Source organism: Quercus lobata, chromosome 4 (assembly GCF_001633185.2).
Source record: "Quercus lobata isolate SW786 chromosome 4, ValleyOak3.0 Primary Assembly, whole genome shotgun sequence".
NCBI classification, from domain to species: domain Eukaryota; kingdom Viridiplantae; phylum Streptophyta; class Magnoliopsida; order Fagales; family Fagaceae; genus Quercus; species Quercus lobata.
Window position 1 is genome coordinate 47,463,023 of NC_044907.1, and position 72,089 is coordinate 47,535,111.

A 72,089-nucleotide genomic window follows, 5' to 3' on the forward strand; every position below is an offset into this window, starting at 1 on the left:
GTTAGCATTAGATGCAGCAAGTGCTGCCTTATCCCATGTGGATTTGGCTGCCTCAGGTCTGGTCCAACCAATCTCAACAGCATCCAAAACAGATTCATCAATAGAACACAGAAAAGCTCTCATGCGAACCTTCCAAAAAGCATAATTACTACCATCAAAATATGGAGGTGCATTTAGGGATTGAGACCGATCCATCTCAAAAGGGAGTCAAGGATCACATAATGGTAATGAAACCAATAACAGTGTACCCGCTCTGATACCAATTGAAAGTTCAAATATGTGTATAAACACTCTTGAACGTTTAGACCCCCAAATTACAACTTAACCAATTTAAGCATTATGTCAAACAACAAGTGTGCGGAAACTTAACATAAGCTATAATATGGAAGTGGTAAAACTATCTAAGCCAAATTAAAATCACAATCCACAGCAGATAATAAAAAGGCAAAGATAGAGAGGAAGGAAGATGCAAACACAAAGACAACACGCGATGTGTTATCGAAGAGGAAACCGAAGCCCTCGGCGTAAAACCTCTCCGTCGCCCTCCAAGCGGTGAACAATTCACTAGAAAATATAGTTGGGATACATAGACAGCAATAGACCCTCCAAGCCTAATCTACCCAGTGCACCTAAGCCCTCCAAGCTTCTTGCTCCAACGAGGTTGCGCCGAACCTTTTTCTTTTCTAGCTTACCGGATTCTGCTACTAGATCGTAGTATCAACCAATGAAGATTGGTTCCTTCCTAACTGCTTCCCAGAAATCCAAACAGCTCTCTCACAGTGATGATTATGGTGAGAACAAGGTTTGGTAGAATGCCTCTCAAGGATTTGACAATGGAGAGGAAGAGAGTTGAGGAATTTGAAGAGACTCTAATGTATAGATTGTGGGTGAATCAATCTTGTTTTTCTTTAGGGTTTCTCTCTCAAAATTCTCTCTGGAAGCTCTCTTACAATCGTGGGTAAAAGGGGTATTTATACTGGAGTGGGAGAGGAATGTGAAACGTCAGGTTTTACAAAAACAGGGGTGGCTCGGGCTTGACCTCGCGGCTTGACTAAGTCGCGAGATCTAGTCGCAAGATAACCGTATGGCTAGTTGTCCTGTTTTTTCTTGTAGTGCTACAGCTTGCATGACTGTTCACCTTCCAGCATGCTTGGCACGTGTGCTGCGTCTGGCGGCTTGCAGCCGCGAGTCACCCGCGAGGCCAAGCCGCGAGTCACCCGCGAGGCCAAGCCGCGAGTCTCTATTTTCTTGCACACTCTTGAGCAAAACTTCACTTTATCTCACTCACTACCCTTACATCAATCCCACCTAAATACAGGATTACTAAATGCTGAAATACAAGCAAATTTGGCACGGAATAAAGCCAATTAGATGGTTGAATAAATTCAACCTTACACTCTAAAATTTCAAAATCTTGATCACTTTTCTTAACGTTAAATATCGTTTGAAAAAAAAAAAAAACATTTTGTTCATATCCATTAATGACGTGGCTATTAAATGTCACCTCATCTCAAAATAACATAATTTCAGTATTTGGGGCTCAATTCCATTCTAGCGCATCACTGTCTTCTTCCAATTCTTTGGGTGGGAGTTTGTCTTGTTCTCCTAAGATGTGATCTCAAGGCTCTAACACGATGATGAGAGTGTATTTCATTAAACAGTTTGATGAGACCTCTCTCTAACAATATTTATAGACCTACAAACGGTGTATGATGAGAAGAAAAATCACCCTCATCCAAAAGAAGAGAAAGCCAACATCATCCATCAAGCTAGCATCATCCATTTGGCATCGTCATTGTGATAAACAATTACAGCATACATTAAATGAGTTCCCCATAAATGACATAAGTAAAGGTTAACACGCCAAATAGGCAAAAGCGTAATCGACAGATCAACGGGCAAAAGAATATTGAAGTCTATAACGCCTCCGCATTCATTACTGATGAGTGTTAAGATCGTCCATCTCTTAATGGACAAATTAAATGCTATTCAATGTAAGGCATAACGTACGAACATCAATGATGGATGAAGCCATAAAAGACATTCAATGCCTAAGAGAGCTAAGGAGTAACGTACGGGATTAACGGACGAGTAGCTGTTGGCAGACAATAAAAGCTAGTCATTAATACCAACGGCTCCATATTTCATGAATGCATTCATTCAGACAATGAAGACAAGGGCTATAAAAACCCACATAAACCAAAGGCAAAGGTACACACAACCCTCATCCCAAAAAACTATTCTCAAGTTGAATTCTTTCACAATTTACTTCAATTGAATCTCATTCTAACTTAATCATCGGAGGATATTTGGCAAACACCACACCGATGTATCCACATTTCTCTATTTCATATCCTATTGCAGGTTCGTCTTTGGACAAATCCAACTCCTTCGTCCATCCGTATTGACAAGGAGAGAAAAGCAGCACCAACAAGTTCATCTCTAGATGAAGCCAACACCTTCGTCTATCTGTATTGATGAGGAGTTCATACTGACGATTTTTTGCATCATCAGTTTGGCACTGTCTGTGGGAAATGTTTGCAAAGCCATACAGTTTCCCTTTCTTTACAAAATAATTCCTCTTGATACTAGATGGATTCCTCTCAAGCAGCGCAGCAAATTCAAGCATTGACAGCAAGTGTCAATGAACTGATACAACAAAATTCAGAGCTAAGGCAAATCGTCAAAGCCCAAAGTAATCAAAGAAATGAAGAAAGGCATAAGAACAACAATTGACGATCATAGAAGGACAAGAGCTTCAGAAGAAAATTCATCTAGGATGGATGAACTTAAGAGTGCGATGAAAGGAAAAGTCATGGAGAACTTGGATGGAATGATTCGAAGAATAGATTCACCATTCACCACTGAGGTGTTGAATCGTCCTCTTCTAGCAAAGTTTTGCCTCCCTCAGCTCGAGTCATATGATGGTTCAATGGATCCTTTGGACCACATTGAGTCCTTCAAAACTCTAATGCATCTGCACATGACTCCAGATAAAGTAATGTGTAAAGTCTTTCCAACTACACTAAAGGGTGTAGCTAGAGTCTGGTTCAGCAAAATACCCCCAGTTACCATTGCAAACTTTGAACAACTCAGTAAGAGTTTTGTTCGTCATTTCATCGGAGGACAGCGACACAAGAAGCCAACTGGACATCTTCTCAACATTCATCAGAAGGAAGGAGAAACTTTGAGGCAGTATGTAACCCGCTTCAATAAGTAGTTGTTGCAACTCGATGAGGCAGAAGACCAAGTTGTATTGACCATGTTCCAAACTGGATTGTTGCCTAGAGAATTCTATTTTTCCATAACCAAAACCCCACTCAAGATGGTGATGGAGTTGCTTCAAAAGGTACAAAAATATGTGAACGCAGAGGATGCGTGTGTGTCCAAAGTAATGGTCGGCAAAAGAAGGAAACGAGACGAACACGTAGATCACCATCCAGCAGAAGGACTAAAATCAAAAGATTCTGCATCGGAGACCTTGTATGTTCCTCATGACAAGGAACATGTCACCTCATCCATGAAACATTGAACATTGAAAAAGGTATTACTTGTAAGGCCCCAAAAAAATGTTTCTTAATTCATATCCCTTCCAAGGATTAACTTTGTTTCCATTAAAGTTGTATTCCATTGAAGTCATTTTATCTCAATAAAAGTGAAGTCTTCAAAGAGACGAAATAGTTTTCCATAAGAATATGTAACTCATAGAAAACATTGATAAAATATAGTATGCTTCTACACACACACATATATGTGTGTGTGTACGGAAAGTTTAAAAATATGCATCATTAACACATGATACAAATTATCATCATTAATACACGATGAATCGTTAATACACGATACAAATTATCATCGTCAATACACGATGAATCGTTAATACACGATACAAATTGTCATTGTTAATACACAATACAAATTATCATCGTCAATACACGATGAATCGTTAATATATGATACGAATTTTAATCATTAATACACAACACAAATTATCATCGTCAATGCATGATAAATCGTTGAGACATGACACAAATTATCATTGTCAATATACAATGAATCGTTAATACACGATACAAATTGTCATCGTTAATACACAACACAAATTATCATCGTTGATACACATTGAATTGTAAATACACAATATAAATTGTCATCGTTAATACACTATACAAATTGTCATCGTTATTACACGACAAATTGTTTATACACAATACAAATTATCATCTTCAATATACGATGAATCATTAAAAAAGTATCATTGATACATGATACAAAATATATTTGTCCATACACGATGAATAAATAAAAAAAGGCGCAGGAAACCTAAGAAATGGCTTCAGCATGTTCAAATAATCAAAGACCAATACATGTCATGACAAGACCATGATAAATGGGACGGGTACAGAATTCAAAGTGATATTACCTTTCATATTCCAACTGCATCTGTAAAAACAACAGTAGGAATAGGGGAGCAACTGATGAGGAGAAAAATCACCCTTGTCCAAAAGATGAGAAAGCCAACATCATCCATCAAGCTAGCATCGTCCATCTAGCATCGTCATTGTGATAAACGACTACAGTATACATTAAATGAGTTCCCCATAAATGACATAAGTAAAGGTTAATGCGCAAGATAGGTCAAAGCATAACCAACAGACCAACAGGCAAAAGACCATTGAAGTCTATAACGCCTCCACATTTAGTACCAATGAGTGTTAAGATCGTCCATCTCTCAATGGACGAATTAAATGCTATTCAATGTAAGGCGTGACGTACCGACATCAATGACGGACGAATCCATAAAAGACATTCAATGCCCAAGACAGCTAAGGAGTAACGTACAGGCATTAACAGATGAGTAGCCATTGGCAGATAATAAAAACCAGCCATTAATACCAACAACTTCATATCTCATGAATGCAAATATTCATTTAGACAATGAAGACAAGGGCTATAAAAACCCACACAAACCAAAGGCAAAGGTACATACAACCTTCACTCCAAAAACTATTCTCAAGTTGAATTCTTTTACAATTTACTTCAATTGAATTCCATTCTAACTTAATCATTGGAGGGTGTTTGGCAAATACCAGACTGGTGTATCCACATTTCTCTGGATGAATCCAACGCCTTCGTCCTTCCGTATTGACAAGGAGAGAAGAATAGCACCAACATGTTCGTCTCTAGACAAAGCCAATGCCTTTGTCCATCTGTATCGACGAGGAGTTCATACTGACGATTTTTTGCATCATTAGTGTATAAGATTGTATCATGAGATAATTTTTCAGTGATGATAGACTCTTGGGCCTACGATATGAAGCCTACCTTTTACAGATGCTTTCAAGCTTCTTCTTTCTTTTTCTTTCTTTTTCTTTCTTTCTTTCTTTTTTTTTTTTTTTTGTGTTTCACAAGTTTGTCGTCATCTTGGTAGTCTTTCAGCCTATTTTACTCACATGCATGCGTATTTGCACAAAAAAATGAAAGAAATAGAGTACCTTGATTGGCCTGTTTGGATTGAGGAGGAAAAAAGGAGGAATGGAGGGAAGTAGAGTAGAGTTGGCTGAAAATATGCTAATTTTAGGCCAATTCTACTCTACTCTACTCTCCCTCCCTAACCCTCAATACAAATAGACCATGAGTTAGTGCTTGAGCCAAGAAGCTTGTCTTTTCCTAGAGGAACCGGAGCAATGCTATCCAAAGTAAAGCCAATGTTTAAGAGTAATTCTAGAGCACAATAATTATCATAACTTCTTCCACAATTATCGACAAAATGTGAATGTCTGTTAGTTACTTTCAGTTGGATCCACTGTTTTTCCTTCGTCACTCACAATTTACCACATCAAAATTGTAACAAAGTTGTGTCACATAAGTTGTGTTACATGATTTTTTTTTTTGCATTTTTGAGCAATACTATGAGCCTAGGACCACGTAAATTTATACAATTTTTTCTACAACTCGTCACATGAAGAGTTGTGAGTGGTAGAAGTGTGATGGTAGTTATATATAGATCCACATATTTATCACTCCTAACTCGTCAAGCGGTGAATTGTAGCAAAAATTATGTAAATTTACATGATCCTAGCGTTTATATTTTAAAATCATGAAAGAGAGAGATGCTTCACTTTTAACGGTATTGAATATTTGAATAATCTAAATTACCTGCTACTTGGGTCAGGACTTAAGGCAGCCTTTGTTTCCATGTTTGACCTGTCAATATAACTAAATTGTGACCGAAAGACAATAAATTGAAGATTTGGTTATATCATATATGCTACGATCGTTCCTTGATGGGTTCTCTTATATATGCTACTCACTGACTATTAACTGATTGAAATAGTTCTAAACCTGTTTAAAGTTTAGATGTAACCTTTCAATTCTTTTCTTCATTCTATGTTAAAGAATATAACATAGTAACAAAGATAATATTGGTGTGTCATATCCATTTGAAAGTAATTCTATTTTTTTTTTTTTTAATAATTAAGAAGGAACTATTAGGTTAGCTGTACCCTTCCAATTCTTTTCTTGTTACTCAGTTAAGGAACTATGAAGTAATTGAAATAGTTTTGAATTTTTCTAAAAATTTATTGACTGAAGAACTATTAGATGTACCCTTTTCAATTCTTTTCTTCATACTCAGTTAAAGTAAACAATCTAGCAACAAAGAAAAGGGAGAATAGCAACATACCCATTTGAAAGTAGTTCTGAACTTTTCCATACTTTAAGAAGGTGGGAATTATTAGCTTAGCTGTACCCTTACAATTCTTTTCTTCATACTCGGTTAAAGAATGTAACAACCTGACAAAGAGACTTTTTTTTTTTTTTTTCGCCGAATACCTTACAAAGAAACTACTTGTGCCATATCCATTCCCAAAGAATCTGACTACTATTGTAGTTTGATTAGAGATTTGCATAATGTCAGTGAAAACAAATTTATTTTTATTAATAAAAAAAATGAGATTCAAAACTTCAGTAATCCAATGTTGACAATATATATCGTACTAGTAGATATTTCATATTTTGGTAAAAATGCAAAATGAACCTTGAATTTTGGTTGTTCTCAAACGAACCTCTTGGTGTTTTAATTTAGCATTAGATTAAATTTTAAATCATACCCTCAAGTTCAGAGTAAGTTGATTTTTTTTCCTATAAAATTTCAAAATCTTGATCATTTTTCTTAACGTTAGATATCCTTTGATGAAGTGATCGACCATTAAATGCCACCTCATCTCAAAATGACATAATATCAATATTAAAAAAACATTATTTACCACATTATTTTATTTTCTGTTTCTTTTTTATTGGTTTCTTTTCTTTTCTTTTTTCACTTTACTTTTTCTCCCTCCTTTATCATATTTCAAAATCAAGAAAATTGCACTAATCTCCTCTGAGGATTTCTAATTACACTCACCTCCCCTCTAATTTGGAACAAGACACTCGTCTTCTCTTAAATGCAAACTATTTACATTATGGTAATGTTTGGTAACAGTTGTTATTTTCTATTTTCAAAAACTTGTTTTTGGTAATATAAAGAAAAAAATAATTTTCTTGTATTTTTGAAATCAAAAACATGTTTAGTTAATTGAAATTAAAAAATAAAAATTATGAAGAAAAAAATAGAAAATACTAAAATATGTTGTTACTATGATTTGAATTCTAATGCTAACTCATTAAATAAGACAAATTCATTAAATTATATACGTGTTTTCATTGATTTTTTAAAATTAGAAACTGAAAACAGTCTTTTGCATGTTTTCAATTTCCTTCACAAATTGAGTTTTGAAAACAGTTTTTGTTTTCAATCAATTTTAAGTTGTCAAACAAGTTTTTTAGTCTCAAAAATATAAAATTGTTTTTGAAAACAGAAAATAAGAGGAAAAAACAGTTACTAAACATAACCTAACTTTTTTTTTTTTTTTTTTATGATTGAAAAAGCTTTAAAAAATCCCAAAATAAAAAGGTCTAAAAAAATCTCAAATTTCCTATTAAAAAGGGCGTGGATGACAGTTTTAGTTGAGGGTAAAATAGGAAATTCAGGATTTTTTAAAATCTTTTTTGAAGTCGTTCTTAGGAACTTAATGTAAATAGTTTGCATTTTAAGTGTGGTATTTTATTTCGAACCAGATGTTAAATGAGTGTATTACAAACTACAGGAAAAGTTTCAGAGGTGAAGTACATTTCTTAACCTTCAAAGAACTCTTATCTTGGATAATCAAACACACACAGCTGCTGGAATTATTTGCAGTCATGGTTTGGTCCATTTGGAACCAGCAAAACTGAGTGCGGCTTAACCAAACAGCAGATGCCATCCATCAGATTGCTCTTCTCTCAAAAAAATGGCTAGCCGAGTACCAAGCAAGACAGATCAGTCCTAATCCAGTTCCCATGCGCACTCAACCAACGAGATGTAAGTGGAAGCCTCCACCATCAGGTACTTTCAAGATTAATTTTGATGGAGCGAACTTCCCAACGGAAAAGAAATCTGGTATAGGAGTGGTTATTAGAGATAGCAGAGGTCTTGTTATTGCCTCATGTTCGAAGGTGGTGCACCAGATGTTAGGTGCTTTTGAGGTAGAAGCTTTGGCTACGACATGGGCTCTTTCCTTTGCAGCTGATGTAGGGGTGAACCGGGCTGTGTTAGAGGGAGATTCATTGGATGTTATTGCGGGTTTAAGGGAGGATAGGATGGTTTTGGTGCCATACGGATTACTTTTGGAGGATGCAAGGTTTTTGTCCCAACAATTTGATGAGTTGCGTTACTCTCATAAAAAGAGGGAAGGCAACAGGTTAGCACATAGTCTGGCTAGATATGCAGTTGGCATACCAGATTTTCTAGTTTGGATGGAGGATGTTCCACCTCAATTTTATTCTGTATTCCAAACTGATTTATCGGGTTTTTCTTAATAAATTACATTGACTTCTTCCTCAAAAAAAAAAAAAAAAAAAAAAAAAAAAAAAAAAAAAAAAAAAAAAACTACAGGAAAAGTTAATGTAATAACAGAAAGCCTTAACGAAGTCTGTGCAATTTTTTCTTTCAAAATCTCACTCTCTGGTTACAGAGTCCCATAAATTTCTGAATCAATCATCATCGAGCATCCCCACGAGAAAAAGACAAGACAAGTATTAGATCAAAATGAAACAAGATAAATAAATTGATGAGCATACAGAATGACAGAATCATAGTATTAATGGATGCACTTTCTACCAATATATATATATATATATATATATTTCAACGAATCCAAGACAAATATATAAATGGGTAAATTATAAAGTTGATCTCTAAACTTTCAATTGTGTCAATTTGATCTCTAACATTTTCAATGTCATGTCAATTTAATTTCTGCCGTTATCCTTAGATGAAAAAAGTTGATGTGTCAAACGATGATATTTAAATGAGAAATGATATGTTTAAAACATTTTCATAACATTTTTACAACAAATTCTAAGTGGTAGGTTGTTACTGGTTGTTATTATTGGGGCAAAAAAGTAATCTTAGTGTTAGATTCAAATTTGAACCAATAACAACTAACCACCTATGATTTGTTGTGAAAATGTTGTAAAAATATTATGGACGTAGCACCTCTCTATTTAAATACTAATATTTATGACAACTAGATGCCACATATATTGCCACGTTAGATTAATTTAAAAAAAAAAAAAAAAAAAAAAACTCAAAAAATTAAGAAACTTAAAGGTGTTTTAATGGCAAAGATAAGAAGAATGGCATTGCATAGTTCAAATTGGAAAATAATAAACACACCCTCTTCACCATGAATTGTTGTCCAAATCCTTAAAAAAACATGAGGTCACAAGAAAACTTCTCTTCTTCAATTCTTCCTCACGGCGGTGGCAGTGTTGAATCTTCAAAATCGTTGGCAATGGGTTGCAAATCTGATTTTGTTGGTGGAAGATTGGAAGACTTTCCTTCTCTCACTTCTTTAGTTGTTATCATTTTGTTTGTTACATTGAAAATTTAGATTTAAATTTTCAGTGGCTATCTAAAAAAAAAATTAGTGGTTGAGTTTATGGGTCTGAAACCCAGATTAAATTTATTTATTTTTTAGTTTTTAGTTGATATTTAGTTATAAAAAAATTTTGGAATTGGTTATGGAAAAGCCCTGTGATATCATTGGTGTAGATGTAGTACACCATGTTAACCATCTACCTTTCCTTAAGATAGGATAATGGCTTTATTTCGCCCAACCAAACAACATAATCTATGGAAAATTGAGGAGCAAACAAGATCGAGTTTCCCGTCACAATGTCTATAGTTCTATAAATGCTAGGTTCTCTGACTCCGAACAAGTAAGCAAATTAACTCTCATGCTTACAACTTCAAGGATTTTAGGGATGAATATGAGGAAAAAGAGATGGAGTACTTAGGGATTTTGGAACCTATTAGTTTCCCCAAACTTATCTCATGTGTACATTTTTTTTTTTTTTTTTAATTCTTGAACTCATATAGCAGTACAGTTGGCAGATGACGTGGTATCAAAAATAATTTTTTATTGTTCTATTTGACACATCAACTTTTTTCATTTAAGGAATAACGACAGGGGCTAAATTGATATGACACTAAAATAGTTAAGAACCAAATTGATACAATTAAAAAGTTACAAACCAAGTTGAAATATGATATATAGGATAAAGACCAAATTTATAATTTACCCTATATAAATATAAATTGACATCAGGTTCTTGCAACGAAGTTAAAGGCTAAGATCTAGCTAGTTTTTTCTATTTTCTTGCTATATTAAAAAATCAGTAGTTTGTGAAGATTGAAATTGACCTCCGAGGGCCTCCTCCTCAACTAAACATTGTGTTCTTAGATGTTTAGTTGCTGAATTAGAACCAGGTCTAATTCTAGGAGGGTTTGAAAATTATTTGAATATGAATTTCTGAATATATTGTGATAAATGGGGAAGAAACATCAGAATATGGTCAGGTGAATATTTAAAATGAGGAAGAAAAAATTTGTAAGGTTGAATTTATTCAACCATCTAATTGGCTTTATTCCGTGCCAAATTTGCTTGTAATTCAGCATTTAGTAACCCTGTATTTAGGTGGGTTTGATGTAAGGGTAGTAAGTGAGATAGAGTGAAGATTGCTCAAGAGTGTGCAAGAAAACAGAGACTCGCGGCTGGGACTCGCGGGTGACTCGCGGCTGCAAGGCGCCAGACGCAGCACACGTGCCAAGCATGCTGGAAGATGAACAGTCATGCTAGCTGGAGCACTACAGGACAAAACAGGACAACTGGCCATACGGTTATCTCGCGACTGGATCTCGCGACTTGGTCAAGCCGCGAGGTCAAGCCGCGAGCCACCCCTGTTTTGTAAAACCTGACGTTTCACATTCCTCTCCCACTCCAGTATAAATACCCCTTTTACCCACGATTGAAAGAGAGCTTCCAGAGAGAATTTTGAGAGAGAAACCCTAAAGAAAAACAAGATTGATTCACCCACAATCTATACCTTAGAGTCTCTTCAAATTCCTCAACTCTCTTCCTCTCCATTGTCAAATCCTTGAGAGGCATTATACCAAACCTGGTTCTCACCATCATCATCACTGTGAGACAGTTGTTTGGATTTCTGGGAAGCAGTTAGGAAGGAACCAATCTTCATTGGTTGATGCTATGGTCTAGTAGCGGAATCCGGGAAGCTAGAAAAGAAAAAGGTTCGGCGCAACCTCGTTGGAGCAAGAAGCTTGGAGGGCTTAGGTGCACTGGGTAGATTAGGCTTGGAGGGTCTATTGCTGTCCTTGTATCCCAACTGTATTTTCTAGTGGATTGTTTACCGCTTGGAGGGCGGCGGAGAGGTTTTACGCCGAGGGCTTCGGTTTCCTCTTCGATAATACATCGCGTGTTGTCTTTGTGTTTGCATCTTCCTTCCTCTCTATCTTTGCCTTTTTATTATCTGCTGTGGATTTTAATTTGTTATGGCTTAGATAGTATTTAATCAATTTCATATTATAGTATATGTTAAGTTTCCGCACACTAGTTGTTTGACATATTGCTTGAATTGGTTAAGTTGTAATTTGGGGGTCTAAACGTTCAAAGGTGTTTTTACACGTTTTTGAACTTTCAAAATTAATAGGGTTTAATAATCAAGCCGAGTCACAGGGGCTCCATGGTGACAGATGGGGAAGAAATTGAGGAATATGTTTCAGTCAAGGGGTTGAGCAGCCGTGTGTAAAGAGATCGCTTTGGAACAATTTTGGTGAATTGATTTTTATTTTTATTTATATTTTTTTTAGTATGTAAAGTACTGGAATGTGAAAAGGATTTTGGGGAAGAAGTTCGTTCATCCCTGAAAAATGTTGAAAAGAGAAAAATAAATAAATTTTTAGGTAAACAATGTATATGGTCCTTATCCTTTATATTATATTTTAATTTAGTCCCTAACCTTTTAATTATGTCAATTTTGTCCCTAATCTTTCAGTATTGTGTCAATTTAGTTCATGCAATTATCTTTTAGATAGAAATTGCTAACATATTAAACAGTCAAAGTAAAAAATTAGTTTCCATTAATGTGACAATAAACTAAATTTTTTTTATTTGGCTATTTGTCACAACAGCAATTTTCATCCAAGAGATGATGGTAAGGACTAAATTTACACAACACTGAAAACTTTTCTAAAAATTTATTGACTGAAGAACTATTAGATGTACCCTTTTCAATTCTTTTCTTCATACTCAGTTAAAGTAAACAATCTAGCAACAAAGAAAATAGCATCATACCCATTTGAAAGTAGTTCTAAACTTTTCCGTACTTTAAGAAGGTAGTAATTATTAGCTTAGCTGTACCCTTACAATTTTTTTCTTCATACTCGGTTAAAGAATGTAACAACCTATCAAAAAAATAACAACCTGACAACTATTGTAGTTTGATTAGAGATTTGCATAATGTCAATGAAAATAAATTTATTTTTATTAATAAAAAAATCATATTCAAAACTTTAGTAATTATCCAGTGTTGGCAATATTCGTACATACTTCATATTTTGGTAAAAATGCAAAATGTCGACCCTTGAATTTTGGTTGTTCTCGAACAAACATCTTGGTGTTTCAATTTAGCATTAGATTAAATTGTAAAATGCACCCTCAAGTTCAGTATATTTTGATTTTTTCCTTTAAAATTTCAAAATCTTGAGCACTTTTTTAATTTTAGATATCATTTGGGGAAAAAAAACATTTTGTTTATATCTGCTTTTTTTTTTTTATAGGATTCATATCTGCTAATTAAGTGGCCATTAAATGCCACATCATCTCAAAATGACATAATTTCAGTATTAAAAAAATTATTTACCACATTATTTTATATTCTGTTTCTTTTCTCTTGGTTTCTTCTTCTTTTCTTTTTTTTTTCTTTTTTTTTTTACTTTTTTTTTTCTCTATCCTTTTTCATATTTCAAAATCAGGAAAATTGCACTATCCTCCTTTAAGGATTTCTCATTACACTCACCTTCCCTCTAGTTTGGAACAAAACCCTTACCTCTCCTAAAATGCAAACTATTTACACTGACCTTTCTTAAATGACTGAAAAAGCTTTAAAAAATTCCAAAATAAAAAGGCCTCAAAAATCCCAAATTTCCTACTAAAATGGGTGTAGATGACCGTTTAAGTTGGAGTCTTTTGGCTTAATATTGCTAAATCTAGAATTTATTTGTGTGATAGGCACTGTTCTAACTTATTTAGGGAAATGAGGAAAGAGAGTGAATTTCGGTAACGGTATTGCCGAAATTCAACAAAAGTATGAGAGAGAAAGAGAAAAAGTGGGAGAGAGAAAATATGGAATTTCGGCAACGGTGTTACCAAAATTCCTGCTGCCCAAATCACCTGACAGAGTGTGTGCTGTGTGCTCGAAGTGTGAAGCGCTCAAAAAAAAAAAAAAAACCAATTGTGGCAATGCCATTGCCGAAAATGGGAGGGGGAAAAAAAATAGTGGTTGCCGAAATCTGGGGAGGAATTAAAAAAAAAAAAAAGTGTTACGTCTACAATATTTTTACAATAAATCATAGGTGATTAGTTATTATTAGTTCAAATTTGAGTTTAACACTGAGATTACATTTTTAATCTAACAATAACAACCTGCCACTTAAAATTTGTTGTAAAAATTGTGTGCACTTATCATTTCTTTAAAAAAAAAAAAAAAGAATGGAATTGTGGCAATGGCATTGCCGAAATAGGTGAAATTTTTTTTTGGCAATTGTGGCAATGTCATTGCCGAAAATGGGAGGGAAAAGAAAGAAAAAAAAAATAGTGGTTGCCGAAATCTGGAGAGGAATTAAAAAAAAAAAGTGCTATGTTCACAATATTTTTATAACATTTTCACAACAAATCACAGGTGATTAGTTATTATTAGTTCAAATTTGAATTTAATACTAAGATTACTTTTTTAATCCAACAATAAAAACCTGTCACTTAAAATTTGTTATAAAAATATTGTAAAAATTGTGTGCACATATCATTTCTAAAAAAAAAAAAGTGGAATGAAATTGTGGCAATGGCATTGCTGAAATAGGAGGGAAAAAAAAATTTTGCAATTGGTTCGTGGCAATGCCATTGCCAAAATAGAGGGGTACCAAAAAAAAAAAATTTGTGGCAATTGTGGCAATGCCATTGCCGAAAATGGGAAGGAAAATGGCTGCAGGTTTACGTCCCAATTTTGCTATGGATGTGGAGCTGAGTGGACTAGCAACCATGGTGCTTGCCAGAGAGATTAAACGTCTAGAATGACTCATAATGAAGATGTTATCACAAGCACTGTACTATAAGTATCGAAAACTCTGCAACCATTTTCCTTCCCATTTTCGGCAATGGCATTGCCACAATTGCCACAATTTTTTTTTTACCCCCTATTTCGGCAATGGCATTGCCACAAACCAATTGTAAAATATTTTTTTTCCCTCCTATTTCGGCAATGTCATTGCCACAATTCCATTTCACTTTTTTTATTTTTAAGAAATGATAAGTGCACATAATTTTTACAATATTTTTACAACAAATTGTAAGTGACAAGTTGTTATTATTAGGTTAAAAAAGTAATCTTAGTGTTAAATTCAAATTTGAACTAATAATAACTAATCACCTGTGATTTGTTGTGAAAATGTTATAAAAATATTGTGAACGTAGCACTTTTTTTTTAATTCCTCCCCAGATTTCGGCAACCACTAATTTTTTTTTCCCTCCCATTTTCGGCAATGGCATTGCCACAATTGCCAAAAAAAAAAAAATTCACCTATTTCGGCAATGCCATTGCCATAATTCCATTCATTTTTTTTTTAAGAAATGATAAGTGCACACAATTTTTACAATATTTTTACAATAAATTTTAAGTGGCAGGCTGTTATTGTTGGATTAAAAAAGTAATCTCAGTGTTAAATTCAAATTTGAACTAATAATAATTAATCACCTGTAATTTGTTGTAAAAATATTGTGTACGTAACACTTTTTTTTTTTAATTCCTCCCCAGATTTCGGCAACCACTATTTTTTTCCCCCTCCCATTTTTGGCAATGGCATTGCCACAATTGCCACAATTTTTTTTTTCCCCCTATTTCGGCAATGGCATTGCCACAATTGCTTTTTTTTTTTAGCACTTCACACTTCGAGCACACAGCACACACTCGATAAGGTGATTTGGGCAGTAGGAATTTCGGTAACACCGTTGCTGAAATTCCAAATTTTCTCTCTCCCGCTTTTTCTCTTTCTCTCTCATACTTTTGTTGAATTTCAGCAACGGTCGAGCACTCAACACACACTTGGTAAGGTGATTTGGGCAGCAGGAATTTCGGTAACACCGTTGCCAAAATTCCAAATTTTCACTCTCCTGCTTTTTCTCTTTCTCTCTCATACTTTTGTTGAATTTCGGCAACACCGTTGCTGAAATTCACTCTCTTTCCTCATTCCCCTAAATAAGTTGGAACAGTGCCTATAATGCAAATAAATTTCGAATTTAGCAATATTCAGCCAAAAGACTCGTTTAAGTTGAGGGTAAAACAAGAAATTCTTGATATTTTAAAATCTTTTTTTAAGTCAATCTTGGGAGGTTTTTGCAAATAATTTGCATTTTAAGGGAGCTAGGTATTTTATTCCAAACTAGATTTGAGATGAGTGTATTACAAACTAGAGGGAAAGTGAATGCAATAACGAAAGCAGCAATTTTTTCTTTCAAAATCTCACTCTATGGTGACACAGTCCCCATAAATTCTGAATCAATCATCATCGAGCATCCCCCTGAGAAAAAGACAAGATAAATATTAGTTGATGAGCACATCGAATCATAGTATTATTTCATGCACTTTCTACCCAAAGGAAAATTTGATGCACTCTGAATTCAAGACAAATATATAAATATAAATTAAAATAAGGTTTTTGCAACGAAGTTAAAGGCTAAGATCTAATTTTTCTATTTCTTGCTATATTAAAAAATCGGTAGTTTGTGAAGATGGCAACTGATCTCCGCGAGCTCCCTCAACTAAACATTGAGTTCTTAGATGCTTAGTTGCTGAATTAGAACCAGGTCTAATTCTAGGAGGGTTTGAAAATTATTTGAATATGAGTTTCTGAATATGGTGATAAATGGGGATTGGGGATGAAACATCAGAATATGGTCAGGGAATATTTAAAATGAGGAAGAAAAAATTAATAGGGTTTGATAATCAAGCCGAGTCACAGGGGCTCCATGGTGACATATGGGGAAGAAATTGAGGAATCTGTTTCAGTCAAGGGGCTGAGCAGCTGTCTGGACAGAGATCGATTAGGACCAATTTTGGTGATTTTTTTTTTTTTTTTAGTATGTAATGTAATGGAGTGTGAAAAGGATTTTGGGGGAGAAGTTCGTTCATCCCAGAAAAATGTTGAAAACAGAAAAATAAATAAATTATTTTACTTATTCAGCAAAACCAAATATTTTATTTTATTAGATTTAAGATTTATTTTTATTTTTAATTTTGGTTTAGATTATTTACTTACATTGAATAATTAAATTGAGGTGACATGATTTCATTAGGCAAATAGCAAATGTAACACGTGCACTTAGGTGGCCCCTAATGGATACGTCAACGTTGTACATAAACGAAAGAGTTTTTCTTTCTTTTCAAACATTATCTAAAAATTGAGGGAGTAAACAAAAATTTAGAATTTTATGGGAAAAATCAAAATTACCCCCATACTTTAAGGATGCAATTTCTAATTTAGTCATACCATTATTTACCCATAGGGTTTAAGAAAATAGTATTGCCTCAACTGTTTGTATATTGGTTGTAATATGTGTAAGTAATCTTATGAAAAGTAAAAGGATGAAGAGAATTTTTAAATAAAAATTAAATTTTGTAGTGGCTCACTCAAGCGAAGCTTGTGTATGTGCAATTCAATCAACATACTTTAGATGTTGATTGGAGACATAAAGTGTATTTTCGACGCTCTATTTACCTTGCTTGAGCAAGGATTGAGCAGAGACAAGCCCACTCTAGCAAAGTTGAGTGGACCCTAATAGGCATCCACTAGAAACAAGCGTAATAAACACCCCATTTTGCAACCCTTCATTTTTTTTGTTTCATCATGTTTGAACCAAGGGCAAAATAGTAACTTTACACATGTGAAAAATTCCAAAAAATGACCTTAACCATAAATTCCTTACTTTAAGTGGTCATAGTGTAATTTTGAGAAAGTTTACTAGTTATAGTGTGATTATCAGGGTTCCGAAAGCATAATAAAAGTGAGAACCTCTCTTTCACTTCAATAGTGGAATCCACCATAAATTAAAGTAGTGAGACCCACTATTTAGTGAGAGGAGGGGAGTACAAATTTATGACACTTCCGAAGTATTGAATAATGAGTCTTATTCATGTTATCAAAATAGCATCCATATCATTGTTTTATTAATGTTCAAATTTAATTTGTTGATCCAAAAACCTACCATAGGCGTGCATACATAGGATTATCCTAGATTAATTTTAATTGGTACATAAAAATATTAATTGATATTAAATCAAGTTGGTTAGTAATTTTAATCCTAGAAGACATGAAGCACAAAATTATTCCATTCAAATATTCTGTGAGAGGAGGGGAGTTTACATTTACGATGCTCCCAAAATATTGAATAATGAGTCTTATTTATGTTATCAAATAGCGTTCATATCATCGTTTTATTAATGCTTAAATTTAATTGGTTGATCCATAATCCTACCATAGGCATGCATGCATAGGATTATCCTAGATTAATTTTAATTGGTCCATAAAAATATTAACTGAAATATTAAATCATGCTGGTTAGTAATTTTAATCCTGGAATAAATATCAATAAATTAAGTGTGATCTTTTATATTTAAATATCAATTAAATAATTTTGTTTAATAATATCCAAACCAAGGTTAATTTGATGAATTAAACACTAATTTGATGAATTGATGCTAACCAAATTAAGGTTAATTTCATAGAAAGAATCAAATTTCGTGGTTGAAGTAGGAAATTTAACAAAAAGAAATGGAAATTTTCTTTTAAGTGAGATTTACTTTGTCTTGGATAAGGTAATGCATGGTTAAGTAAAATTGTAGTATGATTTTTAATTTTTGATTTTGGTGTAAAGAGAGATATGAGATTGTTTGATGTGTGGTCATGTGAGAGTTTAGATAATCAATATTGACAATCTATTGTGTAGGATATTAGTATACAAAAATTAAACCCTCAAATCGTTAAGGAAAATTAATCATCATTGATAATTCAACACATTTGCAATATTTGTTTTTCCAAATAGTTTAAGGTTTTAATTGGGTTGAATTTCTATTGGTCTAATATTTTAGAGGCCTTTTACAAGTGAGGAAAATAACGCACAACCTTTTTTTTCTAATTTTTTTTAAACCACTTATTATAATAAATTTTGGGCCTTTTTATAATTGGTGAAGTCTACTAATAAAGGATATAGGACCTTTTGGTAACGGGGGCCTTAGGCCAAGGCATGGAGCCAACACTGAAAGAAGTGAATATTCACTCAAAAGCATCAAGTTTCCAGGGGAAATGTAAAGGGTGCAAATGTCAACCATCATAGATCAAGCACAATCCTTGAAGTGTAGAGAAATAAAGTCCTTTGACTGCATAAAGTCCAAAGATAATGTAGTAGATACATTACCTAAAAGTTTGAGTAGATAACAAGTAAACTACTCATCGAGAGGAGTTCGTTTAAAGTTTATATCTTAAAAGTCGCCATGATGGCAACTCTACCAAGTTGATTGGAGATCCCAAGACTTGTGTTCAAAGGGACAACCAAATTCTGGATAAATTAGTAATATCAATGTGGAGAAATTTAAGGTTGAATTCTCTAAAGCATTTATGAAATTTAAGAGTTGTTTAGGACCAAAATGAATACAATCATAGAACAAACTATTTTTGAAAAGAAAATATGTGAATTCTATTATGTTGGTTTACATAATTGACCAGAATAGTTCAACAAATCATGTTCACTAGTTAGTCAATAAATTTGACAATCTTTCAAAAAGGAAGGTTCGAAATAGAAACTCTCTCTCCCAAAACAATGACTTTTCAATCTACTATCTCTATGTCTACACTATCACTTACATTGTTTTCAATCAATTTCCATTAATGGGAGGGATTGTGAAAAAATTGGGTTTTGCAATTATTTGTGTGGCCATCTTTGAGCCAAAATAAAAGTGAGGCCCACACATCTTTTGAGGGTGGTTAGAGTTGGGTCGTGTTCTCTTTCATGAGGAGAATAATATCATGAAATCACCTATTCTAAACTGTTAAGGAATAAATGTGAAATTGACTCATAAAGTGTCTACCTAAACATTGATAGAAAGTGAGATTATTTGAATTTCACATAAGAAATGAAAGACACATTTTTTGGGCTTATATACAAGTGTAATGGTTTTGTTGATATTTTTCTAATCAATTACACTTTAGTGGAAGGGGGAGGACCTACATAAGTGGGCTCTCTCTCTCTCTCAACCCCTCCTCCCTCAACACATGCATTGTCCATACACATCAAGTTAGGTTGGGTGTCAATTTGTATTTTTTTTTTTAATTTTTAATTTTCAGTATATTGTGTGTATTTTTTTTTTTCTAGAACAGTATCTTTATTCGCTTTGGACCTATTCTGAACTAGTGCTCGTATGTGTATAAATATGAGTTCGCTCATTCAATCTAGTCAACTCTTCCTTTCCCATTTTCCTGTGTAAGAGTCATCTAGAGAGAGGAAACACCTTTTTGTACATAGATTGCTATGATTCTTCTGTGTGTAGTAGATGATTTTATCCTAGGAGATAGATTTTCAAGTGTCAAAAAACACCATTGTAAGAGACGAAATATGGCTTAAAAACATAGTATTAAACACTATTCTTAATTAGATTTTAGTTTCTCATTATGTCTTCCTCCGGTCTATAAGTTTTATTTATTCGTGTATTTATTCACATATAAATATATTTTATTGTTCTTGGCACTTCCCCATGTACAAAATGCTTGGGGGTTTAGGGAGGAAAGGGTTTGAGCTGCGGGGTTAGCAGCATGTTGTAATTATTTCTCAAAAAAAAAAAAAAAAAAAAAAAAAAAAAAAAAACCCTCTAGTTGATAACACAATAATCTAAACTAGTTGACTCTTAAGCACATAAAAAAAATAAAATAAAATAAAATAAAATTGTAAAATAAAATTTTATATTGACTCGCTATATTTAGACTATGATCTATTGGAATGAATTCAAAATATTTTCTCTATCTCTTTTTTTTTTTTTTAAGTTACAAAATATACTACACCCAAAAATATGGGTTGATTATTTTATTTTTAATGATAATTCAATAATTATAATGAAGAGGAAAGATTTAAACTCCAAATATTATAGACACATTAGGAGGTGCTAATTGTTGAGTTACAAGGCTCTTGGGTAGTGAATTGATTCATTGATTGTTGTGATTGATGGTGTTAATGGTAGATCCAATCATAACTTGTCACCCAAAAATATGGTAGAAAATTAGCAGAAAAAATTTCTTTAACTTTTTTTTTTTTAATTTTTAATTGTAGCCTTTAGATATATATATATTTTTTTAAGGATAAAGTTTAACTACAAAATTGGCTGTAGTCTAAGGTTACAATTTTACTTAATATCTTTTTATTGAAAGTGAATTTTGAAATTTACCATTGGATTACATCTTCTTCTTATATCCTCCATGCTTGCAAAATTTCTAGAAAATTAAAGATTAGTAGCTATGTTATCAATAAGTTGTTTATATTACAAGTTTTTGTAGTTTAAAATTATGTATGAAATATAATCTTATAGATTATAGAGTAAATAATATCTGATTAACACAAAATATGACATATGTATTAAGAGTATAAAGAACATACAATCCAACGGGTAGATTTTTGAATTATGCAGTAATGTTAGTGATCTTGAGTAAAGCTATAACTTTAAGTCGAAAAAATATTGTAATTAAACTTTATCATTTTTTTAATACCAAAAAACTGACCTATATCAGGTAAATATACTAGAATATAGTAGGATTTTTAAATTTTTTTTTTAAGGTGGGGTTAACGGGTACCTTAGTTTTTTTTTTTTTTTTTTTTGATAAACGGGTACCTTAGTTTTTTGTTAATAAAATGTTTTAAGAAAGTTATAATATTACTCTTTTCTTTTCAAATATATATATATATATATATATTTTTTAAATGTTGTTAAATTTCTAAAAATATAAAAAAAATTTCTTTAATTAACCTTTCCTTGTCCTTTTTGGGAGGTAAAAATAGGAACTGCACAAGGTTGACAGGAAAGCGAGGGGGCGCACGGCTCCTGAAATGAAATGGCAATTTTCAAAAATTGCTTTTTGCAGCTTCAAGGTTGGATATACCCAGTGCTTGGCAAATGCCCCAGGCAATTTTTTCTTTTCTTTTTGGGTTTTATATTGAGGTGTTGTAATTTGATTGCTTTTGAAACTAAATTGCTGTGTTTGCTTGCTGTGATTATTTTATGATATTAAAAATAACATAAGAAATGGTAGACAGGTACCCACTTGTATTTTATGGACCTATGTTCGTTTGATATTTTTTCGATTGAAACAAATGGAACCACTATTTCAAATCTTTCTTGTGTGAGCAGTTGGTGATTTGAGTTGAGTTGATAATGACGCACAACGAAGAAGGAATGCTAAATACAATGTGTGTTTTGATATCGTGTTAACGAAAGGAACCACAATATTTTGAACTATAAAGCAAAATTTATTGTGGAGACTATGATGGTGTTTGTATGCAGAAAGCTAATTTTATTTTATTTTTATTTATTTTAATCTCAGCATGTAACTTGTTAAGGAAAAAAAGTCTGATCTGAGCATATAACTGTGGCATTTTTGAATTTGAATGCAAATACTGCATATGGGGCTCGCATTTGGACTCTGAATTATTGAAATAGGAAATCTAGGGAATTGAAATGAAGGGTGTTCTGATGATAAAAGATTCAAAGTCATAAAAGAGGTATGTAGAAGTTAGAAAGAGTTTACCATATTTAATAGAAAATGTTAAGATATGCTACTACTTTCAAATCCAGAAAACCACTGTTTATTTCTTTATATAAAAGAAGTGCCAAATATGAAGTATATTCTAGTACCAAAATGCAATTTAATAAGATTTAAAGACATCTTCATGTCAGGAACAAGCTAGCATATAATTATCACCATCGTCCGTCCAAGATGTTAATAGCATCCATATGGTATTAACTGTATACTGATTGGGATCATAGAGAAAGTTGATGAGTTCATTTTTTTTAATTTGTAATTACTGATTAATTCAATTTTGTGGATTTGCATTTATTTAAGGGACATACCTGCTTTTGTAATTTTTTGATAAGTGACAAAAAATTCAAAATTTCATCTACATGCATGGACCCTCACCTCAGTGCTTCTCTTCTCTACTCTTAGGTCTCCATTCAGAACCGTTCAAATGATAATAGTAATATAGAATTTTATGCTTGAGAATGAACTTTTAGACGTGATTATTAGGATTCTACCTTTGAAATTTCTCATGCATTTCATATGCAATTTAGTTTGTTCTTTTACATTTTGTAACTGCAAATTTCCAAAACTGTTTGTGTCATATTATATATTTATTTAATAATTTTTTTTTTTCAGAATTCATTATAAACTTGTTTAGTGATTTTGTAGTGGTAGCTGTTCTTTTGGTTTCTTGAACTCCGTGCTAGGTTGGTATTAGAATTTTAGAACTGCACAATTATTGGAAATTTGGGGCTGTTACATGCACTTTGGTAATCTCTTGAGGTTATATCTCCAATTTTCATTGCTTGATTTAAGCAACCACTTCAAGGCATTTGCCACTGGGTCTATTAACAACTGGGAATACATAAGTGTTTTCTGGAATGAAGTGAGCCTGTTTGTAGTTATTTATAGTAATTTTGGAGATTTGAAACCAAAACTGAAACTTCTCAATCCATCTTCCATTGAATATGTGATGGGCGAAAAACATCATAATTTTAACTATTAAGATTTTAATGATTTGTGATTGTGGTTGTTGAACTAGAATTTATAGTAAAAATTATAGTAGTTTTTACTAAACCTTTATTTTCTTCTGTTCATGATATAATTCTTTTATATGAGATTATTATTGGTATTTTGTAAATTTTAATTTAATAGGGTGGTGTCAATGAGGGTGAAGATCCTAGAAGTGCAGCCATCAGCGGAAGTTATTGCAGAGGTAATAATTCTGGACTTTTCTTCCTTAAATTACCATTTTTTGGGATTCTTATAGACTACGTTTTGCTTGAGGAAAGTGTGAGACTGCAGTAGAAATTTCTTAATAAAGCTGTTGAAGCTTTCATTTGGAGATCTGAATTGAATGTCTTTTATGCTTAGGATTTACCGTTTTAAGAAACTGATCAGCTTTGATGGAGGATAATTAAAATAGGAAGACATAACTATTCCTGAACCAGTCTTCATTTTCTGGCAAAGCATCTTATTTGTTAACCTCTTTTAGTACCCATTTGGATACTGATGATAAAGGCCAGCGTCTGCATTTTGGGCTTTTTTTTTTTTTTTCTTTTTTTTGAGAACGTGCACTATGGGTCCCGTGCAGAAAGAGGAGCATTTTTTTGCTTTTCCATTGGGTCCCATGCACTGTTCACGAGACCCACAAGTACTTTATTCATTAAAAAAAAAAAAAAAAACTTTAAAACTGGGTCCCACAGTATTATTCACACATTTAAAAATTATTTTGCTACAGTGTTTTCAGTTTTTAGCAAAATAAGCGGTATCCAAACACACCCTTAGTTTTTTTTATTTAAATTATTATTATTTTTTAATAGAAACTCCCCCGTATGGTATTATGACTGCTTTGGCATGACTGATCTCCTTCAATTTAGAACCTTCAATACCTTACTCCTCCTCCTCCCCCATCTCCCCCGGCCCTCCTCAACACACACCACAAAAGGGGAAAACCGAAAAATCTTCTTTTCTCGTATACTCAACAAAGCATGCGAAAGGACATGGTTGCCTTTGGCTGAAACGCAGAGAACTTAATTGCTTCCCCCAACACACACCACAAAAGGTGAAAACCAAAAAAATATTCTCCTCTTGTATACTCAACAAAGCATGTGAAAGAACATGGTTGCCTTTGGCTGAAACGCAGAGAAATTAATTGCTTTTTTATTAAAAATTTTGAAAGGAAATTGATATATTTATGTTTAGAATCTTTACTACTTTGACACTATATCTTTGCAAGTTATACTCAATCATCTATCCTGTAGGTGTTTATGCGCCCTAGATAGAGTTGAACAACAAAAGAGGACTCATGTAGCCATTTCCAATTAGTAGGGCTTAAGGCTTAGTTGTGTATTTCTGTGTCTGTGGAGTGTGAGAGATTGAGCCAATATCTTTGAAAGAGCAATATAAAGATCAAAATTCTTCAAAGGAGCACACTCCTCTAGGCTACATTAGATATTATTGAGTTGTATTTTGGGTGTTTCTTTACAATAGAAAGTTACTGGTTTAGTATAATTTAGAGTTATTTTTTAATATAAAAAAAGTCTAGGGTGTTTTGTAATTTCCAGGTTTTAGGGTATGGGATGAACTTTTCGTTGGTTGGGTCTTATTAAGGGTTTTCATATGTTGTTAGGCTTTATTTGTGGGTTTGGGTTTTCATATGTTGTTAGGCTTTATTTGTGGGTTCTAATAGCTTGGAATTAGTAGTCAAGCCAGGAGTTTGATAGGGTTAGGTTTAGCTGGCTACATATATTGATGTTACAGTATTCATTCAATGGACAGAACAAGTTGTATGCGAATATTGTAGCAAGTATGCTTTGAAGTTAATGTGATGCAACCCTTCTTCTATGAGGTGTGATGCCAAGGACACCCTAAGCTTGATGCTTAGGAAAACTAGCTTTGATACCTAGAAGCTTTTCTCTTTAATTTTCAGCAACTTGAAAGTTTAAACCTTATAACCAGACCTTGATTCCTCACTCTTAGAGCCCTGAACTTTATAGATTATAGTTAAAAGCCTAGCACAGCCCACCTTTTATTAGCCTCCAAGCTCATAAAACCAGATCTAGTAGAGTTTTGATTTACTGTTTGCAGCCCCATATCAGATCTGATCTTCAGTAAATCACCTGTTTTGAGCTTCAGAGCATACTTATCATGTTACTCTGTAAGTAAAGCTTAATCTAACCTCTCTTTTTTTTTCCACTTTAGGTCTTCCTCAACACTACAGCAAATGCTTTCTAGAAACTCCTACATTAGATTTGGTATCACCACCTCTGTCCCATGTCAATCTTACCAAGTTGCGGATAATGACTAGTTTGGTGACTTAGGTCAAAAATTTTGAAAAATGGCTAAAATGTCAAGTTTTTGTTTGCATTTGGGGCCGGAATACATCTAAAAGAGCGTAGAAAGAAAGAAGGAAAGTAATTATAGGACTATAGGAGAGATGAGTTGAACATCAACTAGGGTTCTTGGCCATCACACATCAATCAAGTAGCTGGTCTTCCCATGTTTTCTTCATTCATTTTTTTAAGAGTATGTAAATCCATAACTTTTACAGATGATGGCCAACCAAACTTGGTGTCCATGTTTTGTCAAAGTCAACATACTTGCTGCTGAACACAAAACTGATAAATCTAACCCTTCCTTGACGCATGAGTTACACGAATCTTAAGTCAGAAGCTAAGAAATTGCAGATATATCCTTATGCTCAAATACTCAGAGGTTCTACCTAATTTTTGGAACCAAGAATTATTACAATAGTTCGTATTTAGCAGAGAAGTGCCAAGAGCTTCCAGACTTGAAATTAGAATTGATTTGATGATCTACCATTCTGCAGTTTCCACTTTTCTTATTGGCTGGCTTTTCTTAATTCACAGAGAGAGAGAGAGTATAATACATGGTTTTTGAAGGTATGCCAATGTCTAGTATCCACTCTGCTCTGTGTATGTTTTTATGAGGGGCAGAAGTGCCATGGCATCTAAGGTTTATTGGGGTTCTTATTTTTGTGAGGTTTCCCTTCAATTCTCATTGTTCTTTTTTTTTTTTTTTTTTTTTTTTTTTTGTGGGCTACTTTTTTTTTTTTTTTTAGTACTTAAAAAAAAAAAAAAAAAAAAAAACCTAGCCTAAGTAAAAAAACATCTGTCAGTATTTTTAATACTAATGCTTCACGGTTGTCTATCAACTCATACATGATATTTTAATCTTACAATTCCATTGTTAGCAATAAGTTAAAGCTTGAGTAACAGATATGCGTTATGCACTTTATAAAATCAGTGTCAAACAGACTTTGGATCACATTTTAATCTTACAATTCCATTACAGTATGTTTCACATATAGGTACCTTATTGGTTGACATATGACTTCCCACCTGAAGTCAATGAAAAGCTTAAACATCAGTGGGGATCAGACTGGAAGGGTCAAGCACAGAAGTGGTGAGCATATGACACAGCCATACATTGTTAGATGAGGTATATATGGTGAAGGGCTGCAGCTGAGTCTAGATTAGGTCAAATTCAGTTTAGGGAATTAACCAAGCTGAGGATTAGTCTATCAAACCCAGGACAACTGAAATATCAACTTGTAACCGTTTTTTAAGGTGTAATTACTATTCATTCAATTTTGTGGAATTGCATTTATGTAAGGGCCATACCTGCTTTTGTAATTTTTTGATAAGTGACAAAAAATTTAAAATTTCATCCACATGCATGGGTCCTCACCTCAGTTTTGCTTCTGCTCTACTCTTAGGTCTCCATTCAGAAATGTTCAAGTGTTAAAAGTAATATAGAATTTTATGCTTGAGAAAGAACTTTTAGGTATGATTATTAGGATTCTACTTTTGAAGTTTCTACTGCTTTTCATATGCTATTTAGTTTGTTATTTTACATTTTGTAACTGCAAATTTCCAAAACTATCTGTCATATTTTATATTTGTTTAATCACTTTTTTTCCAGAATTCATTATAAACTTGTTTAGTGATTTTGCAGTGGTCGCTGTTCTTTTGGTTTCTTGAACTCGGTGCTAGGTTGGTATTAGAATTTTAGAACTGCACAATTTTTGGAAATTTGGGGCTGTTACATGTACTGTGATAATCTCTTGAGACCATATCTCCAATTTTCATTGCTTGATTTAAGCAACCACTTCAAGACATTTGTCATTGGGGATACATAAGTGTTTTCTGGATTGAAGTGAGCCTGTCTGTAGATAGTTATAGTAATTTTGGATATCTGAAACCAAAACTAAAACTTCTCATTCCGTCTTCCATTGATTATGTGATGGGAGAAAGCATCATAGATTTAACTATTAAGATTTTAGTGATTTGTGATTGTGGTTGTTGAACTAGAACTTATAGTAATTAAAAGTTATTGTAGTTTTTACTAAACTTGTATTTCCTTCAATTCATGATATAAATCTTTTATATGAGATTATTATTGGTATTTTGTACATTTTAATTTAATAGGGTGGTGTCGATGAGGGTGAAGATCCTAGAAGTGCAGCAATCGGAGAATTAAGAGAAAAGACAGGAGTTAGTTCAGCAGAAGTTATTGCAGAGGTATGAAATTTGGACTTTTCTTCCTTAAATTACCATTTTTTGGGATGCTTATAGACTTTGCTTGAGGAAAGTGTGAGACTACAGTAGAAATTGCTTAATAAAGCTGTTGATGCTTTCCTTTGGAGATCTGAATTGAATGTCTTTTATGCTTATGTTTTAAGAAACTGATCAGCTTTGATGGAGGATAATTAAAATAAGGAAGACATAAATATTCCTGAACCAATCTTCATTGTCTGGAAAGTATCTGATTTGTTAACCTCCTTTAATTTTTCTTTTTTTAAAACTCCTCTGTATGGTATTATAACTGCTTTGCATGACTGATCTCCTTCGATTCAGAACCTTCAATACCTTACCCCCCCAACACACACACCACAAAAGGGGAAAACTGAAATCTTCTCCTCTTGCATACTCAACCAAGCAAGTGAAAAGACATGGTTGCCTTTGGCTGAAACACGGAGAACTTAATCGTTTTTTATTAATAAAACTTAAAAAGGAAAGTGAGATATATTTATGTTTAGCATCTTTACTACTTGACACTATATCTTGGCAAGGTATACTCAATTATCTATCCCATGGGTGTTTGTGCACCCTAGCTAACTTGAACAGCAGAAGGGGACTCACGTATCCAATTCCAATTAGTAGGGCTTAAGGCTTAGTTGTGTATTTCTGTGTCTGTGGAGTGTGAGATTGATCCAACATCTTTGAAAGAGCTATATAAAGATCAAAATTCTTCAAAAATATGGTCTAAGGGCCTAAGGAGCACACTCCTCTAGGCTACATTAGATATTACTGAGTCGTTTTTTGGGTGTTTCTTTACATTAGAAAGTTGCTGGTTTAGTATAAATTAGTGTTATTTATTTATTTTTTTTTAAAGTCTTGGGTGTTTTGTAATTTTTAGGTTTCAGGGTATAGGCAGAACTTTTCGTTGGTTGGGTCTTGTGATTGGTTTTCATATGTTTTTAGGCTTCATCTGTGGGTTCTAATAATAATTTGGAATTAGTTGATAGTCAAGCCAGGAGCCTGATAGGGTTAGGTTTAGCTGGCTACATATATTGATGTTACAGTATTTATTCAATGCACAGAACAACCACCACCACCACCACATACACAATCCCCTCCACCACAACCAGTCCAACTTCACCCTCCATATACACAACCACTACCACCACCACCAACTTTCCATCCTTACCATCCATATCACCCTCCTATACCATTTGGTCCTTTTCCTTTTACACCATCACAATTCTTTTGGCTGACATTTGGTCAGGTACCTCAACCACCACTCCCTGCAATACCTGTACCTAAAGTTTCCTATCCTCAACACCTTTCACATCCTTCAACCCTTCAGCCTAAACCAACCCTACATTTTAATCCCACACAGCCACCCAAACCTCTATCCTCACAGCCTAAGCCTAAATCACAATCAAGGGAGTTAAGAGAGGTCTTCAGCATTCTTTCGGACTGATTCAAAGGTTTTTTCTTTAGCTTTTGATGGTGGTAGAATAGATTCTTATGCAATTCATGAACGCTGGGGTAAGTTCCATGGCTCAATTAGGGTGGGTCGTTTGGGTGGATTGGATTATTGCTTGTTTGGAAGATCTTTATCACTGGAATTTTTGAAAACAACACTTTTTCAAACGTTTACGTGAGAATTCTAAACTTTTGGGGATTACCAGTAGATCTAACCTATGAAGCACGGGTGTGGATTTGGATTCGGATTCGGGTGCGGGTGCGGGACTCAGCAAATTTTTTAAAAAGTAGGATGTAGGTGCGGCGATTAAAAATATTTTTATTTATATTTTCTATATATTGCTAAGCATATTTTTTTTATATATAAATGGTAAACATATATCAATTTAAGAGTAATGGTAAACATATATTAATAAATTTAAAAGCATATTTATATTATTATAATGTTTACACAACCCAATAACATATTTATAATATTAAATTATTTTCCTTCAAAAAAAAAAAAGTAATGAGGTGATAAAATCAAAGTATTTTTTTTTTTTTTTTTTTGATAAGTAAGAAAGAAGTATATTCAATAGGCTACCTCATGAAAACAGAGGCAGAATAGAAAATACAAAGAAAGAAACAAACAGAAGAAAGAAAAGAGAACAAGAAAACAAACAGAGAACAACAAAGAACTAATTACAAAGGAGAGAGCAAAGGAACAAAGGGAGAGAATTACTAGAGGTGAGTCCCCAAGCCCTAGACCAATCAAAGAGAGAACCACAAAAATAAGCAAGCAACTGGTCATCGGATTTGTCCCTGTCCTCAAAAGTTCGCCAATTCCGCTCCCTCCAAATACACCACATTAGGTACAACGGAGCTAAATTCCAAATGCTAGAAGAGTGCTTTCCAAACCAGTTCCACCAACTGAAGAGCGTTTCTGCAACCGATCTTGGCAAGACCCATGAAATCCCAAAAGATCTGAAAATCAAGCTCCACAACTTATAAGTTTTTTCACAATGGAGAAGCAAATGATTCACCGTCTCCCCATTGCAACGACACATAATACACCAGTCAACCAGATCAAAGCCTCTACATTGCAAAATGTCCCCTGTAAGAATCTTCTCCCAAGCTGCAGTCCAAACAAAGAAAGAGACGTGCATAGGGGCATTAACCTTCCAAATACCTTTCCAAGGAAAAGTAAAAGGCAAGGGACTTCGAAGCTTGTCATAAAAAGAGCGAATGTCAAAATCCCCCTTCTTCGACAATTTCCAAATCATGCGGTCTCCTTGCTCAGAATGAGGTAAACAAGAACTCAAGGTATGAAGAAATTCATCCACATCTCCCATCTCCCATCTCCCAATCATTAGGATCCCTAAGTAAAAGAACCTTCCAGCTTCTCCGAGCCTCAGTCCCCAATCTTTCGAGAGACAAGGCCACAGAAGCCTCTCTATTAGTAGCAATCCCATACACTACCGGGAAGGATATATGGAGAGGTGAGTCCCCACACCACTGATCTGTCCAAAACTTTACTCTATCCCCCACCCCTACCTCAAACCGGATAAACTTGCTAAAAACCTCCCAACCTTTTCGGATGCTTCTCCATAAACCACACCCATGAACACCCCTACCCAGCTTGGAAGACCAACCCCCCTACTCTTCCCCAAACTTCGAAGCTACAACCCTCCTCCAAAGACGAGTCCCCTCAACCCCAAACCGCCATAACCACTTTCCTAGTAAGGCTTTATTAAAGGAAGTTAATTTCCTAATACCCAAGCCACCATTTGCCTTAGGAGCACACACCTTATCCCACCCCACCAAATGAACCTTCGACTCCCCCCACAGGAAGTCCCTCTGAATCTTCTCAATTTTATTAGCCACATGCGACAGGATGGTGAAAAGAGAGAAATAGTAAGTAGGAAGGCTGGAAAGCGTACTCTTGAGCAGCGTCAATCTTCCACCTTTTGACAAATACAACTTCTTCCACCCAGCCAACCTCCGATTAATCTTCTCCAAGATAGGATTCCAAATAGAAGGGGACTTATGGGAAGCCCCCAACGGCATACCAAGATAGGTCATAGGCAAGGACCCAATCCGACAACCCAGAATCTCTGCCAAGGCATGAATATTATTAACCTCCCCTATTGGAACCATCTCACTCTTCAGGACATTAACCTTCAAACCTGTCACAGCCTGAAAACAAAGGAGAAGCATCCGCACATGAAGGATCTGCTCCACTTCCGCATCACAGAACAGAATAGTATCATCCGCAAATAGAAGATGCGAGACACATTCCCCTTCACCCCGTCTTCCATCGGCCTTGAAACCCCTGATCAAGCTAGCACCTTCAACTCTTTTCAACATCCTACTTAAGACCTCCATCATGACTAAAAACAACAATGGAGATAGCGGATCCCCTTGTCTCAGACCCTTCGTGCTCCCAAAAAAATCAGCTGGAGCCCCATTAATCAAAATAGAAAACTGGACCGTTGAGATACAAGTGCGAATCCATCTACACCACTTCTCTCCGAAGCCCATTCTCTTCAAAAGATCTAGAAGAGCCTCCCAATTCACATGATTGTAAGTTTTCTCAATGTCTAGCTTACAAATAACCCCTGGGATCTTACTCTTCACTCGACTATCAACACACTCGTTGGCAATAAGAACTGAGTCAAGAATCTGTCTTCCTCCCACAAAACTATTCTGAGACTCAGAAATCAGTTGATCTAAGACCAGTTTCAAACGGTTCGCCAAAACCTTAGATAGGATCTTGTACAAGCTCCCCACCAAGCTAATAGGCCTGAAATCTCGAATATTGGAAGCATCATTCTTCTTAGGAATTAGAGCTATAAAGGTAGCATTTAAAGATTTCTCAAACTTACTATGTTGATAGAACTCCTCAAAAACTGCTAGGACATCCCTTTCCACCACTCTCCAACAATGGTGGGAAAAGGCCATAGAGAAACCGTCTGGACCTGGAGCTTTATCTCCAGCCAGCTCGTTAACAGCTAGAAGAATCTCCTCCTTCTCAAACCTCCTTTCAAGCCAACCCCTCTCCAACCCATCTATCTGATCAAACTCCAAACCTTCCACAAAAGGCTTCCACTCTTCTGTCTCCTGATACAAATTTTTATAAAAATTTACTACCTGGGCAGCCACCTCGGATTCCTCCTCATAAATCACCCCATCCACCTCCAGAATACTCAGATTATTAAAGGTGATAAAATCAAAGAATCAAAACCTGTATTTTTACTGTTTTCACAAGTTCCAACCTTCTATCTTTTTGACTTTTCAAGTCCTTATCTCTTATACCAATACACCTATTCAAAAATCTATCCACAATGTCGTCCTTTTCTCTTCTTCCTTCTCTTTGTTTTTTGTTTTTTTTTTTTTTTGTTTTTTTGTTTTTTGTTTTTTTGTTTTGTTTTCACAAGGCCACATGAAGCAAAAGAATGGAGGCCGGTGACATGGTGGAGGCCCGTTTTGGCATCCGTTTTGGACCTTTTGGTTGGGATTGGGCCGTATCGGCCATTTCAGCGCTCGTTTCTGCCGGAAACGGTGTGAATCGGCCCGAATCGGCACAAATCCAAAAAAGAAGAAGAAAAAAAAAAACGACGTGACCCGGACGCACGATCAGCGGCGTCACTCACCGCACGCCGCATCTGGTGCGGGTGTGGCAGCCCTGGAGCTACACCTGTGCTTTCTAGGATCTAACAAGGGTGGCTTATTTGTGGAAATCTTTGAGTACCACAATGGTGCAAGACAGGGTTGCCTATGTGTTTTAGAGGGGACCAGATAGGCGGTTGGGCTTTGTTTGGAACGAGATTATGTGACTATTTTTTGGGAAAGACCACCTCTGGGCTGGAGAAAAAGGTGGTGGCCGAAGGTGGTGAGTTTGAAAAAACAGTTGACATGCAAAAGTCTCAAGTTTGGAAAAAATTAAGAGGCCACGAAAATAAAGGGAGTGATTTACGTTTTTGTGAAGCAGTTTCCAAAGGATTAGGATCAGGTAGGTATTGCACCGGGTGCAATTCACCTTATTTGTCCCACAAAAATTTTTTACCTTTTATTTTTTTAACTTTTACTTTTTACTACTCATAAAGTTTTTCTTTACTTTTTTTAATTAATGGTTGAAATTGAAAGTTATTTTTTGCAACTATCAATCTTAACAATTAAAAGTAGTTGCATCAAGTGCAATACCCTGGGTATTGCACCTGATGTCAATCCGTTTCGAAATATAACTAATCAGATTAATCAGTCTGAGTCTTTGGGGGAATTGATTTTACCAAAAAGTCAGCTAGCGCTAGGGTGTCAACAGCTGGTAGACCTGTACGTGCAAATTACCTGAAATGGACCCAGGCCCATTTTAATTTAAAAATATTGGTTGATTTGGTGGGTGAGGGTAAGCGGGCTGTTTCTTGGGGTAAAACACAGCCCATTGTAAGTGGGCTTTCTCAAGTTCAAGCCCAACACATAGCAACCTGTGAGAAAGGGTCTGGCCAGCCCATGATTGTCCTTCCAAGACAGTCACGTGTCAGCGATGGGGATGATAACATGCGATCTACTGTGTGGGAGACTGGGGAAGGCTCGGGGACACACGAGGAAGAGGAAGGAGAGATCTCGAGCTCCGGTGAGGGATTGGGCTGCCCTTCCGACATCGCCACGAAGCCCGATAACCATGTTTCGGTGACTGATTCCCTCGATGCAGAACCGGGTGCTCACGGTACAATTGTAGAGGTGGGTTTGAGCACCGATGGTGCACTGATCCACTCCAGTGGCGACGCCATGTGCAGCTCAGGGTGTTCCCAAGAACTCCCTGAGCTTAAAAAAAAAAAAAAAAATTTATATATAATAATTAAAATTTTTTATATTTACTCTGTATTAGGAACACCCTCAATCACAAAATTAGGAACACCCTCAAATTAAAAAAAAAAAAAAAATTGAACTAAAATCTGAAAAAAAGAAAAGAAAAAACACCAATACAGAGCAAATCACTAAATCAGATCCGAAACTTTGGTCCTTATCGTCCGCTGTAGCCTCCAGTCAATGACCGGCGATCAAATTTCTCCAAATCAGTGCACAGTGGCACTAAGACTCTTTCTCCCTTTCTCCTTACTCGGACTGTTGTGTTTTCTTTTCTTTTGCTAAGATTTCTTTGGGTTGATGAAGTCTTTTTCTGTTTGGTAAAGGCGTTTATAGCTTAGTAAATAACGCTAGTCAAGTCTGTCTTCTCGCCCACTGTATACCATTGTACCAATCTCTGTTTTGGCCACATAATTTGTTTATAGCTAGTGTACCAGCCAAATCTCTTTCTTTTAATTTAATTTATTATATTTGGTTTTTAACTTGGTTGATATACGTCACACGTGTATTACAGTACCACTGTACCACTACTGCCACAGTAGGCTGTAGCTTTTTTTTTTTTTTTTTGCTGAACAGTAGGCTGTAGCTTTAAGAGCTTTAGGCTTCATCAAGTCTCTTTTTTAATGTTTTAATAATATTTTATATTAGATTTAAATTTGAAAACAGTAATTTTCTATTTAGTTACTTTTTTTTGAATTATCTATTTATTTTTTTATTTAGTTATTTCAGGAATGATCTTAATAAATTAACTAATTTTTATAATAAGTAAATCCATTATGATATTGCTATTCCCAAAAAAAAAAATACTATAATATTGCTATATACTTATATATTTGTTTATTTATTATGTTGGCTTAAAATTTAATATTTCTTATTTATTTTATGAAAACTATAATATGAAAAATTCTTTTAGACTTGGACTTAAATATGGCGGCGTGCTGTGCAAGTGGATTAGTTCAACTAATGGTCTTAAAATATGTAATAAATCACACTTTTTTAGACTTGGACTTAAGCTATACGGTCTATATATTTTTGTGCTATACAATTTATTGACAATTTATTTTTTTTTTTTTTTTTTTTTTTGTTAAGTAATAGTGTGATATTCCAAGTATCAAACAATCATAGTAATTAGTTGAACTAATTAATTTTGTTTGTTTGGGATATTAATTAACCAATAATTAATTGGAAAAAGCAACTAATAAACAATAATTAATAATTTAATTAACCAATACATTATAAAAGACAAACAAATTAAATTATGTTAGGTTAAACAACAATTAATAATTTTATAACTAATAAAACAACAATATAACAAATTATAGTTTATAAAAGACAAACAAATTAATGAAATAACTAAACAACAATACATTTGGAAAAATTCTTGGAGCCGTCACTAGAAAAAATTATGCTTTTTAAGGAACACTCTGAGAAAAATTCCTGAAGTCGCCACTGGTCCACTCCCCTACTGCCGTCGAGCAAACCACTGATTTTTGGCCGCCGATCCACCTATTGGTGTTCGTTCAACAATCGTTGAAGATTCTGGGTGCCCAGATTTGGTTCAACGCCAATTTTTGGTGGGTTCGGACTTGTCTTTTCCTGTAATTGAGGTGGGTTGTGGTTTGACTGATTCTGAGATTCCTAGACTGGTTTAGGATGACTCTTTGTCTTCGGATAAGGGTGAGGAAGCTTTTAATTTTGTGGACATTACACCTTTGTCTCTGTGGGACCCATGGTGTTCATGATCTCGTCACTTTGGAAGATGATTCAGATGGGTCTTCTATAGAAAAGGAATTGGAGCCTTCATAATGGGTGAGAACAATGATCAAAGGGTTTGGTACTTTTGTGGGATTCCCCATTGCTTGCTACGAGAGACAGTGTATTGATTTTTTCTAGAAATTTGAGAGGGTTTGGGAGTAGCAAGCGACTGTTGCTACTACTCGTCGGGCAAGCAACTCTACCCAAAAAGGTATGAGGGAATTAAGGAATTTGTTTTCTTCTATTAATTATGATGGGCATTCTGGTAGAAGTACAAGAGACAATTTGACATCCTCTGGTTTGGGTTCACCTGTTGGTAAATGAATTTGAAACTTCTGTCTTGGAATGTGAAGGGATTGAATAATCCTCATAAGAGAGATGTTGTGAAGAATCTTTTAAAGGAGTGGAAGTGTGATATTGTATGTCTTCAAGAATTTAAACTAAACTGGACAGTACCAGCTCTACCTTTGTAAAGAATCTCTGGGGTAGCCCTTTTGTAGACTAGGGGGCCTTAGATGCCCTTGCATACCGTTGGGGGTGTAATTTTGACGTAGTATAGAAGGATTTTTGAGAAAGTTGATTCTGTGGTTGGAAGTTTTTCAGTTTCAGTTTTATTAAAGGGAGTGTCAGATGGCTTTGAATGGATTTGTTTAGGGGTGTACGAACTGACTGACGGAAGCCTTAGGGATGCAATGTGGGCAGAACTGGATTCTGTGAGATCACAGTGGGCTGGGGCTTGGTGTTTGTTTGGTGATTTCATTGTTATCAAATACCGGGTTGAGAGAATTGGCTGTAATTCTTTTAGTCTAGCTATGTTTAAATTTTTGGATTTTATTGCAAAACATTTTCCGGTGGATTTGCCTTTGGTGGGAGGTGAATAAACTTGGTTTCGAGATTCTGATATTCCTTCAATGTCCAAAATTGATAGAATTTTGATGTCAGTTGATTGGGAGGAGCATTTCTTAGATGTGACTCAAAGGACCCTCCCTAGGGTGGTGTTGGATCATTGTCCTCTACTAGTCCTTTCAGATTTGAAAATATGTGGCTAAAGGTAGAGGGTTTTGTGGGTAAGGTTCGGCTTTGGTGGAATGGTTATCACTTTGTGGGGCCTCCTAGTTATGTTCTAGCTTGTAAGTTGAAGGCCCTTAAAGGGGATCTGAAGCATTGGAACAAGTATGTTTTTGGAGATGTAGCTTTTAGAAAAAAGAGTCTGCTAACTGAGCTTTTAGACATTGACATGAGAGAAGAGATGCAGATGTTGACTCAAGAGGACAGGGCTAGAAGGTTGGTGGTTAAATCTGATATAGATTTTTTGGCTTCTTTGGAAGAGATTTCTTGGAGGCAGAAGTCCAAAAGACTCTTTTTATTAAAGAAGATGATAACAACACGCTGTTCTTTCATAGAATTGCCAATTCCCATAAGCGAACCGATCAGATTAGGGAGGTTGAGGTGGAGGTGGATGGCGTTCATTATGAGGATGAGTCAGATGTTACGAATCAGGTGGTGGATTTTTATAAGAAATTATATCAAGAATCGGAAGCTTGGAGGCCTACTATTGACAGGTTAGAGTTTCCTTGTCTAGACAAAGCTGAGAGGTCTATGTTGGAGAGGGAGTTTGAGAAGGAGGAGATTATTGAAACTCTCAAGGAGGCAGAAGGTGATAAAGCCCCTAGGCCAGATGGGTTTACTATAGCTTTCTCTTAGAAATGCTGGAGTGTTTTAGAAGGGGATGTCATGGCGTTTTTAAGGATTTTCATAGCAAGTGTGTTTTGAGGAATCTCTTAATGCCACTTTTCTATGTTTGATCCCCAAGAAGTCTAATGTAGTCAATATTAAAGACTTTCGTCTTATTAGTCTTGTGGGCAACCTTTACAAGCTTTTGGCTAAGGTGTTGGCTCATAGACTCCGAAGGGTTTTGGATAAACTGATATCTGATTCTCATAATTCTTTTGTGGGAGGAAGACAGATTCTTGATTCGGTTCTAATTGCTAATGAATGCTTAGATAGCAAGTTGAAGAGTGGCACTCTAGGTGTTATAGTTAAGTTGGACATTGAGAAAGCTTATGATCATGTGAATTGGAATGCCTTATTTTACCTTATAGAAAGGATGGGATTTGGGGCGAGGTGGAGTAGATGGATTAAGGCGTGTATCTCTATAGTTAAATTCTCAATTTTGGTCAATGGGTCTCCTGCTGGTTTTTTTGGTAGTTCTCATGGTATTCGCCAAAGGGATCCTTTGTCTCCTTTATTATTCCTTTTGGTTATGGAAGTGTTGAGTAAACTGTTGAAGAGAACGAAAAATGATGGTTTTCTTTGTGGTTTTCAAGCGGGGTCCCATAGACAAGGGGGTGTGCATATCTCTTATCTTCTTTTTGCTGACGATACTATTTTGTTTTGTGATGCTTCTAGGGAATAGTTATTATACATCCGGATGGTGCTGATTTTCTTTGAAGCTATTACGGGCCTGAAAGTTAATGTAGGCAAGAGTGAGACTGTTCCTATTGGTGATGTTGGGAATTTGAATGCTTTGGCCTAGACCCTATGATGCAAAGTGGGTACACTGCCTATGAGATATCTGGGCATGCCTCTCAATATGAAATCTTATTATGGAAAAGATGAAGAAAAGGCTATCTGGTTGGAAAAGACTTTATTTGTCAAAAAGTGGCAGGCTTACTTTGTTAAAAAGTACTCTCTCAAGCCTTCCCACCTACTTTTTATCTTTGTTTACTATCCCTTAGGCTGTGGCTGCTAGAATAGAAAGGATTCAGAGGAATTTCCTTTGGGGGGCCTCAGGGGATGTTTTTAAATATCCTTTAGTTGCTTGGGATAAGGTCTTTTTGCCAGTTGATAGTGGTGGTTTGGGGATCCGGAGGATTGTGTTGTTTAACAAGGCTTTACTTGGGAAGTGGTTGTGGCGTTTTGGGAAAGAAAGAAACAGCTTATGGCATTAGGTTATAGCAGCCAAATATGGTGAGGGGAGAGGAGGCTGGTGCACTAGAGGGGTAAGAGGTTCTCATGGGTGTGGGATGTGGAGGAGTATTAAGGAAGGAACAGAGAAGTTCATTAGTCAGATTCTGTATAATGTGGGGGAGGGTTGCCGTGTTAGTTTTTGGGGCATGATCCATGGTGTGGGCCTATTCCTTTGAAGGAACTCTTTCCTGCTATGTTTGCTTGCTCTCTATCTAAAGAAGCATGGGTCTCTGACTTGGTAGTATCTACTTCTAAAGGAGGTAGTAGGAGTTGGAATTTACTTTTTTGACATGGTCCTCAGGATTGGGAGGTAGGCACTGTTTATTTCTTTTTTGAGCTTATTTATTCCTCCATGCCAAAGAGTGAGGGGGATGATAACCTGGTTTCGAGATTGACTACGCCTGGGGTATTTAATGTGCGCTCTTTTTATAAGCTGTTATCTGGTCCTAACACCGATGAATTTCCTTGGGAGTGCATTTAGTGTGCAAAGGTGCCTAAACGAGTGTCTTTCTTCTTATGAACAACAGCTAATGATGGGATACTCACCATTGAGAATATTGTCAAGAGAGGTCGGTCTCTGGTTAATAAGTGTTGTTTATGCTGTTGTGATGGGGAATCAGTAGATCACCTTCTTCTTCACTGTAAGTTTTCTCACGCCTTATGGAGCGAAGCTTTTGCAGTGTTTGGGATCCAATGGGTAATGCCAAGGTCAGTCAGCTCTTTTTTCATTATGTGGAGAAACTGGTTTGAAAAGCATCTTTTAACCATTCGGAATATGGTCCTAGCATGTTTAATGTGGTTAGTGTGGCAGGAACGCAATACCCGCACTTTTGAAGACAAGGAGAGAACATTAGATCATCTAAAATCTCTCCTCTTTGGTACTCTGTTTCATTGGGCTCGTATTTGAGAGTGTACGAATTGTATTTCTTTATCTGAATTTTCGGACTCTATTTCCTTTAGTTCTTGATTATATTGTATCTGCTTCTTGTTCAAAGTGTTCACCATCATGAACATTATGTTCAATTTTTTTCAATAAAAGTCTTATTACCTATCAAAAAAAAAAAAAAAAAAGAATATTGTAGTAAGTATGCTCTAAAGTTTATGTGATGCAACCCTTCTTCTCCGAGGTGTGATGCCAAGGACACCCTGGGCTTGATGCTTAGGAAAACTAGTTTTGATTCCTAGAAGCTTTTCTCTTTGATTTTCTGCAACCTGAAAGTTGAAACGTACCTTGATTCCTCACTCTTAGAACCCTAAACTTTATAGATTATAGTTAAAAGCCTAGCACCGCCCTCCTTTTATTAGCCTCCAAGCCCACAAAACCAGATCTTGTAGAGTTCTGATTTACTGTTTGCAGCCCCCCATCAGATCTGATCTCAGTAAATCACCTGTTTGAGGTTCAGAGCATACCCATCATGTTACTTTGTAAGTAAACCTTAATCCAGTCTTTGTTTCCAGCCTTTTCCACTTTAAAACCCTGCAGTTTCCGCTTTTCTTAATTCGCAGGGAGAGAGAGCTATAATACATGGTTTTTGAAGGTATGCCAATGTTTAATATCCACTCTGTTCTGTGTATGTTTTTTATGGGGAGCAGAAGTGCCGTGGCATCTAGGTTTGTTGGGGTTCTTATTTTTGTGAGGGGCAGAAGTGCCATGTCCTCCTTTTAGTTATTTATTTATTTTTTGTACGTGGGCTAAAAACAGCAATGTAGCCTAAGTAAAAAAAAAAGTCTCAGTTGTCTATCAACTCATGCTTGTTATTTTAATCATTTCCATTGTTAGCAATAAGTTAAAGCTTGAGTTGGATTTCAACCTTATTGGTTGACATATGACTTCCCACCTGAAGTCAGGGAAAAGCTTAAACATCAGTGGGGATCAGACTGGAAGGGTCAAGCACAGAAGTGGTGAGCATATGATATAGCCATACATTGTTAGATGTGGTATATATGGTGAAAGGCTGCAACTGAGTCTAGATTAGGTCAGATTCAGTTTAGGGAATTAACCAAGCCGAGGATTAGTTTATCAAACCCAGGACAACTGAAATATCAACTTGTAACCATTGGATGTATTCAACCTAATATAACCTAATCTAGGGTACAAAATTACAGATTTTTTTGGTTGGGGGCACGTAGAATATAGTAATTTGGATATGCAAGTAATTTTAGAATTAAATTTTATCTCCATAGATGTACATGCCTGTGAGTTTAAATTTGTATTTAACTTCTGTGAAAGCAATAGAGATGAATCTAAGGAAGTCTCATCTAAACAGAAGAAAGTGAAGAGGAAAGTCACTGCAGAAGCTACTGCTACTACTGCAGAAACAGAGGATAAGAAGAAGAAACAAGTTACAGAGCTACAGGCCGTTTAGTATTTTGTTGTAAAACTACTTGTAGTTTAGGAGTTAGTTTATAGATAGTGGATTACAGCTGTCAGTTCATTTTCTGGAGGGAAAGTTAGTTAATTAGTTTTTGTTAGTTTGTTTGTTAGCTTTCAGTACAGGTATATATATCTTTGTACACAAACAATAATTAATTGAATCATTCAGTTTTCTCAATTCAGATTTTATAACTTCGTCAAATTTGCAAACCCTTTCAGGTTTCTTCTTAAATTCACTGGGAAGGATAAAGAAATCAATCTGTTGGGTGATGGGACTGAGAAAGCTGAGTTTGGCGAGTGGTCATGGATATCTCCAGAACAAATAGTTGAGCTTGTGGGTACAGTATCTTTTTACTTTTCTTTACTGGTTCAAAAACGGCTAGAATTGGTGTTTTGGTCTTGTTGGTTTACTTACATGGTCTTTTTTCCATTCTGTGCAGGCAGTGGATTTTAATAAGCCTGTTTACAAGGAAGTTATGACAGTTTTTGCTCCATATCTTTAGTAAACTTAAGCTATAGTAAATAAATAAATCTTGTCCAAGTTTTTTGTTTATTTAATTATTTTACCCCCAAGCAAATAAATAAATAGTTAAATGCTAAAGAACCTGAGACAAATCACTGGCCAATCCTAGGGCAATTCCACCTTTCGTCTTTCCTCAATTGATGCAGTCTGTTATGTCTTTGGCTAAGTGATTTATCTTTAATAAACGCAATGCTATTGAATCTAGGTCCTCTTGTTATAAGAGGAGCGGAAGTACTGACACTACACATGCCTTTTAAAGAAGTTGAGGGCAACAGCCCATACCAACACCTTCACTATCCATGGTGTCCATACTCCAAACACAAACACACACACACACAGACACACACACATATATAACCTAAATCCACACAATACTTGACCTCCTTCAGGTATACGAAGATTATTTTATCCAATAAGACTTGCAAGTTGTAATCCATAGTATTTCATCATTAAAGGAATAAGTCATAATATTTCACACTTTTCTTTCTCAAATTTTTTTCTCAATTTTCCCTTTTTTCTTTTTCTTGGAAGGTGTCTACCTCCATGTCAAATTCCGTCCATTCATTTCTATTTACCCAAGAAACCAGATTGAATAATTATATTAACCAACTACTTCAGCAATCTACAAGGGCCATCTTGATTACAAGCTCAGTCGCTAGACAAAACAAGTTCAAACAAGAAAACAATAAAGAGCATACAATCCCCAAATTAAAGAATCGTGACTCTTTTAACGAAGTGGGTTTTTGTAAACCCACCCCCCCAACCCCCCCCCCCCCCCCCCCCCACAACAATTCCCACACAGGCTGTCCACCTGCATTAAGTTGGTTGGGTGTGGGTCAGTCATTTTTATTTATTTATTTATGTTCACTGTGCATTTTCTTTTTCAAAGTTGAGTGTCGATTGCCTCTACGCCTGCTCTGAACTAGTGCATATATGTTTATAAATAGGACTTTGGTCATTCATTTTAGTCAACTTTTTCATTCTCATTTTCTTGCATAGGAGTTCTCCAAAGAGAGGAAACACATTTTTGTACATAAATTGCTATGATTCTTCTGTGTATAGGAGGTATTGTATTTTGGTCGCTTGAACCCTGAGTCTCCTCCTTAAACCCCACGCTTAAAGGCTTGGAGAGGTACCATCATCCTGTCTGTTGGATGGTTTCTTGACTTTTTTGGTTGGTTCACAATAATAGTGTTAATGGTAGGTCTAATCATTAAAAAACTTGTTAAAAAGTAGTGAACAAGAATCTTTTAACATTTTTTTTACTAACTTTTATTTAAAACTATAACCTCTTTTTTTTTTTTTTATAATTTGATAGTTACAATAGAGGAGTGAATGGGGGGGGGGGGGGGTCCGTTGTTTCTTCCTTGAGTCCAAACTTTTTCAGTTAGTTTTAGAGGAAGGGGGTCGTTATTTTAAGTTACAGATTTTTGAGAGGGGCAAATTCTTCATGAGATCAGTTTTTTTGGGCAAGAACGCAGCACATTGTTTGATGTTTAACATAGAACACATTGTTGTTGGGGTGAGCCCCAAACAGTTCTTTACTCTTAGAGAAGGAGACACAACTTTTACTCTCCAATGGAGCTCCAACTCCTTTGGCCAGTTCTTGCTGTTGACTGAGCTCAAAACAGGTGGGTCAAGGAGGTCGATTATCATACCGGAAGGTAAAGAGAGATATGGCTGGAGGGCTTTTGGCCTTGAACTTAGAAAAGTGTTGAACCCTTCTCACTATGCAGTGGGAGAAAATGGCCCCAAATTCATTCCTCAGGTATGGAGGTTCAACCTGGAGGCTCATTCTAGAACTTTTGCTGAAGTTGTACAAGGCTTTCATGGAAGAATAGAGGATAGAAAGAAGCCTATGCAACCAGGAGTCTCAGTCAAGGGGAAGATACCACTTAAAGGAGAGGAGAAGATGGGGGAGATTCTGAGAATCACAGGTGCAAAGGTAGGGGATTTTCCGGTGAAGTTATCTGATAAGATGGAAGGGGAGGGAGGGGTTAGGAGGGAGAGCTGCATTCTTGAGGAGGCAGAGGGCGGTGAGCAAACTTTGGCAGACCCTAGGATCAGTGTCCCTAGCAGTAGTTTGAATTCAAAAGTTTATGACAAAAGGAAGAAGAGTGACGTTTGGAGTGCTGGCTGGTCAAGGAGAGGTTTTGTCGTGGAAGTTGATGTGATAGGAAGGAGGCGGGTTTTCTGGGAGAGAAAGAGAAGGGGTGGTACGAAGAGCAGAGTTGTTTCTCGGGCAGTTGGAAGGGAGAGTGTCACGGATGCTTCTAATTCTCTTAAATGGGTTCCTAAGGGCTTTAAACAGGCTGTTGTTAAGCCATATTTGGGCCTTGGAACAAGCCCAGAGCTGACTGACCCAAGTGTGGGTTTCCTTAAACCAGTGTTCTCTGGCCCAAGTACTTTTGAAGTGGGTGAGGGCTCGTTGGCTGGTGGTGGAGGCTCAGCCCAGGCCCTGTTGATGGATGTTTCTGAGATTGGAGTTTCGGCCTGGCGCGCTAAGCATTTGGTGGATGGTTCCTCTCTCGCCGGTAGCTCTGGCGAGCTCGTCGTCGGCTGTAGCTCTGGCGAGCCATCGTCGCCACCGGCGGCCATTGGCTCATCTCTCGCCGGTAGCTCCGACGAGCTCGCGTTGGATCTGGGTAAGGTCGGCGACGCCGGAACCAGCTCCGGCGAGCTCTCGTTGGATCTGGGTAAGGCCGGTGACGCCGGAACCAGCTCCGACGAGCCGCCGTTCTCACCGGGAAGGTCCGACGAGCTCTCCTCCGTTGGAACTAACTCCGGTGAGCTCACGGTGTCTCCGGGTAAGGCAGAAATGGCGATTTCGAGGCCTTTGGTTGAGTGTCTCCTTTCTGGTGTGTTCCTGAGTTTTTTGAGGGCTGGGCTTGTGGTTTTGGGGGATCAAGAAAGGGATGATGGTGGCTTGGTCAGCCTCACGCCGATTGCTACCCTTGAACCTAAGCAACCCAGGTTAGTGGAGTTACCCACAAAGACTTTGTGTGCTGTCCCTGGGGCGAGTGTTTTAGTGGAGGAAGAATGGAATCTTTCAGATAAGGGTTTGGGTGGAGAGGATAGCTCACCTGTCCCTCTGATGTCTATTACTCCCTCTGGGATACCCGTGTCAACTGAACTGAATTGTGGTAATGAGGCAGTGGGGTGTGAAAATATATTGGATACTTCAAGATGGGTGAAGAATAGACTCCCTGGTTTCAGTAAACTGGTGGGGTTGCCTTTGAACCGTCATGAGAAGCTATGCATCGCATTGTTACAAAAGATTGAGAAGGAGACGGAGACTGCTAAAGCGGTGAATAGGAATGTTACTCTCTCTAGAAAAGTTGTTATCTATAAGGATAAAGGGAAGAGAGAGCTGAGGAACCTGCAATCTTCGGTTAATTATGACAGCCGGTAGTGTGTTGACTGTTGAGCTAATATTCAGTTGGGATTTTCTTATTTTTATGATTTTAAAAATTCTCTCTTGGAATGTTAGGGGTCTGAATGACCGTCGGAAACGTTCTATTGTTAAAAATTTACTACGTGATTGGAAGTGTGATGTAATTTGCTTTCAAGAAACTAAACTTACTGGTATGGACAGGCAGATGGTGGGGAATTTGTGGAGCTGCCCCTTTGTGGATTGGGTGGCTTTGGACGCTGTCCAGACAGCCGGTGGGATTCTGTTGATGTGGGATAGGAGGGTTTTAGAAAGGACGGAAGTTTTGGTGGGTTCTTTCTCTGTGTCTGTTCGGTGGCAAGGGGTGGGAGACGATTTTAGTTGGGCTTGTTCGGGGGTTTATGGCCCTATTGATAACAATGCGAGGGGATTAATGTGGGATGAGTTGGTTGGTGTTCAGCAATATTGGAATGTTCCTTGGTGTTGTATTGGGGATTTCAATATTGTCCGCTTCCCTAGTGAACGTTTGGGTAATTCTCGTCTCACTCCGGCAATAGAACTTTTTTCGGAGCTCGTCGAGGACCTTAATTTGATTGATTTGCCTTTGGAGGGAGGGAGCTATACCTGGTCTAGAGGGTCAGTTCGGCCTTCGATTTCTAGGATAGACAGAGTTTTGGTGTCTCAGGAGTGGGAGGAGCATTATCCGGACGTGATCCAACGGATTTTACCTCACCCTGTTTCCGACCATTTCCCTATTCTAGTGGAGGTGGGGGGAATGGCGAGGGGGAAAAGTCCGTTTAGGTTTGAGAATATGTGGCTCAAGACGGAAGGCTTTATTGATAGAGTTGAGTCTTGGTGGAATCGTCATTCTTTCTCTGGCACTCCTAGTTTTGTGTTTGCCAAAAAATTGAAGGCCTTGAAAGAGGACATCGTTCGGTGGAATCGTTTGGAGTTTGGTCATGTTGGTCGCAAAAAGTCTCAATTATTAGAGACTTTGAATTCTTTAGATGCCAAGGAAGGGGAGTTCGGTCTCTCTGATGCAGAGTCTTGTGAGAGAGCGGTGGCGAGATCTGAAGTTGAGAATCTTCTCTCCTTGGAAGAAATCTCTTGGAGACAGAAATCCAGGATGCTATGGATTAAGGAAGGAGATAACAACACTAAATTCTTCCATAAGATGGCTAATTCCCGGAGAAGGTTTAATCACCTGAGTTTTTTGGAGGTGGATGGGGTGATTTATGAGGAGGAGTCTAAGATGGCCGCTCAGGTTGTGCATTTTTATAAAAATTTGTACCAGGAGTCGGAAGAGTGGAGGCCCTTTGTGGAAGGTCTGGAGTTTGATCAGATAGATGGGTCGGAGAGGGGTTGGCTTGAAAGGAGGTTCGAGAAGGAGGAGATTCTTCTAGCTCTTAATAAGTTGGGGGGAGATAAAGCTCCAGGTCCAGATGGTTTCTCTATGGCTTTTTTCCACCATTGCTGGAGAGTGGTGGAAAGAGATGTTCTAGCAGTTTTTGAGGAGTTCTATCATCATAGTAAGTTTGAGAAGTCTCTGAATGCGACCTTTATAGCTCTTATTCCTAAGAAAAATGATGCTTCTAATATTCGAGACTTCAGGCCTATCAGCTTGGTGGGGAGCTAGTACAAGATTTTGTCGAAAGTTTTGGCAAATAGGTTGAAACAGGTATTAGATCAACTGATTTCTGAGTCTCAAAATAGTTTTGTGGGAGGTAGACAAATTCTTGACTCAGTTCTTATTGCTAATGAGTGTGTTGATAGTCGTGTTAAGAGCAAGATTCCGGGGATTATTTGTAAGCTTGACATTGAGAAAGCTTACGATCATGTGAATTGGGAGGCTCTCCTAGATCTTTTGAAGAGAATGGGCTTTGGGGAAAAATGGTGTAGATGGATTCGCACTTGTATCTCTACGGTCCAGTTTTCTATTTTGATTAATGGGGCGCCAGCCGATTTTTTTGGGAGTACGAGGGGTCTAAGACAAGGGGACCCGCTATCTCTAATGCTGTTTTTGGTTATGATGGAGGTTTTAAGTAGGATGTTGAAAAGAGTAGAAGGTGCTGGCTTGATCAAAGGTTTCCAAGCTGTTGGTAGTCAGGGTGTAGGGGAATGTGTCTCGCATCTTCTGTTTGCGGACGATACTATTCTATTCTGTGATGCGGATGTGGAGCAGATCCTTCATGTGCAGATGCTTCTCCTTTGTTTCCAGGCTGTGACAGGTTTGAAGGTTAATGTCTCGAAGAGCGAGCTGGTTCCTATAGGGGAGGTTAATAACGTTCATGCCTTGGCAGAGATTCTGGGTTGTCGGATTGGGTCTTTGCCTATGACCTATCTTGGTATGCCGTTGGGGGCTTCCCATAAGTCCCCTTCTATTTGGAATCCTATCTTGGAGAAATTTCAGAGGAAATTGGCCGGGTGGAAGAAGTTGTATTTATCTAAAGGTGGTAGGTTGACGCTGCTTAAGAGTACGCTTTCTAGCCTTCCTACTTACTATTTATCCCTTTTTACCATTCCCTCGCATGTGGCTAATAAGATTGAGAAGATTTAGAGGGACTTCTTGTGGGGGGATTCGAAGATTCATTTGGTGGGGTGGGATAAGGTGTGTGCTCCTAAGGTTAATGGTGGTTTGGGTATAAGGAAGTTAACTACGTTTAATAAAGCGTTACTAGGAAAATGGCTATGGCGGTTTGGGGTTGAGGAGACTCGTCTTTGGCGGAGGGTTATAGCTTTGAAGTTTGGGGAAGAGTGGGGGGGTTGGTCGTCCAAATTAGGCAGGGGTGTTCATGGGTGTGGTTTATGGAGAAGTATCCGGAAAGGTTGGGAGGTGTTTTCCAAACACATCCGATTCGAGGTAAGGGCGGGGGATAGGGTGAAGTTTTGGACGAATCAATGGTGTGGGGACTTACCTCTCCATCTATCCTTCCCGGTAGTGTATGGGATTGCTATTAATAAGGAGGCATCTGTAGCCTCGTCTCTCGAGCATCTGGGAACCGAGGCCCGGAGAAGTTGGAAGGTTCTCCTTCTTAGAAATCCGAATGATTGGTAGTCGGGTGTTGTGGATGATTTCCTTCATTCCCTGGGTTCTAATTTACCTCTTTCTGAGCAAAGAGACCGTATGATTTGGAAACTGTCAAAGAAAGGGGATTTTGATGTTCGATCGTTCTATGATAAGCTTCGATGTCCCTTGCCTATTATCTTTCCTTGGAAAGGTGTTTGGAAGGTTAAGGCTCCTATGCACGTCTCCTTCTTTGTCTGGTCTGCAACTTGGGAAAAGATTCTTACAGGGGACATTCTGCGGTGTAGAGGCTTCGATTTTGTTGATCGGTGTATTTTGTGCTGTAGTAATGGGGAGACGGCGAATCACTTGCTTCTTCATTGTGGAAAAGCTTTTCAGTTGTGGAGCCTGGTGTTTAGATCTTTTGGGATTTCTTGGGTCTTGCCAAGATCGATTGCAGATACGCTTTTCGGCTGGTGGAACTGGCTCGGAAAGCACTCTTCTAGAGTTTGGAATCTAGCTCCGTTGTGCCTAATGTGGTGCATTTGGAGGGAGCGAAACTGGCGTACTTTTGAGGACAGGGACAAAACTAATGACCAACTGCTTGCTTACTTTACTGGCTCTCTTTTTGATTGGTCTAGGGCTTGGGGACTCACCTCTAGTGATTCTATCCCTATGTTCCTTAGTTCTCTTCTTTGTAATTAGTTCTTTGTTGGCTTCGCTTGTTTTCTTGTGTTCTACTTTTCTTCTTCTTTTTTGTTTCCTCCTCTGTACTCTCTGTTTGTCCTTTTGTTTTTTTGAGGTTTTTAATATAATTCTCTTACTTATCAAAATCACGGAAAAATCTATTGCAAAGTATTCCAGTAATCCCTGTATTTCAAACAGCAATAAACCATTTTATGGTACCAAGGTCTGACATTGTACCATAATAAAGCTAATTAAAATGCAGTCATAATATTTGGGGAAAGAAAGAAAACATTGCATAGAATGTAGTCCAGAAATTACAAATGATATGAACCAAAAATTTCATGTGGTCTTAGACTTAGTCTTACAAAATACATGTACTGTACAGTGTACACACAAACTTTGACAAGAAATTCATTTGCAACAACAAAATAAAAAATCGAGGCCAATGACAATGTATCCAAATCAGAGTAGGGCTTCCAGCTTTTCTACTTATCATAACAAAAATCACGTATTTTCATGGATTACATATTTGTTGAGAGGATGAATAACAGATAATCCTTATATTTTCCTGACGAATATTATCAAACATAATATACAGCACAAATTCAACTGAATTAAGTAGTAAATTCAAAACCTTCTCCACTAACAGATGCTTTCATGTAAGAACATAGAATTATTCTTGAAATAGTAATATCAACTCCTTTCTGAGAAATAAAAGAGCATCGCCAACATTAAACATGTCGATGTTACAAATTAACTTGTAGATAATTTTAGAACTCAAATAACTAAAAATCATTATCATGCAGCCATTATATATGCATTTAAAAGCATCCTATCAATCATTTAGACCAATTGCATTATCTAATTGCAGAAAAAATTTATAAAATTTAAGCAATAATAGATCTTGATGATCCTACAAAACCATCTAAAATATTAGATCTTGATTAGCTTTTAATAAGCAATCATTAACTTCCTAACAAAAAGGTTCAATAAACTCAACTTTTATTCTTATTATAAATACCATATGTTTGATTTACTGCAAATTTTTTTTTTTTTTTTTTTTTGATAAAATGGTTTGAGAATGCTCTCTAAGAGTGACAGACCACATATGCAATATAGACCACTTCAATAAGAGCAACTAATGAATTTTGAATGTTCCCTAAATTGTAAATTAGACCTTGTTTTTGTTCAGGTATGCCAATATTCCAAGTCTTGCACCAATTGAGTTAATGAACAAACCTCATGCACCAGGAGTCACTCTAGACAACCTTAAAAGCTATTATAAATCGGATATGATGCTGTGAGAAAGCACAAACCAAGTGCTTATGTGATCCTCTCAAACCAGTTGGCGAATGCTGATCCAAAGGAGCTACTCTCATATGCTGGAAACTTCAATCATGTAGTCATTGACGTGCATTACTACAATCTCTATTTGGATGAGTTTAGTAACATGAATGTACAACAAAACATCAATTACATTAAAAATAAGCGAGCTTCAGCACTAAAAACCATGACAACTTCCAATGGCCACCTTAGTTTTGTAAACCAATCTTATGCAGCAGTGGTAGCCACTGCTGTTGTCTGGTATAAATCTTTTTTTTTTTGGGACAAAACCTAAGACCAAGACCACTTTTAAATTAGACCCAAATTCACTGAACCACAATTCATTCTCAATGATAAATTTCAAATTTGCAAAGAATGTCCCACACTCTAATCTCAGTGTACAAACCCACCATGAAATAAATCTTAAAAAAATCAAACCTTCTTCTCAATATCCCTTAAACTTTCAAATACATAATCTAAAAGACCATTGTGATTCAATTCATCTGCTTTCTACTATATAAACCTATCCCATTTGCAAAACCTGAAATTGTCTTCAAAACTTAAATACCAAAACGTTAAGTCCAAGTCCAAGTTCAATACCAATCCCACCACCAATAGTCTACTAAATCAATAAAAATATCTAACATATGACCTCATAATCACAGATCCACCTCTAAATCAAACCTGAACCCACTATTCAAAAGAAACCAATACCAAACTCTAATCTCAATGCACCAACCCAAAGTCTATTGTGGTTCCATTTTGGTTCAAATTAGAACCTATAAATTCCAAATGGAAACCAAAAAGAATAAGAATTTAAAATTTCTTATGAATTTCGAATTTATATCTAGAAGAGAAACTATACCCTAAAATCAAGTTTCTAAGTGGTATCCACATGAACCCAAATAATAATTTACAAAATTAAATCCAAAAAAGAAAAAGAAAAGAAAAAACCTAACAAAAGTAAAATTAACAATACCCAACAACAGTATTAGCAAAAACCTAACAAAAGTAGCACTAACAATACTGTGCTGCTTGTTATGACATTGGAGATTTTGTGATGGGCTGATGGCTATGATGGGTAATGGTTGGTTTTAGAGAAAAAGAGAGAACAGTTGTTTTGAGAATTGAGAGAGGCAGAAAGAACGGCTAAGAGAGTAAAAGAAGAAGGTAAAAAACATAGAGAGAACGGCTATTTGAGAACAGCTTATATTTAAAACCTTATTCAGAAGCTTTGAATTAAAAGAACACAAATTAGTAAACCAAAGTGCTAAACCACAATTTCACTCCTACTAACAAATAAATAAAGAGAACAGGTTAGGGAGGAAATCCTAAAATTAAATTAAATACATCACTAACCATTCCTCAAAACGCCAAGAGACAAAGCCTAGGTAGAATTTTATCTTCTATGGTGTTTCCCTGGGAAAAACAAAAAAGAACAGAGAGGAAAACATATTAGCAATTGAAATCTATAATTGCAGCAAACCCTAATTAGGAACCCCCAAACCCCAAAACTAATAAAAACCCCAAATCAAACCTGAAAGTCATTTTGATTTCATCCTAATTCAAGAATGTTCAGAAACCATGGAAACAAAAACCACAAATTATTCATAAGCAAAGAGCTTAGGACAACAACAACAAAAAAGGAAGAAGATAGGGAAGATTGAGGATTCAAGGTGATCTGATACGTACCTGAAAGATTCAAAGCTAGTGGAATCATCTTGAGAAATTGAACCGGGAGATTTTGGGGCAACACTCACTTTTGGGTAGCGAATCAGAGAGAATTCCTCTACACATATTGGGGCTTGAGTGAGCAAACTGTAACGGTGAGATTTGGTGGTAGTCAGTTCTTGAAGAGGTTTAGGGTTTTATTGGGTTTGATTTTCACCTCTTTGCGATACGGTGTATTGAATTGAAAAAAAAAAAAAAAAAAAAAATCGAGGAGGCTGAAAGGGTAGAGTAGAGAGATGAGGGGGAGAAATAGAGAAGAGAGTGGAGAAGGAGAATGGCGTTCAGAGTTTGGTTTTGGCCTTTTGGGGAAGGAGAAGAAAAGTTTTTGGGAGCTTTGTTTTTAATTTGAAATTTTTGGGTATCGGGGGTTTGATTTTCACCATTGTGGAAAATAGTATCGGGTGATGTGGAAAATAGTTTGATTTTAGCTGAAATATTTCCCTTTTTTTTTTTTTTTTTTTTCAATAATGATAATGTTGTGATAAATTTTGATGAGATCAACAAAAAGGTAAAGACTTCAATTTTATATATATATATATATATATATATAAATTATAAAAAAGAAGTAGAACAAAGAGGAAAGAAGACAAAGCAAGGAAAACATCTTCTTAGTTCTTACTCTAAATTCCATTAAACTTACTTGAGAAACTATCTAGTAGAATTCTTCCGAGTTACTGGGATTCTGAATTTAGAGTAGCTAATATAATAATATAATATGTAATCCAAAAAGGGGGGGGGGGGGAGAACAGCTAGGACTTCGTGATAACAATTTGAGAATTGTAGACTATGCTCAGCTATGGTTTTAAAAACCGGTACGATCAAAGAATTGAAAAAGTGACTGGTTACCAATTTTTTGGTCGATCAATGACATCATAAATATTTATTTTATAATTTTATAATGATAAAAAAAAAATAAAAATATAATAAGTTTATTACTAATAATATGTAGGTAAAAATTTGCAAAAAATTTATGTGAGTTTTCACATCTTATATTTAGAAAAAAAAAATAACAAAATGTAAAAACATAACATTTAGTGATACTTTTATTTAGATTTAATTATTTTTCTTCAAAATGGACCATCACATATGTTCAATTGTAATCTTAAGAATAAAAAATTTATTTTTTATTTATATGTGTATATATATATATATATATATACATATATTAATGAATAAATGCTAGAGAAAAATTAAGTACTTTTTAAGTTTATTCACTTAATTAATTAAAACTACTACTTTTTTCCCTAATCATAATTATCATAAGAAGAAAAAAAAACACTAAATTCCGTGAATATCAAAAGCTAAATCATAATTATCAAGTAGTGGTAATATATATTATATATTATAATTTTTTGAGGAGAAGTAGTAGTACAATGTACAGAATGCTTAGTAAAACAAAAACAAAAAGTAAAGGCTTAAAAGAATATCAAAATTATGTGGCTCACATTGATTCTAAATTAAAAACTAAAAAACAAAGGTGTGGCTCTCATTGATTTGTTGTGTATACAGCTAGCATTAGTAGGCTAGCAGAGCACACAATTTGTAAAAGTAGAGGTTTAGTATGTGTTTGGCTCCAAATTAAATAGTCAGTTTATTTTACTATTCAGTTTATTTTTGCTATTATTTATGGGCCTTACTGCACTTTTTAGTACTATTTATGGGTTCCACTGTACTATTTCAGTTAACTTTTACATTTATCTACAGTACTTTCAACAAAAAGTTTTTAGTTTCAACAAAATAAGCGGATCCCAAACAGACCCTATGTTGTTTTGTTTATTAATCTCTCTCTAGTCTCTCCCTCTTTCTAAAGAAGAAGCTCATTTCAAGAAATTCAAGCAATACCGGGTTCGTGCTTTGCTTCGTGGCCTCTCCAACTCTCCTTTTCCCAATTCCAAAAAATAATTTTCAACCTCTCTTTTTCTATGAATATCTGAAAATTTTTCACTCTTTGTGTGTGAAGATCTGTGTTTCCACACATGGTTTGAAATCTTGATTGCTCCAAGAGGCTAACCTTTGATGCCATGCTTTACTTCAGTCATCACAGACGCATATTTGGAAAAAAAAAAAACAACTAGATTTTTCTGCAAAACGCACGACTCTAGATATGTTTCACTAATTTAACAAAAACAATTCAACCATCCTAGTTTTCGGTTTTCCTAGTTGAACCATCATTACTGGTGTTTTCCGTTTTTTCTTCATTTCAGTTTTACTAAATAACCGGATTGGATTAGTATCCAGTTCTCGGTTAAACCGATTGAACTGGCCAAATCAGTCCGGTTTTTAAAACCATGGGCTCAGCTAAATTTGTATTGGGAAATCTAAGTTTGTTTAGCAGTATAAGGTTGTGTATATATTAGGATTATTAAAACTGATCCAATTTGCAATTCCCATGTTGTTTGCCTGTTCCTTCATTGGCATTGTAATTATATCATTAATATTAAAGCTTGCTAGTGAATTGTTGTACCTAATATTTACAATTTTCTTCTAATGGATTTGGATTATTCACGGAGATGGTGTAGATAATTGACATATGTAGGCATTGTTATTTTCCCTCATTGATCTAATCCAATATGAAATTTGCATTCTAATATATATGGTGTAGAATTGGATGCACACATTACATTGGAGAAAGTAATAATACAAGGACATGTTAGTTAAGGAAGTGACAAAGAATTATGATTTTGGATAGCATAGAATGATGGAAATGAATACATGTGGTCAACCCAGCTAAGTCTATTGAACATCCCTAGTGAACTCCATAATTTTGAAACTTAAGGTTTTGTTGTTATTACACACACACATATTATTTTTTAAGTATCAAGATGTTCAACAAGTACTGTCTTGTTTTATATAGGGATACTTGTTCTTCAGTTCTAGAAGAAAGCCTCTGAAAATTGGGAGTTGAAAATCCTAGCAAAGAGGATGTTTAGAAGATGCAATTGGAGATTTTGGAGGCCAAAATTGGGAATTGGATTCATTTCATGCATATTGCTGTAATTACTTGTCTAGAAATTGAACAAATTTGGTAGTTTTCATGCTCTAAATATCTGGTTATGCATGAATAGGTCAAACTAATTTATGCTGGAGAGCGGATAGTTTGTGATCAAATATTTGAATGTTTTGATTCTCTTACTTTGATTCTCTCAAGGATCAGTGTTTTGGTGAGGTCACTGGAAGCAGTGTTTCAGTGCTACATAATTTTGGGGATGCAATTGCCAAGAGCAAAAGATCACCAGAGAAGTTATTTGTACTTTTGGACATGTATGAGATAATGCGGGAGCTTCACTCAAAGGTATAGTTGATATTACTAATCCATAGAAACCTGCACTAAGATTGCTGCTTGTGACTCATTGGGACTAGAGTAGATGACAAGGCTAGGAGGGACAATTTATAATTATTTCATTTTATTTTCGATGGAGCTAAAAATTTTGTTGTTGAGATTGTTGTTTGAAAAGTCTAGGATACTTGGAGCTAGTGGTATTCATTCTATTGTATAATTCATAGAATCCCTCTCATTTTGATTGTAATCCATTCATAGTTTTCAAAGAATCCCTCTTTAAAGAAATTTCTTGTATTTACTAGGTTGTTCAGAATGAGGTGGATAAATTTTGCCTAAATGTGATGTATTTGCCAGGTTCTTTAGACTGCTACTTTTCTTTGATTATATAAATTATTCCTATAAAATTCAAAATGCGTTTCTTTTAATTGAAGAAAGAAATTGACAATTTTTTAGGGGCAGGAGAAGATGATAAATTTTGCAGATAGCCTTTTATTCTTTGGTGCCACCTATTAATCTTTTAAAGATATCAATTCAAATATTCTTTAATTTTGAAATCATCCTATATGCTACCCTTTTGTTTCGGTCCCATATAGAATGGTATATGCTTTCTACATTATGTTAGGAACCCGGAGGTGCTTCTTTAACATCTGTTTTCAAGTCTGTAAAAATGAGAATACTGGTGCTTCTTTAATATCTGTTTTCAAGTCAGAAGCCAAGGATTTGTTAGGGGACGATTGGGTGCAGAGACACAGGAGAATTGAGCAACAACTTGCAAATCAATACAAAAGGAATGCTTGGGCAATGGTAGCATTCTACTGAATGAAACCACATCTGAATCTTCTGTTGATATGTCACGTTGCCTGGTGTTGCATTGATCTGTTTCTGGAAAGATAATTTTATCATCTTATCTTTAAAAACATGTGGCTTTATTTGGGGTGTGTGTGTTACAATTTTTTGGTCTGAATCCATGTGAGCAACATTTTACACTTAAGTGCCATCTATCAATTTAATGTCTGAAGACTCTAAACTCTAAACCTTACATGTATGTATGTACAGTAACAACGTCACGTTGGAGTCAGGATATTCCTAGGAACACCTGACTTGGAAAAAAAAAATTATATATAATAATTAAATTTTTTTTATTTGTTTACCCTTAAAAAAAAGACAAAAAAAAAGAGGAATGCTCTCAAATTTTTTTTTTAAATTATTTGTTCTACTTTCAAGCAAAAAAAAAAAAATAGCCCAAAAAAATTTTGAACTAAAATCTGAAAAAAAAAAAAAAAAAAAAAAAAATTGTAAAGAGCAAGCCACAAAAAAGCCCAACATCAATCCTAAACGTAAAGCAAACCCAATCTAAAAAAAAAAACAATCCAACAGATGGTAAACAGTAAAGCAAACCCACAGATTCTAAAAAAAAAAAAAAAAAAAAAAAAAAAAAAAAAAAAAAAAAACCAAACCAAACCCAATATACACTGCAAACAGAGACGGACCTACCTTGGAACTGAGGGGGGTCATGCCCCCCCCCCCCCCCCCTCCCCCCCAAAAAGAAACCTTTGAAAAAAAACCCTTTAGTATACAAAAATTCATCAGACCACCCCTTACCAAGCTGCCTTCTTCAAAATTTTATCTCTTCTTCTTTCTTCTTCTTTGTCCTCTTCGTTTGTTCAACAGATCTAGTTTGGTCCACCTAATTTTCATTTCTTGTTTTATCCGCTTAGCTTACGTGAGAGTAATAAATGAAGAAAGTAATTTCTATAACCCTTCAGACGTTGTCTTTTACAGTTTTGATTCCACCACCTTTAGGACATGTGTTAAGCTTTTAACCTCTACCTTTTTGCATCCATTTTTTTCAATATATCTAGGCATACACATTCAAAAAGGAGCATATTATTATAATATAAAGATTGGTTTAAAAAATAATAATAATAATTGTTATTATTGGTTATATCATTTTTTTTGGATAACAAAGATATATCTTTTTTAAAGACTTTTAAATGCCCTACAAATTATATAATAGTTTAAAAAAAATTAACTTTATACCAAACTATTGTTATAAATAAACCCAAAATGGTATTTGATTAATAACCAAACACATTATTCTCTTAACCAAACCAAAACAATCACAGTACTAAATTAACTCATTTTTTTATTTTAATCTTAGTCGAGAGCTCTCTACCCTCTCTCAACTCTTATTCATTCTCCTAATTGAATGAGTGATATGAGGTATGATAGAGATTTTACTACATAAGTCTTATAAATTGATATGTCATCAATTACAAAAATTAATATAAATACTAATTTATTATTTGTTGGAATGACACTGTATGGACTCGATTTGCAACAACCCCAAACGAGTATTGGGTTCGTACGTAAATGGCCCAAACAATGTAATTTGTAGAGCGTGGGTATGTAAGGGCTAGATTAACACTTCAAAAGAAAAACGATTCACCCCACGTTTATAGATGGGTTAAAACTGAGGTCAGTATGAGTATCTCTTTGAGCAAGTGATGTTCTAAGTTTCCTTTCTTTTTTGGTCTGTCTTCTCCGTATTCTTTTTTCTCTCTTGTTTTCTTATCCCCCCTTTCTTGGCGAGTTATTCTTTCATGTTATATACTATCCCCTTCGTACCATCTTCACCGCACACGTGTAAGTTGGGTTTGGATGATTTCTTTCTGTCCCATCTAACACTTCCTGGAACCTCCTGTGAATAGCTGTAAGGCTGCTTCATCACTGTTTAGGTATCACCTCTACATTAATGCGGCCAGAGAGTTGGTTGAAAGACAATTAATGCGGAGGCAGCTGCGGTTATAGATATTTGTTTGCCTTCTCTTTCGTACCCTTGGTCCCTTATCTCACTTTTAGTGGTGACATAGTTCCGAGGTATGATTGTAAGAAGACGGTGTCCTGATTGTCCTCGTAATCATTCTACCAAGGAGGACTGTGTCCTCAGACGAATACCGAACTCACCTTTCGTATTATTCACTATTCCTTTCATGTGGTTACCCTTACGATCTGACTTGGGCCTCCTCGGACAAATTTGCATCCTCGGATGGGCCACAGGCCCAATTATCTTAACCTTAATAAGTCTGTTGATTGACTGGCCCCCACAATAGCCCCTCAAAATCCTGCTTTTCGACTCTTCGAGAGAAAAGGTGGATTTTGACGTCATAAGCCCGTACCCCTTCGTGTTTTGGGGCCTGCCCCTGACGCTTCAGCATCTCAACTTTGGCAGCATTAAATTTTGGTAACGCCCTTGTCTCCCACGTTCGACGGTGAGATGTAAATCAGACGGTAGAGGGCCTTTCTCGTTTTGCGAGAGGGAATTTTACCCCTCACAATCCTCATATGACTATAAAGGCGTTCTCAAATTAATTCTGTATCTTACCTTCGATGATTACATAGTTTCAGAGCTCACACATTGAACCTGTCTTTTTCCATTTTCGTCATTTTCCTGGCGTCTACAAATAATCGCACTTTGTCCAAGGTCCTTCCTTTGAACCTGTAAGTCTTCTCGAATTTTTTGTCACTTTTATCTTAAACCCGTCAGTTTCTCTACTAAATCCTCTAGAAAAATGGGGAAACAGAAGAATCCATTTCGATGTCTAGTTGAATCCGAGGAAGGTATTAGGAATTTTCGCTCTAAGTATAAGATTCCCTCAACGGTGGGTATGAGGTACGTAGCCCAAGGGGAATGGGCTGATGCCAGACGAATCGGGGAAGTAGTTATTCCCATGATTGCCTTTATAGAAGGCGGGATGACTATCCCCATGGGTAGTATCACTAGGAATTACCTTAACTTCTTTAGGCTATCCCTCACCCAATGTGCTCCAAATATGTTTAGGGTCCTGAGAAGTATAGATGCTTTAAACAAGAGAATGGATCTAAAGCTAACCCATCATGACGTGAATTGAGTGTACAATCTCCATCACTTAACCAAACATGGGTATTATCTCAAGTCGAGATATCCCGAGGTGAGGCTGATTCAGTGCCTTCCCACTTCAAACAAGAACATAAAGGAGGATTTCCTTATCCTTTCTAGGGAATGGCACGATGGTCTGCCTTGCCCCACAGTAGAGGGAACACCAAGTGGGTGTGTAGTCATAGATCTACAACATTTAGTTTGCACGCACATTTTGTTTATTTTTTCTTTTTCTTTTTTTGTATTTCTATCTCCAACAACGCTCATCTTCGACTCAACGGTTTTGCAGATAGATGTTACACGAAGCCCAATCTTAAGTTAGTCAATAAGGCGAGCTTGGATAAATTACTAAGAGCCGAGATATACGTGAACGAAGCTAACGATCAGCTCTGGGCAGCACACTTAATTCTCGGCTATACCCCCCTATCTTTTGCTTTTCAGGCGCCAAAGGGCGTGATCAGAGCCCGCGACCCTCGGCTTCACCGTATCAGTGTTGCCTACGAAGGGTTCATTGTTCCAAAAGGCATTCCACTTCCCTAGTATACATCTCGCACAGAGCCTCTTTTTGTAGCCAGCGTCTCGGCAGGAACTTCTTCATCCCTGCCTACCCTCAAAGAAAAGGAAATAGAAAGGAGAAAGGAAAAAGAAAAAGACGAGGAAGAGGTTGTAGAGGTTTCTAAATCCTTGGACGACTTTGGGATTTTCGATCAGCCCATAAGCTCCGGGGAAGATCCTAACGAGATGGGGATATAGAGAAAACCCCAGAGAAGCTTGCTGGAGTTGATGGAAGGTCAGCCAGGAAAGAGTGCGCCTGCAAAATCAACACCATCACAGGCTTCATCTCTTCCCGTTAGGTCTCCTCCTCTTGCTCCTCGCCAACCTCCTCGTCAATCTCCTCAACCAGCCCTTCCTAACGCTGCCGAGCTAAAAAGGCATAGGGAACAGAAGGGCAAGGAGGTGGCAGACATGGGCAAGTCTCGTCCTACTCGCGAGGAGGATGCCCAACGAGCTGCAAAGCAACAAAAAACCAGGCACCAAGCTATGCGGGGTTAAGAGGGATCTGATTCCCAACCTTCTGAACCACAAGCATGGTTGCCAGCACCTATGCACAGTGGGGAGCCCTTGCGAGATGATGCATCTATAAGGGACTTTAACGGCGGCATAGGGTGCCACGTAGCCTCGGCCAAAGAGGAAGCCTTATTGCTCCCAAAAGATATGGCCGAAATAAAGAATATAAGGAAGAATGAACTCATCCTCGATAATAAAAGATATTTGGGCATGGTAAGGAGCTGACTTTTTGTCTTTTTCTTTCTATGATCATTACTCACCAATATTTACTTTTCACTGACTATAGTGTTAACCTCTTTTCTATAGATTATCCAAAATACTTTCAAGTTAGATAAGATGCTCAACGCCTATTCCAATCAGCTAGACGATGAAAGGAAGAGATGGACAACGGCTGTACAGACCTTGTCCAAACTTGAACAGGACTTGGCCGATGCAATGAAAAAGTTACAGGCTAAAGAGCAAGCTCGCAAAAGCGCCGAGTCGGCACTAGAAGGCTATCAAAAGCAGGCCGAGGACCAGGGGAACCGCCTGCGTTAGGCGAATGCCGAACTAAAGAAGGCTCAGGAACAAGTCCTAGTTCTTAAGAAGCATTCGGAGGAAACTCAAAAGCTAAGGGAGCGAGCCGAAAAGTCCAGGGAGCAAGCCGAGAAAGCAAAAACCGAGGCCGAACGGGCAATGAATGAAGCTGAGTAGAGAGGTTATAAGGTTGGCATAGTTGAGACTAAGGAGGCTTTGAAAGCTGAGGTTCCAGCGGTGTGCCGTATCTACTGCGCAAAAACTTGGGATGAGGCCCTTACTGTGCTGGGGTGAAGGCTTCGTCTGAGTTGCGTAAGCCAGAGAACGTATCCTATCTTGAGGCGATCCGTCCCTCAACTCTTCTACCCCATCAAGTTGAAGCTCCTCCTCCCGTCATTAACCCCAATGAGAAGGTTTTGCCTCACAATTTTCCCCTCTCTGGCCAGCCAGAATCAGCCAAAGGGGGAATTACCCTTCCAGGAGCTTCCTTGGACAAGACTGCAACTGCTTCAGAGGCAAAGACGACCTCCCAAACTTTTCAACAGGACTTGGCTTCTACAGTCTTGCCAACTGGGGGCATTTCTAAAGATAAAGCGAAAATCACTACTTCGGAGGCAGATAAATCTACCAGCCAGGCCCCTAAGATCCAACTCAGATTAAAAAAGTAGGAATTGTTTTGTAGTCCAATTAGAAATTTAGTAAGGACTCTTATGTTTATTTTCTAACCGCTCTTGTTGCTTTTTGCTAATTTTGTACTTGTTCACCGTGTCACTGTAATTTGGATGGACTCATTTCAACTATCTTTTGTTTGCATGGGGCAATTCTACTTATAAACATCACCAATTGGCAACTAAAAATAGATGTTAAGCATTAATACAACGGGGTCTTAGGGAGACGTTTCAGATACGTATGTATTCTTTCCAATCAATTGTAGCTTTTTATAAAAGTTCAAAAACTGGATGAAATTATGCTTTCAGTACCTTGATTGTACATTAAATGACGTTCATAGATTCCTTTTTAATACTTCGATACATGTTACAAGGTGTTAATTTCCACTAAGTTTGTGATCCGAGGATCTGACATAACTTAGTTTCTGTTCAACACTTTAATATATATTATAGGACGTTAATTTCCACTAAGTTTGTGGTCCGAGGACCTGACATAACTTAGTTTCTATTCAACACTTTAATACACATCATAGGACGTTAATTTCCGCTAAGTTTGTGGTCCGAGGACCTGACATAACTTAGCTTCTGTTTAACATTTCAATACATATCATAGGACGTTAATTTCCACTAAGTTTGTGATCTGAGGACCTGACATAACTTAGTTTCTGTTTAACATTTCAATACATATCATTTGGCATGGGAACACAGGATGCATTACTAATGTAAATTAAAGGAAAAATCCAAACTAGACGACTCTTATTAATAATAATACCTTTTGAGGTTATTTACATTCCAAGGATGGAGTACAGCTCTTTCATCTAAGTCTTCTAGATAGTAGGCTCCTATTCCAGTTACAGAAGTAATTTGATAGGGCCCTTCCCAGTTAGGTCCCAACTTTCCCCAGGCTGGATTCTTGGTAACTCCCAGAACCTTTCTCAGCACCAGATCTCCTACGGATAATGGTCTCAGCTTCACATGAACATCATAGCCTCGCTTGAGCTTGTGCTGGTAGTATGCCAATCGAACCATTGCACTCTCTCTTCGCTCTTCGATTAAGTCCAGACTCTTTTCCAACAGCCTATCGTTACTGTCCGTGGAAAAGGTGCTAGTTCTTAATGTGGGGAACCCAGTTTCCAGAGGGATGATGGCCTCAGCTCCATACATAATGGAAAAAGGAGTCTCCCCTGTTGACCGCCGAGGCGTTGTTCGATAGGTCCAAAGGACATGGGGCAACTCCTGCATTCCCTGAAGGCCTTACTGTCAAATTGAAGGCCGTTATCCAAGACAAGGGTGCGTGGAGTTCCAAATCGCGTGACAATATTCTTCCAGATAAACTTCTTAACATCCGCGTGTCTGATATTAGCCAAAGGTTTCACTTCAACCCACTTAGTGAAGTAATCTGTGCCGACCAGTAAGTACTTCTTGTTCCCCATGGCCTTAGGAAAAGGGCCGACAATGTCCAGTCCCCACTGAGCAAACGGCCAAGGGCTGGAGAGAGGGTTGAGAGTTCCTCCCAGTTGGTGGATGTTTGGGGCGAACCTCTGGCACTGGTCACATTTCCTAACGTACTCCTGTGCTTCCTTTTGCATACTTGGCCACCAATATCCTTGTGTAATTGCCCGATGTGATAGGGATCTTCCCCCTGTGTGACTTCCGTAAATACCCTCATGCAGCTCTTCTAGGATTGACTCTGTCGCATCGGGATGCACACAAAGTAGGTACGGTCTAGAAAAAGACCGTCTGTATAACTTCTTGTCCTCTGATAACCAAAAACGAGGAGCTTGCCTGCGTACTTTCTCAGCCTCTGCTTTCTCCTCGGGCAAGACGTCACTTTCAAGATACCTTGATACAGGATCCATCCAACTTGGCGCTGAACTGATTTGATAAACCTGGCAGACCTCATTTTCCAGTGAGGAGGGGGTATGTAAATCTTCGACGATGATTACCCGAGGAAAATCCCGCACCGAGGAGGTGGCCAGGGTTGCCAGTGAATCGGCGTGAGAATTTTCACCACGGGGGACATGCGACAGATCGAAAGACTCAAACTCCATTTGCATACGCCTAACTTGATTTAAGTATCCCTCCATTCTTAGGTCCCGGGCCTCCAACTCTCCCTTCGTCTGGCCAACTACTAACCTTGAGTCCGAGAATATTTCCACTACCTTTCCATTCATTTTCTGCACCATGCTCATTCCCATCAATAGGGCTTCGTATTCTGCTTCATTATTAGTGGCCGAAAATCCCAGCCTCAGAGATTTCTCAATGATGACACATTCTGGGGATATCAGAACTAGCCCCAGTCCTGCACCCCATTGATTGGAAGCTCCGTCCACATAGACTCGCCAGGAAGGAGAGTGTTGTGTGGAGATTGATCCAACCGATTTTTCATCCATGTTATTTTGCTTCATGCTAGCTTCTTTTGGGCATTCAGCGAACTCGGCCACTAGATCAACAAGGACCTCTCCCTTCACCGAGGTGCGCGGCATATATTTGATATCGAAAGCACCTAAGATTGTGCCCCACTTCGCAATCCTTCCAGTGTAATCGGCACTTCTGAGTATGGACTTAAGAGGTAGCTAGGTTAAAACAATTACAGTATGGGCTTAAAAGTAGTGCGGAAGTTTGCGTGTTGCATGGACCACCGCCAAGATAGCCTTTTCCAAGGACAAGTACCTCACCTCGGCTTCATGAAGAGACTTACTTACATAGTAAACCGGCCTTTGGACGCCATTGTCCTCTCGTATCAAAACAAAGCTGACTGCATGGGGGGCGACTGCCAAATAAGCAAACAACACTTCATCCACCTCGGGGTTAGACATGATCAGCAGCTGAGACAAGTACATCTTCAACTGTTGAAATGCCACATCACACTCCTCTGTCCATTCAAATCCCTTCCACTTGTGCAGCAGAAGAAAAAAGGGGTGACACCTCTCGGCCGATTTAGAAATAAATCAGTTCAATGCAGCAGTCATTCCAGTTAATCTTTGCACCTCCTTCGGGTTCCGAGGTACTTGTAAATCCTTGATGGCCCTGATCTGGTCCGGGTTCACTTCAATACCTCTATAAGTCACCATGTACCCTAAGAACTTTCCCGAGCTTACACCAAATGAGCACTTTGAAGCATTCAAACGCGGCCTGTGCTTTCTCAGTATTTCAAAGATATTTGTAAGATCTTCCACATGCTCGGATGCCACTTTACTTTTTACCACCATATCATCGATGTAAACTTCGAGGTTCCTGCCCAGTTGCGGTTCGAACATCTTTGTCATCATCCGCTAATAGGTAGATCCTGCATTTTTCAAACCAAAGGGCATCACCTTATAATGGTAGTTCCCAATTGGGGTGACAAAAGCAGTTTTTTCCTGGTCATCCACGACCAGCGGTATTTGGTGATATCCTTGGAAAGCATCCAAGAAACTCATCCTAGGATGACCCACGGTTGCATCTACCAACTGGTCTATCTTCGGCATGGGAAATGGATCCTTGGGACAAGCCTTATTGAGATCCGTGAAGTCCACACATACCCGCCACTTTCCAGTCTTCTTTTTTACCACCACCGTATTGGCTAACTATAAAAGACCTCTTTTATAGCCCCAGCTTGCTTTAGCTTGGCCACCTCACTCTTGACAGCCTCGGCGTGCTCTTTTGATGGTTGCCGAGGTGGCTGTCTTTTGGGAACGATGGAAGGATTCACGTTTAGCCGATGACAAATAAAACTCGAATCTATGCCTGGGGCTTCATAGGGACTCCATGCGAACACATCTATGTTTGCCCTAAGGAATTCCAGCAATATCTCCTTTTCTTGCGAAGGTAGTTTAGCCCCTACCTGGAAGAACTTTTCCAAGTCATTTGCAATAATTATTCTCTCCAGCTTTTCACATTTTACCTCGGCGGCTAGCACGTCTAGAGGTAACTCTGGGGGTTTTAATTGCTATAACCCCTTGTCGGCAATATCCAAGGCCTCTGCTTCTGGCCGATGTTGTATAGCCGCTACCAAGCATTGCCGAGCTGTAATCTGGTTTCCTACGATCTCCACCACCTTGCCACCAGATGGGTACTTCACTTTTTGGTGGAGAGTGGATGAAACTGCTCCCAAGGCGTGAAGCCAAGGTCTGCCCATGATCACCATGTATGGCGAGAAAACGTCTACCACAATGAAGTCCACCTCCACCACATCCACATTGGCTTGCACAGGTAACCTGATTAGCCCTTTCGGAGCTACCTTCCTTCCTTCGAAACTCACTAGGGGGAGCTGTATGGTGTTAAATCCTCCTGCTTCAGGCCCAGCCCCTTATATAAGTCCGGGTACATTACGTTGGCCGCACTACCTTGATCTATCATCACTCTTTTAACGTCGTACCCGCTAATTCTCAACGTGACCACCAGGGCATCGTCATGGGGCTGTATAGTTCCAACCTTATCATCATCTGAGAAACCCAGAACCAGGGGGACGTCCACCCTGGCTCTCTTCAGTACCTAGCAATCATCCTCGGCCAGGGGCCGACACACCGACAGTACCCTGGAAGGACAAGACCCGGTCCTCCCTGGGGCAGCAAAAATAACGTTTATCGTTCTAAGAAGGAGCCTTGAAGAAGCTTCCCCACGTATCTCTGGGCCCGCTTGATTTGCCCTACCGCTAGAATGATGCAAGAATTGCTTTAATCTCCCTTCTCGGACCAGCTGTTCCAAATGGTCTCACACCTACAATCCTCCGTCGTGTGCCCATGATCCTGATGGTAGTGGTAATACAAGTTCGGGTTGCGTTTTCTGGGCTCGCCTACCATCTTATTCGGCCACTTGAAAAAGGGCTCATTCTTTATTTTCTGCAAAACCTGCTGCACTGGCTTCCAAAACACTGCATTGACCGCTTGGGTATCCGCGGATCCTGATTGTCCGACGAAGTCTCTCCGAGGTCAGTTATTGTTGTAACGGTCCGACCTGAAATCCCTCCTCTCCTGAGGGACTACCTTGGCTTTTCCTTTTCCCTGAAGTTGATCCTCTTCAACTCTTCTATACTTATCAATTCTATCCATCAACTAGTGTACGCTGGTTACCAGTTTACCAGTTAGGGATTTCCTTAAGTCATGATCAGTTGGGAGGCCAGCTTTGAAAGTACTTATGGCCACATCGTCATTCTTTCCTTCTATTTTGTTGAATATTTCCCAATACTTGTCTGAATAAGCTTTGAGAGTTTCACCCTCTCGCATAGACATAGACAACAGGGATCCCAAAGACCGAGGTACCCTGCTGCAGGTGATAAAGCGAGCGCCAAAGGCCCGAGTAAGGGTTTTGAAAGACCCAATAGAATTGGCCTTTAACCCATTGAACCACCTCATTGCCGCCGGACCCAAACTTGATGGAAAAACCTTACACATCAAGGCTTTGTCTCTGGAATAAATAGCCATTTTCTGGCGAAAATGGCTAACATGCTCCACCGGGTCTAACCGTCCATCGTACAGAGCGAACGTAGGCTGGTGGAACCGCCGAGGAAGAGCTGCATCTTCTATGCTCCTCATAAAAGGTGATTTGGAAACCTGGCTCAACGCTTTGTTCATGGCACTATTACCCAAACCCCTACTTGGCGAGCTTCTGTGCTTATGCCGATGGCCGCGTTCCTCTTCATAGGAGAAAGTCTCACTAGGTGGAGTTCGTGACCTCCGCCTATAACTGGCTCCATCCATCTCCTCGGACGATGGTTCGGAGCCGGGTGGGGAACGTTCACGTCGTGCATGGCCCAACTCCCTTTTCAACACGTCAATCTCGCGCTGGAGGTCCCTATCATTCTTTTCGTGGGAAACATGACTCTTCCCCGGGAATGACTTTTGGAGGTATGAGTTGTGTGTACACTCCCCTCACGGCCTTCCCTCCGCTCGGGACCTCGATGGGGATCACCGTGCTGGGAGCCCCTTGAGTCCACTTGGCGTGGGTTACCATCTAGTTGACGTGGGCCTGTTTCCTCCATTATGAACGTTGCACCGAATTTCTCTCAGGTTAACTCAAGTCCTTCCCACAGACGGCGCCAATTGTATGGACTTGATTTGCAACAACCCCAAACGAGTATTGGGTTCGTACGTAAATGGCCCAAACAATGTAATTTGTAAAGCGTGGTTATGTAAGGGCTAGATTAACACTTCAAAAGAAAAACGATTCACCCCACGTTTATAGATGGGTTAAAACTGAGGTCAGTATGAGTATCTCTTTGAGCAAGTGATGTTCTAAGTTTCCTTTCTTTTTTGGTCTGTCTTCTCTGTATTCTTTTTTCTCTCTTGTTTTCTTATCCCCCCTTTCTTGGCGAGTTATTCTTTCATGTTATATACTGTCCCCTTCGTACCATCTTCACCGCACACGTGTAGGTTGGGTTTGGAGGATTTCTTTCTGTCCCATCTAACACTTCCTGGAACCTCCTGTGAATAGCTGTAAGGCTGCTTCATCACTGTTTAGGTATCACCTCCACATTAATGCGGCCAGAGAGTTGGTTGAAAGATAATTAATGCGGAGGCAGCTGTGGTTATAGATATTTGTTTGCCTTCTCTTTCATACCCTTGGTCCCTTATCTCACTTTTAGTGGTGACATAGTTCCGAGGTATGATTGTAAGAAGACGGCGTCCTGATCATCCTCGGACTCATTCTGCCGAGGAGGACTATGTCATCGGACGAATACCGAACTTACCTTTCGTATTATTCACTATTCCTTTCATGTGGTTACCCTTACGATTTGACTTGGGCCTCCTCAGACAAATTTGCATCCTCAGATGGGCCACAGGCCTAATTATCTTGACCTTAATAAGTCTGTTGATTGACTGGCCCCCACAGACACTACTTACATTAATTACCACATTAATTTGTAAACTTTTTGTTAAAAATTTTCTAATAATTTTAGCATTTTTCTAATTGCATATTAGCACATTGATAGTTTGTTAGTGCCAAATGGATAGTAATTTGCATTTTCACTAAAAATATATATATATATTCATACTCTGGCCCCCCCTCACTCAAAATCCTAGTTCCGTCCCTGACTACAAATCACTAAATCAGAAACCTCAAGCCACTAAATCAGATATCACTAAAGCACACCTAAAGACAAAAACGTCAATAGAGCAACACAGCCAACACTGCAACACAAGCCAACAGATAGATCGGGCATCACCATCGCCATATCAGAGATCGGTCAGCCAACACAACTCGAGCTCCAGTCCAGAGCAAATTGCATTGGGATTCGGGCATTGGAGATTCATCTTCATCTCCTTGATGATGGCTTTGGATCTTTCAAGTTAAAAAAAAAAAAAAAAAAATTAGGAACACCCTAGGAAAAATTCTTGGAGTCGCCACTGTATGTAGAGTTTCTTTTCTTCTTTATTTGATAGACATGAGCATGGCTGTACACATACAATAAATCTCACACTGTTCTACTCATTGATCTATGTATTTTTGTCAATTCCATCTTAAATCATAATATATATAAGCATAGTATCACAGATATCTTTGATACATTTACTTATAAAAAAAAAATTATCTTTGATACATTTTTCTCTGGGATGAGTTGCCTTGTACTCTATATGAGGCAAACAATATATTACTTCTATTTAAACAATATAGTGCAAACTCAAAGAAATGCCTTCTTAACCGGAATGCATTTGATTTAGTTTCATCATATGAACCAAAGGTGTTTAAAAAATTCCTCATTTTGTTGTATTTTTATCATAGTTAATTTGTCGGGTTTGATTTTCACCTCTTTGCGATAAGGCGTATTGAATTGAAAAAAAAAATAAAAAAAATCAGAGGAGGCTAAAAGGGTAGAGAAGAGAGATGAGGGGGAGAAATAGAGAAGAGAGAGGAGAAGGAGAATGGCGTTCAGAGTTGGGTTTTGGGGAAGGAGAAGAAAGTTTTTGGGAGCTTTGTTTTTTAATTGAAATTTTTGGGTATCTGGGATTTGATTTTCACCATTGTGGAAAATAGTTTGTTTTTAGCTGAAATTTTTCCTTTTTTTTTTTTTTTTTTTTTTTTTTTTTTTTTTTTTAATAATGCTGATAATGATAATAATGTGGCAAATTCTGATGAGATCAACAAAAAGTTAAAGACTTCAGTTATATATATATATATATATATATATGTATATATATATTATAAAAAAGAAGAACAAAGAGGAGAAAGTATAGAGCAAGGAAACCATCTTCTTAGTTCTTACTCTAAATTCCATTAAACTTACTTGAGAAATTATCTAGTAGGATTCTTCCTGGTTACCAGGATTCTGAATTAGAGTTGCTAATAAAATAATATATAATCCAGAAAAGGGGGGAAAATAGCTTGGACTCCGTGATAACAATTTGAGAATTGTAGACCATGCTCAACCATGGTTTTTAAAACCGACATGGTCAAAGAACCGAAAAAGTCTGGTTATCAATTTTTTGGTCCAATCGATGGCATCATAAATATTTATTCTATAATTTTATAATTATAAAAATAAAAATATAATAAGTTTATTACTATTAATATGTAGGTAAAAATTTGCAAAAAATTTATGTGAGTTTTCACATCTTATATTTAGAGAATAAAAAATAGCAAAATGTAAAAACATAACATTTAGTGATACTTTTATTTATATTTAATTATTTTTCTTCAAATGGACCATCACATATGTTCAATTGTAATCTTAAGCATAAAAAGTTTATTATTTATTTATATGTGTATATGTGTGTGTATATATATATATATATATTAATGAATTAATGTTAGAGAAAAATTAAGTACTTTTTAAGTTTATTCACTTAATTAATTAAAACTACTACTTTTTTTTTTTTTTATATTCTAATCATAATTATCAAGTAGTGGTAATATATATTATATATTATAATGTTTTTGAGGCGAAGTAGTAGTACAATGTACAAAATGCCCAGTAAAACAAAAACAAAAAGTAAAGGCTTAAAAGAATATCAAACTTATGTGGCTCTCATTGATTCTAAATTAAAAACTAAAAAACAAAGGTGTGGCTCTCATTGATTTGTTGTGTATACAGCTAGCACTAGCAGACTAGCAGAGCACACAGTTTGTAAAAGTAGAAGTTTAGTGTGCGTTTGGCTCCAAATTAAAAAGTCAGCTTATTTTACTATTCAGCTTATTTTTGCTATTATTTATGAGTCTTACTGCACTTTTTGATACTATTTATGGGTCCCACTGTACTATTTCAGTTAACTTTTACCTTTATCTATAGTATTTTTAACAAAAAGTTCTCAGTTTCAGCAAAATAAGCGGATCCCAAACAGACCCTCAGTTGTTTTGTTTATTAATCTCTCTCTAGTCTCTCCCTCTTTTTGAAGAAGAAGCTCATTTCAAGAAGTTCAAGCAATACCGGGTTCGTGCTTTGCTTCGTGGCCACTCCAACTCTCCTCTCCCAATTCCAAAAAATAATTTCCAACCTCTCTTTTTCTATGAATATTTGAAAATTTTTCACTCTTTGTGTGTGAAGATCTGTGTTTCCACACATGATTTGAAATCTTAATTGCTCCAAGAGGCTAACCTTTGATGCCATGCTTTACTTCAGTCATCACAGACGCATATTTGGAAAAAAAAAAAAAAAAAAAAAACAACTAGATTTTTCTGCAAAACGCACAACTCTAGATATGTTTCACTAATTTAACAAAAACAATTCAACCATCCTAGTTTTCGGTTTTCCTAGTTGAATCGTCATTACTGGTGTTTTCTGTTTTTTCTTCATTTCGGTTTTACTAAATAACCGGATTGGATTAGTATCCAGTTCTCGGTTAAACCGATTGAACTGGCCAATTTAGTCCGGTTTTTAAAACCATGGGCTCAGCTAAGTTTGTATTGGGAAATCTAAGTTTGTTTAGCAGTATAAGGTTGTGTATATATTAGGATTATTAAAACTGATCCAATTTGCAATTCCCATGTTGTTTGCTTGTTTCTTCATTGGCATTGTAATTTTATCATTAACATTAAACCCTGCTAGTGAACTGTTGTACCTAATATTTACAATTTTCTTCTAATGGATTTGGATTATTCACAGAGATGGTGTAGATAATTGACATATGTATGCATTGTTATTTTCCCTCATTGATCTAATCCAATATGAAATTTGCATTCTAATATATATGGTGTAGAATTGGATGTGCACATAACATTGGAGAAAGCAATAATACAAGGACATGTTAGTTAAGGAAGTGATAAAGAATTATGATTTTGTATAGCATAGAATGATGGAGATGAATACATGTGGTCAACCCAGATAAGTCTATTGAACATCCCTAGTGGACTCCATAATTTTGAAACTTAAGGTTTTGTTGTTATTACACACACACATGTTATTTTTTAAGTATCAAGATGTTCAACAAGTACTCTCTTGTTTTGTATAGGGATACTCGTTCTTCAGTTCTAGAAGAAAGCCTCTGAAAATTAGGAGTTGAAAAACCTAGCAAAGAGGATGTTTAGAAGATGCAAGGAAGGTTTTGGAGACCAAAATCGGGAATTGGATTCATTTCATGTGTATTGCTATAAGTACTTGTCTGGAATTTGAAC

At 36.9% G+C, this 72,089-nt stretch overlaps 2 protein-coding genes, 1 long non-coding RNA gene and 1 pseudogene across 3 annotated transcripts; 3 read left to right on the plus strand and 1 right to left on the minus strand.

The window, feature by feature from the left end:
• Positions 1-8,382: 8,382 nt before the first annotated feature.
• On the plus strand, positions 8,383-8,901 carry LOC115985352. The gene has a single exon (XM_031108299.1). The coding sequence runs from the start codon at positions 8,383-8,385 to the stop codon at positions 8,899-8,901; it is 519 nt and encodes a 172-aa protein (XP_030964159.1).
• Positions 8,902-21,852: 12,951 nt separating this feature from the next.
• LOC115987618 (nudix hydrolase 26, chloroplastic-like) lies at positions 21,853-41,952 on the plus strand. The gene is made up of 5 exons (XM_031111204.1): positions 21,853-21,876; positions 27,943-28,037; positions 40,885-40,977; positions 41,669-41,783; positions 41,890-41,952. Exons 1-5 carry the CDS (start codon positions 21,868-21,870, stop codon positions 41,950-41,952), a joined length of 375 nt encoding a protein of 124 aa, XP_030967064.1. The 5' UTR covers positions 21,853-21,867.
• A 7,447-nt stretch (positions 41,953-49,399) lies between these two features.
• LOC115983379 lies at positions 49,400-52,460 on the minus strand. Its single transcript, XR_004090036.1, has 3 exons — positions 52,070-52,460; positions 51,737-51,796; positions 49,400-49,758 (listed from the first exon to the last, which is right to left on the minus strand). It is a non-coding gene; the product is annotated as an uncharacterized LOC115983379 (long non-coding RNA).
• Positions 52,461-54,930: 2,470 nt separating this feature from the next.
• The window catches only part of LOC115985353, a 30,993-nt pseudogene continuing 13,834 nt past the window's right edge, over positions 54,931-72,089 (plus strand).

What these genes read in the sequence shown, in the direction of transcription:
- LOC115985352 (XM_031108299.1), top strand. Translation starts at nt 8,383, where the DNA reads ATGCGCACTCAACCAACGAGATGTAAGTGGAAGCCTCCACCATCAGGT.
- LOC115987618 (XM_031111204.1), top strand. An exon ending in GCAGAAGTTATTGCAGAGGT is followed by an intron (nt 28,038 to 40,884) that starts ATGAAATTTGGA and finishes AGTTGGATTTCA; the next exon opens with ACCTTATTGGTTGACATATG. An exon ending in AAGGGTCAAGCACAGAAGTG is followed by an intron (nt 40,978 to 41,668) that starts GTGAGCATATGA and finishes AAACCCTTTCAG; the next exon opens with GTTTCTTCTTAAATTCACTG.